Genomic DNA, 69,514 nt, shown 5'->3' with positions numbered 1-69,514 from the left:
GGTAGCGTGGCCAAAACAAATGTATTGGGACAGCAACAGGAAGTGGGAAAAATGTACAGCTCGGACGAAAGTGTTGGGACACCTAGAGAGCGCAAACTACGGTTAGTGTGGACGTAAGTATCAGGACACTTACAGGGTGAAAAATTGGAAAAGGAAATGCAAAATGAAAATAGCCAGTTGGGAAAAAAAAAAATGTATTGGGACAATTTCAGGGCGTAATTAAATTGCTGGGATGGACAAAAGTCATCGGAAATTGGTAGATAGACCAAATGGGGAAAATGTTGATTTTGGTCCCGAAATTGGGGGCGCATACAGAAAGTGAATAGGAAGTTTGGACAAAAGTATTGGGACACCGACAGATATACAATTGTCAAAGATGTTTTGTAGGAGGAAAAACTCCCGCTCAACCTCGGATTGATCGATTGATTAGCAATTGTGTTTCGCTTCGTCTTCTTCCAGAAGGCGACAAATTTTCCCGGATGTGCGCCTTTAGGGCCTCCGCTGCGAACCATCGTTAACAGAAGTGCGCTCCGGCGCCGCAGCGTTGCATGCTGGGAAGGCGGCGCCGGGGTCTCATCCATGCGGGACCTCGTCATAAAGATGGACGACCGCTAATCGCCCGCGAGCGGGACGCGGTCGCCATTTTGTACTGTGCACAGGAGACGCGAGCAATTGGATGACATCGTTGGGTCGTAATCGCAAAGAACACGTTGGCGCTAACGTGGCGAGTCGGATGAAAATCAAGTCGGAGGAGGTCGCCGTTCGGAGTTCTGTGCTGTATGCGGCGGCGCGGTCGGACGTGATCGTTGCCGACTTTGCAGTGACCGTTTGTCGTGCCGCTTCATCGGCGTGGAAAACCGCGGGCCCGGTCTCCTCGCCGGCACGGCAAAGCCGACCGATCGCGTTGACAAACGGGCTTTTTATCGGCTCTTATTTATTGCGGCCCGAGCGCCTTTGATGGCCGTGGAACAAATTGTCCCTGGGCCGTCGTCAAGTCCCGCGTGTGGTTTCCATAAGTCACCGTGAACCACGGCGGCGCAACACAAAGGACTCGCGCGGGAGTCGCCGACGAACGCCTTTCATCTTCACACCGATCGCAGAGTTGCTTTCACTTTTCCCACATTTTGTTATGTTGCAGCCACTCTTCTTCCTAAATGGAAGACGTACCTTTTTTCCTTCCAATTTCGACACGGCAAAGTAGGAAGTGTCTTTTTTTTTTTTGCCCCAAAAAAAAAACCCAAAGAAAATCAAAAATCATGTGAATACTTATTCACCGTCACATTTTATGTTCCAGCTTTATTGCAAAATAGAATGAATATCTTTTTGGGTGTCGATTCTTTTTTCAATTGAATGAACTGAATATCCATCCATCCATTTTCTGTAGCTTCTTCTCCTCAGGCGGGTCGCGGGCGTGCCGGAGCCCATCCCGGCCATCTTCGGGCGGGAGGCGGGGTTCACCCCGGACCGGTCGCCAGCCAATCGCAGGGCACTTGGAGACAAACAAGCATTCGCACTCACATTCACACCTACGGGCAATTTAGAGTCTTCAATCAACCTACTGAAGTGAATATATATTTTTCAAATTTCCATCCCGTGACTCAGTATTGCAAATTGACATTGCAGAAAATGCACAAAGAGAAATTGATGACCGTTCAGTGACTAGATTGGTCCGTAACGTCCGTCTGAAAATCAGCAAAAATGCGGATCATCGTTTTCCAAAAAGCAAAAGCAGACATTTGCAAATGTCTTATTTGGAACAAACAAAAACAGAAACATCAAAGATAAGCAGCTTTCAGTCAGCTTTCACGGAAGACTACAGAAAGCAAAGAACATTTCCTTTTGAGAGGCTGAAATTTTGGGACAATTTGACGTTAAACAAGGTTTTGAAACGATTCACTGAATATGCAAATAGTTGTCGATTAATTATCTGTTTAAGCTCTGCTTTGAATTTACGTTTCCGTGTACAGTAGTGCCTCGAGACGAGTGCCTTTAAAGGCTTTTGAAATACAAGTCTTCTTATTCCGGCGCCGCGAAGCCTCCGTGCGCGTAAACAGGAAGTCGCAGCCGAGGTATCTAAAAATGTTTAGATGCCTTCTTCCCCTTAATAGACGCCAGGTCCCTTTTGCAAGTAAGCAAATGTGTTTGTACATAAAAATATGTTTGTACAAGTAAACGCCTCTCCCCTAATAACTCAGTCCATCGAATAGACACCTGGTTATTTGAGTAAATAAATGCACCGAGGAAATATGCTGTTAGTACAGTTTTTCATGTACATAAACGCCTGCCCCTAATAAAGGCTGTACCCCTAAAAAATGCCGTGACCCCCTAATAGATGCCGTACCCCTAATAAATTCCATACCCCGAATAAATGTCGCAGCCCTAAAAGATGTCGGGTCCTCTCTGCATACGAGTCAACAAACCCATCTGGCGACTATAAGATCAAGTATGTTATTATATATAAATGTGTCAATAAAATTGAAAGCCTCGCCCTAATAAACACCTTACCCCAGATAGACAACCTGGCGCTCACTGCAGGCAAATGTGGCGTTATAGAAAAATATGTTTCTTGAAAAATGGGTCCCGCCCCGTTTAAATACTTTACCCCCAGTAGACGTCTGGTGCTCACCGCAGAGTAAATAAATGTGCCGGAATGATTTTGCTTTTCCGTCGATGAAGTCTTCAATTGTTGGCAGCTGAAGACGCCGGAGGGGCTGTTGCACCCTAGCTGCCGCCGCTTCCAAATCTGAGATCAAATACTCTCCGCTGGGGGCATCGGCAAAAAAAAAAAAAAAATCCTCTCTGACAACTTTCCCAAGTTCTGACATCCACATTCCTGTTCAGCACTTTTTCAACCGCTCCGCATGCCTCAGCCTGCGGGGGGCAGCGGTCGGAAAAGTGTCGAGCAGCTTTGACGGCGACTCAGGCTCTGGCGTCACACTGCACACCTCAAGGAACACCAATTTCTCCCCATGTAGAGTGAGGCGGCCATTTTGAAGGGCTGTCGGAATGTGGAGTGACTGCGGTGGTGCCTCGACATACGAGTGTAATCCGTTCCGTGGCCGGGCTTCCAACTCAAAACATCTTTTGTCATTGAAATGAATGGAAATGCCATTAATCAATTTCAGACCCCCCACACCCCTGCAAAAAAAGCAACAATTTGTTGTGTTGTGTTTGTGTTTGGAATCAGGAAAATTAGCGCTACAGTGCTATTCGCGAATCGGGAATAACGAAAATCGGAGGATAATTGATTGATTAAAATTGCACTGGAAAAACAAAATTGGTTTTCTAAAATTATTAAATGGAATAAGGAGGGCTAAACCGCCGGCAGCTGTTTTCAGGGTTGGCCAAAAAGAACGAAGAAAAAGAAATGTGCAAATAGGTGAGCCCACCAATACTGAACTGTGACTTGGCAGGGGTCCGCTGTACGTAATATTTGACTTCCTAAAAACATAGTGTCATAAAAGAATGAAATCGTTGTGCTGGGCTTCCTTGGCCACCAGGAGGCAGTATAATGCAGTCATGCACACACAAAGAAAGACGAATAGTACATCTACAACGCAGCAATTAGTTGTCACAGAGAAAAAAGAATATGGGCCCGTGAGGATTGTTTTCTGTCCGCTCTGTTCTTGCTCCAATATCGGTTGCTTCTAAAAGTACAACTAGCAATGCTAACCGTTAGCATGCCAATGGCATTTTGCATTTTTTGGGGGGTTAGCATTAAGTTAAGCACACTTTACAAAGGTAAAGCTACGTGCTTTTTTTTTTTCAATACACGTGTAATTGTTTGTTTTAAATAGCTTGAAGCCTCTTTTTTTGGACGAATTCCTATTTTCCAAACTGCTGCTTCTTGACAAGTGACTTGAATTGAGTTCAGTGCCAGCATTCCAATCTCAAGGTCCCCAAAGGCTTTGCGATGTTGAATATCGGTAGCATTTATGCATTATTGTTTCCGTCCGCGTTGACGCTGGAGGAGTCGTCATTCGTGTGTAACTCGGGGTCATTTCGTGAGTCGTGACCGCCGACGCTTGAAAAGTCCATGGAAATCGTTCCGATCGGAGACATGAAATGCGAATTGCTGACTTGGACCCGCGGTGGAAAAGCGGCCTTAATGATCTTCTTTCGGCTTCAGCGCTCGTTTACACAACACCGTCTTTTATTAATCCCGCAGTGGGCAAATTAAAGGCAAAGTCTTCCAGTTGTAAACACTCATATGCTGCAAGGCTGTGCAACAACAACCCAAAAAGATAATCCTTTCTTTGTTCAACTAGAGGGAATTGAATCATTTTAAGTATGATCGCTGGGATGGCTCCAGTCTCCCGGTGTGCCTTTTTTTATGCAAGTATCTGTACTTGTACTTCAGTCGAGCACGTGAGTACTTTTGCCACCTCTGCCTTGTTGTAAAAGTGAAGATGGCACTCGCCATGATTGGTACGTGATGATAAAAAGTGTCAGTGTTGCGGTTCACTCACGTTGCGCTCCTCTTTTCTCATGCAGTAAATCTTCAGCGGGCTCGCTAAAAGCTGCACTTTTATCATCCGTCGTCAGTCTCAGCGTGATCAAGAACACAAAAGATGGAAGCGCCTCGTCGCCAGGACAACCGATCGTCAAGTCGCAGGCCGAAAGCTCGGCCGCGTCGCCATGCCGACGGCCGCCGCGGAGCCCAAAGAGAGCGTCGTCGCGGAGTTTTGTGTGAACCGATGAACGAGGGCCGCCTCCGAGGTGGAAAGCGTTCAGTGTCTGCGTGCACTCAGGTAAAATATGACCCGCTCGCTTGCATTATTTTCACACTGACAGAAACGTGAAAGGCTGAAACACTGAAACCCCTAATTACATTTTCAGCTTTTTTTATGTTCTGCACATTCAAACGGCCTGTCAGCATATTCACTGTTGGGTTTTTTTGTCCGTTTCTTTTTTTTTTTTTTTTAACCTTGCTCGGAGCAACACTTCCCTCACCCGCTGATTTGTATTTTAGATTTGTATTAATCTCATCCTTTATTAGAATGTGCTGTTATTTTTTCTCACAATTTAAAAGACGCAGCGCCATGTGTGGAGGAAAACTGGCACAGCACATCAACATCAAAACCTGAACCCAACTGTGAAGCATGTGGAGGGAGCGTCAGGGTATGGGTGTGCTTTTCTAGCTCAGGGCCTGGACCGCTTGCTATACCAAATGCTGCTAAAGGAAAGTCAACCAGTTATGAAATCCAAGGGTTCACTTACTTTTTCCTCCTTGTCCTGTGAATGTTTTCCTGTTAAGCTCTATAAAAATTTGAGAACATATATTTGTTTGTGTGGTATTATTTTAAGCATTTGTTTATTCCTTGTGATCAGATCAAGATCAGCCAACAATTCAAAGTGGGCGGGAATGCAGAATGACTCATTTTCAGAAATCCTGCCCTCCAACATCTACGAATGGACTTTTTGGCTGTTTGGTTTAATTTCACCCCTGATGTGTTGACAGGCGCCCGAGACACACAAGTATTTGTAAATAAACATTACATTCAATTTCCCCTAATATGTTGGCTTAAAGTAGGACACCACTGAAGGTTGAGGTATGAAATTGTATACTATTGAGTCATTGTATAGTGTAGCGTCGGAGCGTCGTGAGGCAGCTGGCCGTCGCATAACCCCGACGACACGCCCCCTTCACGATAGACGATGCCAATATTTTGGACGGCGAAAAGCTCGTCGTCCGTTTGAAACCGACTCGCCGAGCGCCTCCGTGAAATTCACCAAGCGCCGTCGAACTCCAGGCCAAATCCCGCCTTGCGCCACTTCAATCATTGCGGCCCGGCCGGCCTCCCGTTTGTCATCTCGCAGCGACGACGGAGGAAGCACAAGTACTCGTTGAGAAATGACCCCCCCCCCCCCCAAAAAAAAAGTCTTGAACGACTTTGAGGAGTCCCGTAAACGCCGCTGATGTCCTCCAGGATGAATGGACACAAGCGCCGCAGTTTGGAAGGCCGAGGCGCCGACATTTTTCTATTTAACGACGTGCGCGTCGTGACTCAAATGGCGTTTTAACGGCGTGCTGTCAGTTTGCGGGAGCCGGCGTGGAACAATTGGCCACCTGGGAAAATTAGGAGGAGGAAGAGGAGGAGGAAGAGGAAGAGGACGCTGAGCTGAGCCGAGATGAGGACGGACTAATTGGGCAAAGAAATCGGGAGGCGCAGAAGGTCAAAGATCAAATGACGACGGACGCACGTTAGTACGCTGCTACCTTGACTTCATTCCTCCACCAATTCAATTTCGTTGTCATTTTAAAGTTCGATTTTGTTTTTCTCCGATTTTCGTTTCAGCTTTGAGCTGGTTTCTTTCTTGTCATACGCAAAACGATGTGCAAATGTTTCCGCTCGTGTTGTCTGTTTCTTCGGGAATCAAAGTCACTCGTTTCTATGGAGGTTGCAAAAGTCACTTAATATAGCGCTTAGGGCTGCAAACTAACAATTATCTTATAATTAATCTGTTGATTGTTTTTATTTTTTTGATGAATCGGATAAAAAAAATAAAAATTCTGTCCCTTTATTCAAAAACAGGACATTATTTCAAATTAACAGTGCAGAAAATGCACAAACATACTGTAAAGGTATTATCACCCAGTTACTGGTTTGGTCTGTCACATCCGTCGGAAAATCGGCAAAAATGTCGATCATTGTTTCCCAAAGTAAAAGCAGATGTTTGCAAATGATTAAACAGAAATATAATCAGTTTGCTTTCATTGAGGGCAAGAGAAATCGGAGAATATTTACTGTCGAGAGGCTGAACAATTTGAAGTCGAACAAGGTCTCGATGAATGGATTATCAAAATCGTGTTTTTTGTTCATCCGATTGTTAAACCGGTTCAAATCGATGTCTTAATAAAAGTCATTTGGCGCAGCGCAGCAGGTCAGACTGCCTGCGAGGCCGAAAGTGAGGGGGAAATGGGATCAAAGTGTCTTCCAATCTCTGCGGCCTTCATCCGCGCCGGGCGCGCTGCAATTTCCACGGGAGATGAGACAGAAAGTTGCGAGCACCTGAGCCGAGGCCCCGAGGCACCGAGGCACCAAATGGAAGAAATGACTGCGCGCCGCTCCCCGCTTCTCACGCCGGACGGACGCTCTCATCTGACGTTCAACACTTTTTGTGTCCAGAGGGAGAACATTTCCCCAAGGCTTTTGGGATGAAAACCTTTTCGACAAAACAAAAGTTACAATGTTGCCGATCCAAAAATCACGACGAGCTGGGCTCAAGTTACTTCCTCAGCACCCGCGGGAACGCCACTTAGCCACAGTGCGGAGCTTCTGCCATCTAGTGGAAGAGCATTTAATTGTCCTGCCTGTCACTATACGTCGCCGGCATCGATAAGCGGTTCTCAAACTTTCAAAAGTTGTAAACATACGACCACAAAGTCCGATTTTTCCAAGATGTCGTAATATTATGAGTTTAACGTCAAAGTTTAAGAAGGGAAGAAAGTCCTAATTTAACAAGCGAATTTCTAAAATGTTCCGTACGGCTTTTCTTTTTAAGAAACATTGAAAAGAAATGGACTGTATTCCTGGAAAAATGTGCCTTTTCTTCTAACAAATTAGTAACATTATTCATGTGATAATGTGCCCCCAGCAAAAAAAATACAAAATACAATAAAAACAGAAATAATAATAATAATGGCGGCACGGTGGACGACCGGTTAGCACATCTGCCTCACAGTTGTGAGGCTGCGGGTTGAAATCCCGGCCCCGCCCGCGTGGCTTTTTTCCGAGTACTCCGGTTTCCTCCCGCATCCCAAAAACGTGCGCGCTAGGTTCACTGAAGACTCCAAATTGCCCGTAGGTGTGAGTGTGCCCTGCGATTGGCCGGCGACCAGTTCGGGGCGTACGCCCGCCTCTCGCCGAGACTCGGCACGCCCCGCCCGCGACCCGCGTCAGGTGAGGCGCTACGGAAAATGGATGAATGCAATTCTAATCCAGTGTATCAAGCTTGAGCGTGACGAGTGCAAAACTGCTGAGTATAATCGATTGTTTTTGTTTTTTTTACGTGAATAAGCGGAGGTCGGGTTCAAAAAAAAATACATCGAGCGAAAGGCGATTTCACAACTATGCAAAGCTCCACTGTAGCTCAATTTGCCAATTATTTAAGTTATAAAAAAAAAACCCATCCAATCATCGTATATGTACCAATTTCTATATTCTTTACAATAAATCAATTGACCATTTTAAATACTTTGTTAAATACGTAAATGAATACAAAAAGAAGGTACAGAGATACTTTAAGCAAGCGATTTTAGGGAAGAACTTGCTCAATGAATGTTACACGATCTTTTGTTCATAGAAATTCTCGGCATCAAGCCCGCAATCCTGATTTCATTGAATTTGCACTTGAAAGGCAGAAAGAAAAGGTCTCAAGGTAAGAAAGTGGAGCTTGAGACCTTCCTTTGTCTTCAAGCGACTTGAGATTTTCTGTATTCTTTTGGGTTTTTTTAAAGACTGGACGACGAAGGTCAGCCGAATGAAGCTTTGTCAATAATTCAGCGTGCATCTCGCACATGATGCTAATGAGACAAGCGGGAAGCTTGACTTGGATCAGGTTCTTCATGGTTCTCGCATCTTTCTGTATTTGATCGGAATGCAAAAACAGCTTTGTCTTAGCTGCGACTTGGCAGTTAATGAAATGAAGAAATAGCTTTTTGATAAGCGCTGTGAGGCGTGTCGGCTGCCCGATGCCAATGGCGTATTTCAAATGGATTGGCTCGTGCTAGTTGGCTAAAGCCAACAGTGTACGCAAAATAGAGGTGGCTAAAGCTAACAGTGTGCAGTATCTAGACGAGAACTGGGTAATGTAAGGTGACTAAAGATAACAATGGTTATAAAATAGAAGTGGGTTAGCTAGCTAAAGCTAACTGCGTATGTAAAATAGATGTGTCGTTCTAGCGGGCTAAAGCTAACAACGTGCAGTTAAATACTAGACTTGCACAGCGGTAATGTAAGGCGGGTAAAGCTAACGGTGTATGTAAAATACAGTTGCTCGTGCTGGCTGGCTAACGCTAAAGCTAGTAGAAGTCTTCCATGTCTTAAAGAAGAAAATGTTTGTGTTTAAGTACAAAAAGTGAGAAATCCTCATCGACGTATTTGTGCGCACGTTTCCCAGAAGGCTTCGCAGCTTTCAAGCCGGCTTAGCAACAAGCCACGGTGTGATGTAACGCCGTCTCATTCCGACATAATCCGCGATTACAGGCGGGATCGGTCCAAGGCCGCGCTCCCGCCGTCTTAAAGCGATTTCGCTCCGAGTTTTCCCAGGCTTCTGGGAACGCCTTCTCGCCTCAAGAAGGATTGAGGAGGGAAAGTGTTGGGAGGACTTGTTACAACTTACTCGGGGTGACCGCACGCTCGCTAGCCGTAGCTGCTATCTGCGCAAGTCCAACAGCTGTTCCATCGTGTCCCAAAATGTGTCCGCATTTCCCCAAATGTCCCCTATTGTGTCACACGGTCTCCCTTATTTGGTCCCATTTCAGTGTCCCATATTGTGTCTCATCAAGCGACGTAGCGACCATTTTTTCCCCCATAATGTCCCATCGTGCCACATTTACATGTTGTACATGTTTTGGCAAAAGGAAAACCAGTCCTCTCAGGAAGTGACACGTACAGTATTTTCACATGATCTGTTAAGAAAACAATGATACATTTCTATTATTTCTGTGAAAGATAATGCTGGGGGGGGAAAGTGCTGGGAAAAAAATGTGCTTCAAAGATTTCTGGGTGAAATGAAGCAAATCCCACCAGGCGAAAATCACAAAACGCCAAAGTTATTTACTTTTTTGGACAAAAAATGTCAGGGTGATGTCAAGGAGTGCGCCCAAAACAAAGATGGCGGAAGTAAACAACAGCAACACTTGACTGTTTTTCACGCTCGGATTGACCACCGCTTGCGTCGTTGCTTGCAGCGCGCACACACACACACACACACACACACACATGCGCTTAGTAGCCACATTCATAACGGTGGCACACGCAATGCCAACCTTGCCCGTGGCAATGGCTGACCACACACGCACACACACACACACACACACACACGGTGAGTTATTTCGTGACATATTTATTTCCTTTTTGCATTCAGGATCCATACATAAATGCTGCATGAGGACAAAACATTAGGAACGGCGCCGTTTTGCAAGTGCAGGACCTCGAGGGGCTGTGTTAAGTTTCATGGAGGCGTCAAATACACACGCATGGAAATGCAACACAGGGTGATGGTCTCGAAGCCACAGTAATAGTAGTCGTTCTTTGCAGAGGACAAAGAATATATGCCTGTTAGTATTGTTATCATTTCTGACGAAATGTGGTGCTACCTTTGTTTTCGAATAGCCATTGCTTCAAGCATTATGACAACGTGACACCGATGCTATGCGTTTCCCATGACTCGTTAGCATTAAGCTAGCAGTCTTTAAGGCAAAGTTATGCGGTTGTTTAAGATAAACATCAACGAACAGCTTGAAGCCTCTTTTGAAGAATTGTTTGTTAGCTGCAAAACTGCCAAGCGACTCGAGTTCCCTGCCAGCGCCGGTTTGTCGAAGTTACTCGCAACACAAAGCAAAAAATGAACCGAGCATATCGGGGGGGGGGCAGCGTCCGAGCGGCTCGAGAGCGCCACCCATCTGCTCGTCTTTGAATGGAAGAGGTCGCGCAAATGGAAATGGAAAGAGGAATGCCGCAGCTTCTTTCTGTTGTCGACTTCAATTCAAAGCGAAACAAAAGCAAACAAAATGGTCTGCATTAGCACGTTAGCAGCGCCGCGGGTGAATTGCCAGCCTGCATCCATCTGCTGCTGAGCGTGTGTGTGCGCGCTCGCGCTCGCACAACGTGTGCGTGCGACAGAAGCGAAACGTTCTTTTGCACGCAATCGTCACACGACTGCGTTGTGCGTTTGCGATTCAAGACAAGGGGCGTGTTAAAGTCGCATTTCGGTCGGTGACCCCGTGAGGAGAAGAACAGCAGGGCCCGTGTTTATGTTTCATATTGTACTCATCATCATCATCATCGTCATCGTCATCATCATCATCATAACAACAACGGCTGAGCTGGACTCATTAAAAATGCATTTATGCTTTTTTTTTTTTTTTTGCGCATGGATGCTCGTGTTTTTGTCAAAAAAAGTGCATTCGTCACACTTTGGACTCATTGCTTATTTTGTTAAATATATATATATATATATATATATATATATATAATACACCCTCGTTTAAAACCCGCCCCCTTGTTGTAAACCAAAGTATGACTAAAAAGAGCTTGGCCAACATTTTGTGCTTAATGTTTGGTGATTGGCACGCATATGGAAATTGGATTTTTAAACGAGACGACAATGTGAATGTAAAATATGAATACAAATTAAGGTATTAGTTATGATTAATTTCATCAATTAGTTCGTTCCTTTTAATCAAATACAATAAAAAATAGTTACATGTTCATTACAAGTTCTTTATTTTACTATCCTTTGTCATTTTATTTCCATAAATTAACCAATTGAATTAGATAAATGAAAAAAACTAAGGACGGCACGTTTTCCTCCCACTTCCCCAAAAAACGTGCGAGCTCGGTTGCTTGAAGACTCTAAATTGCCCGTAGGTGCGAATGATTGTGTTTTTTTGTATGTGCCCTGCGATTGGCCGGCGACCAGTTCGGGGAGTACCCCGCCTCTTGGCCGGAGATAGCCGGGACAGGCTCCGGCACGCCCGCGACCCGCGTGAGGAGAAGCGGCTCACAAAATGGATGGACGGATGGAATAAAACCAAAAGAAATGATAACTTTGGGGAAGTTGTAGTTGGATTTTCTACAATGACACCAAATACAAAATGCACACAGGTGTGAAGATGATGACAATGACAATTTGAAACTTTAACCCTGTTTTGAAACCCTACCCAAGTTGTAAAATCCTACTTTGGAACCCTAATCCTCTTTTAAAACCCTACCCGTTTTGAAACCCTACCCCTCTTTTATAACCCTACTTTGAAATCTTAACGCTGTTTTGAAACCCTAATTGGACACCCTAACCCTGTTTTGAAACCCTAATGCTGTTTTGTAAGCCTACTTTCAAACCCTTCTTTCAAACCCTACCCCGGTTTTGAAACCCTACGCCTGTTTTGAAACCCTAATTTGTGAGCCAATCAGAATCAAGCAGTGAGCAGGACCACGATATTATCCTACGTGCTCTCACACAAACACCGTAGCTGCGCTCCCTCAACGCCTTAAAAAGAACATTTTTTAATTTAGATGTTCATCATTTTTAGTTTTAGAAACCAGAGGTGTCGTAACGCGAATATATTTCCACACAATGGCTTCCATTTTCCATCATTTTCCAGAGCTGCAAAATGTTGAAGTCAAATTCCATCCTCGCGTTGGAAGCCCGACGTCGTTGTGAAGAGCAACTCTGTTATTTGTTGTTTTTCTTGTCGCGGATCAATTTGGCGGCGGACGCCCGCCGTCGGCTTTTCCGTTGACTTTGGCGTTCGCGTCGACAGCCCGCGGGACGCCGACGTCGCCTTCCGGCATTCAGATTCGTCATTGCGGCAAAGCGGCGGCGACGGGCCGACGGCGGAGAACTCGAAAGTTCAGTCGCGGTGCTCTAAAATGGCTGCCAATATGGGGGACTCTTCTTGGAGAACAGCTAACATCATCATTTATTAACTAAAAAAAAAAATAAAAAAATGAATGAATTTGCGTCCAAAGCCCTGTCTGATAGAAAAGTAGCGCTTCAGCGCCATCTAGGGGCAATTATAACCCTTTTTTTAGGGTTGTCAATTATGGCAAACGTTGTCTTTTTACAGCAGGGCTCGCAAATTGTGCGAGATGATCGTATACTAATTTGACTCGACCGCGACTGAACGCAAGTCAAAAGACTTGAAAGATTGCACACTTTAGGAGATTGATAGGTCAGCTCAATCTCAAAGTAAAAAAAACACTTTTGGCGTCTCCTGCGACGGAGGCTGCCGAGCGCCGACGATGAAATATTGACAGCGCCTCGCGGCACGATTGCCCCGAGTAGACGAAAAGCAGGAGAATCTCACACACACACACACACACACAGTTGAGCATGGCGCATAACAAAGTTGAAGATATATGTTCTCTGAATCCCCATTGGCCGGTTGCTACGCTGCGTCTCCATGGCAACCGGCTTTATCCACTACACCTGATCTGCCGGTGCTCTCAGGTGAATCACTGCGCACGTGTGCACGTGTGCATGTGTGCGCGTGCGTGTGTGAGTGCGTGCGCGCAGACTGGAAAGACAGCAAAGGTTGATGATGATGAGGAGGAGGAAGATACCAGGTTTGAACCAATGAGAGCCTCTTCCTCCTCGTTATCCTCTCCAAATGTCAGGAGGGAGGGAGCTTTCTTTCGATGAAGAGGAGGAGAAAAAGTGTTGCGCACGCGTTAACATTTTCAAATGGCTTCGTGTCAAAACAATCGAAAGAAAATCTTTTGACGTCTTCTGCCGTTCTATCGCTGCTCACGCTTGTCACGCAATTTTCAGCAATCGTTTTGGACGCGTTTTCACCAGAAGTGGTAATAAAGCCCGCAACGCAACGTCATCGGACCGCCTTTGTCTCGATTAGTCCACGACGACAAACGGCAGATTAGCTTATGTTCGTATCAGATCACACTGAGGTCTGAGGTGTGTTAAGAGGTGTCGTCGCTAACGACGATGGGATCCCAAACAGGTCGGGCCCGACAATCGGGTGCGACGATTAATCGGCAACTATTGTGATAATTGGTTAATCTTATAGAGACTAACTTAAAATTGTCCAAATCATCAGAATGAATATTCATATTGTCTGATTTCTGTGCGCGTCCATGAAAGCTCACTGATGATCTAGGAGTTGTTTTCCAAATTAGACATTTGCAAACATCTGCTTTTACTTTCCCGATTTTTTGACCGATGTTACGGGCCAAAACGGCAACTGAATCATAATCAATTCATGTTTGTGCGCTGTCCATTTGAAATAATGTCCCGTTTTTCAACGAGGAGCTGGAAATGAAACGTTTTTGATTTTGAGTCATGGGGGGGAAAAAAAAAAAAAAAAAAAAAAAAAAAAAGAAAATTGAGATTATTCATATAACATTAGTTGCAGCCCTAGTTGAGATTATCAGAGCACACCACACACACTACGATCAAAACTGTGAAATGTGTTTTTTTGTATCTTCATGTGTGGAGCCCGTGACAAATAAAACAAATCCTTTCCGATTTCAAAAAACAACAACAAGTTAGTTGTGTGTGCACCAGCGGGAACACAGTTTGGATTTGGAATCTTTCTTTTGTAACAACAATCCTGGAATTTGACCGCCACGTTCCATTAGCGCGCTTTGCTTCGTATCGTACGAAGTCCCGCTTTCCAGCTGCGCCGCAACACGCCCGGGCGGCACCGAGATGCCGCACAATCAAGAAGACGAGGACGCACATTTTGCCATTTTAATCTTTGTTGCTCCCACAGAGGACAGAGAAAGAGTTGATATTCGTGAGTATTGTGGTTTGTATGCGTTGCCGCTTCGAACGTGGCAAAGTAGCAAGCCACTCGTTCTTCTCTTATTTGTTATTTGCGAAATGTCAACGACTCGCTGCTGATCGCTTGGGCCGCATTGTGGTTTGTCCTATTTGAGGCGGCAGGGGGCGCCGCTACCCGAATGCGATGATCGCTGATGACATCACCCAGGAAGACTCCATGAAAGTTGTGTGCGCGGAAAGCCGTTTGAGCGTTTATTGTCCTTGATCGTCACCTTGAGGTCCTCGTACTAGTACACGCTTTTTTTCCTGACTGGTAAGACAATTCAGCACACGTAGAACTAGTAGCATTTTCTTCCCCACTACGTTCTGTCATTTCTGCACACTAATAGGACAATGTCGGCATACTAGTATGACACCTACATGTCGTACTACTAGTGACAACATTCTACTACTGTAGTGAGTTGCTTCACTAGGAGTACAAATAGCGCACATATGTCAAGTAGTGCACCATCTTGCCTCACTAGTACGTGGACCGCAAGATGGGTCTTGAGGATATCAAATAAATGCTCCTGACTTCACTTTTGAGCATTTATTTGAAATCCTTGAAAAAAGGCTACTAGTGCATGACATATGCCTACTAGTGTGACTAGTGCAGCACAGTAGTTTACTCGTAAGATTGAACTGCGTACTAGGAGGCCCAAAAACTCATTCTACTAGTCCACTGAATTTTCTCACTAGTACATGGGCCTTAAAATGATATGGAATAAATGCTCAAACGGCTTTCTAATGTCAACTAATTAACAGTTTTGCCTCTCTAGTCACAGAGTAGCAGTACTAGTATACCAAAGTTGGCCTACTAGTGTGCAGAAATGTCATTTAGTAGGAGAGCGAAAATTACTTGTACGACAGTCGCCCTATTAGTGTGCTCAATTGTGTTACTAGCAAGTCCAAAGAGTGTACTAGTACATGGAATAAATGATGTATTTTTTTTTTTTTTTTTTTGGTGCACTTAAAGGGACAGCGCGTCTTTTATTCCGTGTTGCATATTTCCCAAGCCGCGAAAACGAAGCGCTCGCACTAATAAAACGTCATCACAGTGCTCAATAAATAAGTTAACTTATTAAATATTCAACTTCCTTCCAGCAGAGTTCAAGTCGAGAGGATCCGCGCGCCGCCGCCGCCGTCTTCCTGTTGCATGCTGGGAAGCGCTCGGCTCAGCCGGCCGTTCTCACACGGGAAGAGGCGGAGGCGACGCGGGGAGAGTGCCGGGGAGGTCAACTAGTGGGTTCTGCTCGTCCGGGTGGGCGGGGGCAAGTACCGGTGGCTGAAAACACACACAGACGAACAACTTTCAAAAAACTACAACGACGTCAATTATACGTTTACGCATCGTCGGTGATGTCACAGTCTGCTTCGTGTGTAATTGGATATTTGATCATCAATTGTCGTCTCTTGCGTATGCATGCCATCTATACAACACAAACACAAACACACCATCCACACCAAATCTACACGCCATGTACACAACAGCAATGCGACAGTTACACAAACTCTGCAAACCACACAAAAGGACGACACGTCACCGACACAATCTCCACGTCACGTTAAGCATTTGCGCTTCCAACGTCAAAAGCGAATAAAAACAGTTGGGAGCCCAGTGTGAACTTCCTCCGGCCTACACTGACACCTGGCGGACGCTTTAGGCACTGCACGCGCCCACCTTCGCTGCTGCGAGACGCTCATAAATCATGGTGTCATGCATGCGTGCGTGCGCGTGCGCGCGCGCACGCTTGACAGGACATGCAAAGTGACGAGAGGATGACAGACGGAGGAAATGTGTCCTCGTGCACGCTCATGCACACGTGCACGCCCTCCACTGACAAATGTGCGTCAACTGTCGCGAATCATTCCTCGGTTTTCCCACATAAGTCCGAGTTTTGGTGGGGTTCGGGTTTGGACTGTTTTTTCTCCCTTTTAACTTTTGTCCCTGTTTTTGGTCGGTTTCTTACAGAAAAAAAAAAAAAAAAAAAAAAAAGAAGCGTGACACAGCCAGTCATTTCCCAGCATCGATGCGCGTTCATCTGAAGCATTTCGTAAGCTTTGTAAGAAGGTTTCGACGTACGCAAACGTCTTCTTACCAACTGAAGAAAATAACGAGTCTCCGGGTCTGCTCGGCAACACACAGGCAACATCTGCGTAACGCATCCTGTCTAAAGTCAGACTTTCAAAATGAAAGCGGGTCTTATTATACCGCTGTGCTTTGGTTTTGAAGGTCTAACTTTAGACACGGCGTTACGTCGATGTTGCCGAGCAGACCGGGAGGCTTGTTGTTGCCTCCAGATGAACGATATCGAAAGCAACGACTGCGTTGGGAATCGTTCGCTCATTCCCTCCTCCCTCATCACTTCCAGAGGATTTCTATAGAATGGACTACGTAGTTATTCTCAGCGAATTTGGTTCGTCGTGCAGGTGTCCCTAATGTTGTGACCGGCGAAGGGTGCGGAGAAGGTTGCAAACCGTACCAGGGCGTGTCGCTGAAGTACAGCACGAGTGTTTCCACTCCTGATGGAGGCCAAGTCGAAGGTGAGCAAGCAAAACACACAAAAAGAGAGAGAGAGGACAGAGCGGGGCGTTAGCGCCCCCTGAAGGTTTAGAGAGTGCGTCAGACCGGTGCAACCGCAGAAGCGGACAAGATGAGAAATGGTAGGAAAATTGACTGAGATGGAAGCAACAAGCGTGCCCGACGCCACTTTTTCATCTCGGTCCTGGCTAATGTAGACGCATTAATAAATTAAATTAACCTTCATGAGCTCATTCATATTTCAGACCTTTAATATTCTAGCAGCTTCGTGCCAGCAGAGATGCCATTTTAGCTCGGTTTTAAATGTTTTAAGCTGTTTTTTCCGCTGCGGCAAAAGACCATTGCAGATGTTTTCATCCAATTTTTTTTTGGGGGGGTTGGGGGGGTGGGGGGGGGTGGCCGGGGACTTGTTGAGCATTTTGCCTGCATCAGCCTTTTAAATAAGTCATTCAATTTACTTATATCAAATCAATTTTCCTCATTGAAATGTCATTGAAAAAACAACCACTATTTTGTGTGTGTGAGTATTTAACTCCTTTAACTGCCACGGACGTTTATATCCGTCAACTGGAATTCAACAGTTTACTGCCACCGACGTATAATGCGGACCCCCGCATGATTGCGGCTCCACACCTACCCGGGCAGAGGCGCTCACGGCGCCGAGAATTGCAAAAATCCCAAAAAGCTTTACAATTGCCAATAGATTCCACAAGATGGCAGCGAAGCACTACTTTGGCCTGTCTCATAGAAGCTCCTCCCCTCACTTCAACATAGTTCCTTGACTTTTAAATCAGGCTTGAGCTCAAAAACACTGAAATGGAAAGTTTTTCAGTGAATAACAGGAGAATGGCTTCTTAAAAAAAAAAAAAAACTGCCAAAAGGTGAATTTGCGAGTACGGAATCTACGGAGAAAACGCTGTATAATGCTGCTTCCGCCTCTGAAAATGCTTTGGCACGGGATGTGCATGTATGACACAGATCTGCCCCGAAAACCAGCCAATTTCACCGTGGCAAGAAATATGGTCTATAATTCTTCACACTTGGGATATTTTGACAAAAAACTGGGAAATTGTGGGGGAAAAAAACATAAAGCATCTTTGACGGTAGAAGCCACTCAGTCTGCACGTGTCGGACGGGTGAAGTAAGCGGTAAGTCGTACGAGGGGGTGCCACTCACTTTTCCGAGCGAGGTGGCAAGGGATGCTGGGTTTGGGCCTCCCCGCGTAAGGTCTGGAGCGTTGGTACTGCCAGGGCGGAGAGAGGAAGGCGGAGGGAGGGAAAGCCTGAGGGAGGCGGGCAAAGCAAAGGTAAAGGGGAAGAGGGGCCGGAGGGGGGGGCGCTCATGACCAATAGAGAAGAAGAACACTGTCCAAATTGTATGTTGCGGTCCCCAACCACTGAGCCGTGCCACGTTTGGCGCCAGGCTCAACATTTACGTTCACGGACTATCGAGAGTGTTTTATCGGCAACGATGGCAAACAAAACTAATGACACAAGTAAGCCCTTTTCGGGTGTCGATGTCGCATTACCCCAAGATGGGACCAAACAAAGCGCCCAGCGGCTTCCACGAATCACAACGACGACATTCCGCATAAGGATGAGTTGGACTTTGAATCATTTGTTTTGGTTTCTGCGCCAAACCATGAAAACGTTACTGGAAAAGGTTGGGGACCGAGATGCGGCGCCACTGCGGATGTTGCGTCTTATTCGGGGTGTGTGCGCGCTGATACCGTGCGCTCCCTCCAGGGCGTCTGCGAGGCGACACTCTCACCCGCGACCCGCGCCGCGTCGGTCCGCGTGTGCCGCGGCGTCTTTTGCTCCCCGTCTGTCGGGCAGCGACACCTGCCGGTCGCCGGGGCGACAGCCTGCACGAACACACACACACACACGCCATTTTTAAGCCACCGTTTGCCCCTTTTGTTTCCAACAAAACAAAACTAATGACAATGACAAGACATGTTGCTCCTTTCGCTCGCTCTCTGGGATCTGCTTTCTTTCTCCTGAGACCAAATAAGCTTTCCTTTTTTTCCAGCATTTACTTGCACCAACTTCCAAAGAAGTAACAGAAATCAATATTTGTTGTTGTGTTACAGATAATGCAAAAATATGTGCTTCCTTTTTTTTTTTTTTGGGGGGGTGCGAGGTGAAAATCTGAACTGACCAGCTGGAGGGTGAGCTGCGAGATGATCTGCTCTTTGCTCCTCAGATCCTCTTTGAGCTGCTGCACCTCCCGCAGGAGCGCCTCCACCTGCGCACACGCACAAAACAAGTTCGGGAGGAGCGCGACCAGCTCGCCGGAGTGTCCGAAAGGCGAGCCCACCTGTGAGCGGTGGCCATCTTCGGGACTCAGCGTGTCGGTGGTCAGAGTGTCGTCGTCCGTGTCGTCGTCCTAAACGAGTTTGGAGACAAGCGCGCGAGCGCAGCACGTTAGGAAGTGATCCGATTCCGCTTTGTTGGTGGCAAAATTATGGTTACAATAATGTGTCTTTATTCATCTATCCATGGCCAGCGACAGACATGACAATTCAAACCTCAAAATCCTAAATCAAAGAATTGCTTTGGCGCCATCTTGTGGCAGCTGGCAATTATAGCCAATTATAAACCTCTTTTGCGGGGTGTCAAGGACTTGCGGATTTGTCATTCGCTAACCGTAGATGACGTTTGGAGATTTTGCCATTTCAAGAAAAAGATTTGAAAGTATCGGATTAGAACGAGAGTGTCCAAAGACGGATGAATGAGGGTCTCCACCTGCAGAAACCTTCGCAGGACTTCCAGCTGAGACCGGAGGGCGCCCAAGTCTTCGGCCAGGTCCTCCACGTCCACGTCGGGGGTCCTGCGCAGGGGGCGGAGTCATAAGTCAATGGAAGACACTGACCTGGAGTCAGCTGAGATCCAAGTTAAAATATGTTTTTTTTCCCCATTCCCATTGACACCATTTTACCATTTTAATCCATGACGGCGCAATAGAAAAATATGATGTGAAATATGCTGTGTATATAATAGCAATAGAAGATCAAATAGCAACTTGAACGATGTTTGTTCATTCGAGCAAGATGGCGTCTCAGTTCAGCAGTCCCACGCAATGTCGACATTTTCGAGTCACCTATGAGGCGAGAGATCCGCAGCGAGGTCCGCGTCCACGCCGGCGTCGTCCCGCTCCTTTCCGAGATCGTAGCGTCCCGGCTCCCTGGGGGACGGCGGTCTCTCGTTACCGCGGCGACCAGAGCGGCCGCTCACTCCGGGCGAAAAAACCAAAAGGTAACCGACCTGTCGTCGCTGTGGACGTCCTGCGTCCCCCAGCAGAGCTGCCTCCGCCGCCACTCGGCCATGTGGGACGTCCCGCCGCCGTCTGCTGGGTGAGCCACACTCGCTTTTATTCACATCGCTCGTAAAGGAACCCAAATCATAACACGCTGCCGGCGACCACTTCCAAACGCTCCCAAATGTCTGCGGACGTTTTTTTACGACGCACCGGCGTTCAGTGAAACGTCGTCAGGAAAGTCGCCATCCAGCATGAGGTCGTCGTCATCCAAATCGCAAGAGTCCACGTTGGTGAGGGCGTCCTGGCAAGGAGAACGACGACGACGACGACGACAACAACAAAGAATCAGAACAACATTTTGCCGCAAACTTTTGCGCTCAAGGCTCACGTCGGACTTTTCGGACGCCTCATTTGTCGCGGAGATGCAAATAACAAATACAGTCCATAGTTCAAATGTGTATGGAAAATGCATACCACAAATCATGACAAATTGTTACCAATGTATTATTTATGAGTACGTTTATCATCATTCATTCATTTAATCATTTATTTCACTTTTTTTTATCGTAATCACTCATTTTTAAATGGTATTATTCATAATAACCAACTACTGTATTTAAAACATTAAAGCCTATATAAAGCAGTATATTTGAATACTAAAATAATTCATATTCATGTTTTGATTTCATAAATTATACTGAATTTGATTAGATTTAAGGAAATATATATAAAACATTGGAAACGTATATTGCTACACTATTGATAGTTTATCTTACTAACATTTTTTCATTGTAATATTCAAAATGAATGAATTTTAAAAAAAAGCTATTTTAGAAAACGTTCAAATGATTCACAATTGTTGACTTTAGAAACATTGCTCCATTTTATTATTCATAATAAACCAATTACCCAGTAAATAAAAAATGGTAACCTATGTATATGTCAAATTATTTTACACATAAATCCATTCAGCATTTCTAAATGTAAATGTAAAATGGTGTCACTTACTTTTGTTTATTTAAAGAAAAAAGAAGACAAAGAATATATTTGAATGATGCGGTTTTAGGGGGGGAAAAAGCGGAAATAATAGCAAGAAATATGACAAGATAAAGACTTGGACGATGAATTCTAATTCTAATGTCGAAAAAAGAAATGACACTCGGCATCTTACGCTGTCGGTGACGTCAGAACGGAAGGCGCCCAGGCCGCAGTCCACCGCCGCGCGCGGCACGACGGCGCCCCCCAGCGGCTCCAGACCCTCCTCGTCCCACATGTAGATGCCGCCGGAACCGCAGCTGTCCGAGGGGGACAAGTCCAGCGACGAGCCGCCCTGGGCCCGGCAGAAAAACAACGTGGCTCTCAACTAGTTTTCCACACGATTGAAGAGCGATTTGATGGCATTTAGTACCCGCTCGTGGCAGTCGGACGGGCTGGAGCCGCTGTGACGGCGCAATCGGGTCAGATGGTTCTGCCCGTCGTCACCTGACGGGGGGGGGGGAAACAAAAAAGTTCATTCATTGCCGTTCTTTGAAGTCTGCGGTGGAACGGTGGACGTCCGGTGAGCACATCTGCCTCACAGTTCTGAGGACCGGAGTTCAAATCCCGGCCCAAAAACACACGAGGTAGGTTCATTGAAGACTCTAAGTCGCCCGTAGGTGCGAATGTGAGTGCCAATGAAATGTGAGTGCGGACACGGAAAGATGGATGAATATGGAGAGGGATATACAGTAGATGAAGAGATTGAGAGAGAGAGAGAGAGATCAATAGATCGCTAATCTGTAGCGCCACACAATCCAGATTATTCGAAGGTAAAAATATGACAAAAATCAGCGGCGAGCGTACCGTTGGTCCAGTCCAAAGTCTCGTCCAGGAAGTGGAGTTCCGTCGCCACGGTAACGCCATTCCCCGCCCCCCGGCGGTCACAGAAGGCAGCGCCCGATCGGTCCGGGCCCGAGTCGTCTTCGCCGGTCTCGGCGAGGAGGAAAACGCCCGCGCCTCCGTTTCCTAGGAGACGAGAAGGCCCGTGAGGAGGGGCGGAGGGGCGGAGGGGCTTCGGTACCCTCCGACCGGCGCGGTCCTCACCCGGGTGGTCGAAGACGTCCAAGTACTCCCGACCGGCGCGGTTGCGGTCCACGGACGAGCCGGACGACAGGGACATGTCCTCCGGGGTCTCCCCCGGGACGGAAGGGTCGTCGTCCCGCTCCGGCGCCTCGGGGGAGCGCTCTGGAAAACGGACTTGAGTCTTTAGAAATCATTCATCGGCGCTTAAATATTATTTGTAATCTTTCCTCTTGTTTTGAAATGATATACTGAAATTTTACTGTCATGTCAAAAACATTTTGACCTGTTGCAAGCGGGTCAGAACATCTTTAAAGACAGGAGGACGAGGAGGTCCTGGCGGTCTCACCTGGACTGCTTCCCGCTGAGGTTTTGGGTCTCGCTCGGCTCACCTCCGCCGCTCCGGTCCGGGTTTGCTTGGCGAGCGACGGCCGCGATAGCTTATAGCTAACGCCGTTAGCCCCGGGGGCCGGCAGGAGGGACTTCTTCACCCCGCCCGGACCGCCGAGGGGCCCGGCTCGGACACAGGAAGTCCTGGACCGCTCGTGACCCGGCTCGGCGCTGAGGGAAGATGCGGGGGCGCCGGGGGACGCGCGTCTCCGGACCGCCAGGCCAAGTGGGCGGAACCCGTCGCCTTTGGCGAGCCGGGAGGGCGGCGCTGATCCGAGGTTGCCGGTGGAGCGCGAGCGGGCGGCTGGCGGCGAAGAACCGCATCCAGACCCGGGACTAGAACTCGAAGCGGGACCCGAGTGAGCGGACCACTGGGGCGGTCGCAGTTTAGATCCAGAAAGTCCATTAAGGTTCTGTTTGGACCCGGTTAGGCTCAACTTGGAAACAGGAAGTCTGTTTTTAGGGACAGGAAGTCCAGTTTTAGGGACAGGAAATTCAGTTTTACAAACAGGAAGCGACGTGTCCGCCGTTTTTGGGGCCACAGCGGACGCGTGCGGACGAGCGTTCCGGCGGGCGCCTTCGTTGCGATCGACTCGGCCGCCGCCATCCGTCACTTCGGCGTCTTTCCTCCATTTTGCGGAATATTCAGCGGGCGTGCGGACGCTTCCGATCCGTCTCGCCGGTCCGTTCGCGGCGCCGATGTCCCCCGCGGGCCCCGGGTGGTGGTAGAAGCCGTTGGGGAGGCGGGCGGCGGGGAAGGCGTGCGAAACGGCGGCGGCGGGCGTCAGGCTGGAGCTTTTGGACCACGAGGCGAACTTGGGCAACCTGGACACCGGGGTTGGCATGGCGGGGGCGGACATCTGACGACGACGGCGCCGCTCGGGAAGACGAGGAGCTGAGGGCCGAACAAAAGACGAGGATTAGATGTCGGCGCCGTTCATTATTCACGACTTCTCACCGCAGCGGGCGCGTCGCTACCGTGCACGCGTTTCCTGGCGTGCAGTTAACGCTCATTTGCCGCGGGGCATACGTTGAAAGTTGCCATAAAGCGAGATCGTAGTTTGACCCCTCCCACATCCTTAAATCAGCTTTCCTCAGTCAAGTCAATGGGAACGTTCAAATTTAAGTCGTTGAAAGGTTTATAACGTTGGTGCCAAAGTCAAGGCCCGGGGGCCAGATGCGGCCCACCGCATCATTTTATGCAACCCGCAACAGCAAATCATGTGCAACAACTTCCATGATTCTCGCTCAAATATGTCGCTAATATTTATACTTATCGTATTTATATTTATACTTTGTATTTTAACATAACGTATGATTTAAGAGAGTGGCACGGCGGCCGACTGGTTTGCACAGTTCCGAGGACCGGGGTTCGATCCCCGGCCCCGCCTGTGTGGAGTTTGCATGGTCTCCCCCGCGCCTGCGTGGCTTTTCTGCGGGCAGTCTCAATTTGAGTCAGGAAAAACCCTGACACCTGACCACACCCGGAGAAAATGTCCTTCTGCAATAGACAATCTTTAGCGGCACACAGACGCACAATAAAAAGGCCGCTGGTGTTAATCATGTAACAGACACACCCTGTAAATACTGTGTGAAATACACACACGCACGCACACACACACACACACGCACACACACACATGTATGGCCCGAGGTGGAGGCGAGGCCAAACGGCGCCGGTTTTGTTGCCGGAGGTTCTATTCGTTGATGATTCAGATTTTCAACGCTGCGCCTTTTGAAATTTTGCTTCAACGAAACAAAGACAAAAGAAAAGAAACACACTCGTGGCAAACTATAAATAAGAAGATTATCTTCAATACACAGCAGTATCACAAATATTTTTATTTTCCCGAAATATTTTTATGTCAGTATTGTTTACTCTAGTCGAAATATGATTTCCTGGCTTCCACACAATCAAAACAAAGTTTACCTGCGCTGGCACACGGAAAGTGTTCAGCAGAGCCGTCGACAAAGTAAAATCCACCCGAGCGGAATTTGATAAGTCGTCGATAAAAACAAACAAACAAACATTGAGCGGTTAGGTGCTGCGTTAGCGAACATCTGATGTGAAGTAGCGGGGAGGACCGACACGTGACCGCGGCGGCGGCGGCGTCGATAAATGGCGCTTTTATCAAAGCATCATGAGCTTCATGAGCTCCTCGGGGAGGAAGAGGAGTCATCTGATAGAAGGTGCAATTACGTAACCGCAATCCACATGCGAGCTTCCTCTCCCGTTCCTGATTACAAAAAAAAGCGAGAGCAACATGCTGACTCTCAACGTCCACTTCGGGGAGGATAACTGAGGTGGCATTGAGTCTCGGGAAAGAGCGAATGAGCGGCGACTGCGTTCGGGATCATCGATCGTTCCCCAATCCCGAGTCAATGGATTGGGAACTTCTCATTTAGCAGTTGTAGTTACTTCCTAAAAATCCCTCCGTCGTCATTTGAGACGAGAGAATGAGCGAATAATTCCCAACGCAGCGATGGAGCTCAGAATCATTCTTTCATTCCCAGCTCCCGAATACACGGTGGACCCCCGCTATTTTCATGGGGATGCGAAAATCCGCAGATAACTGACGGCCATTATAAGGCAATTCAAAAAATGTCTTCAATCAGTGGGGAGAAACTGCCAAAAAGCATTTTGGGGGTTGGTCCCCCTCCCCCCCCCCCAAAAAAAGGAAAACAATTTTAAAAGGGAAAAAAAAATTGCTGGAGAATCTGCGGGTGCTAAAGCGCAAGTCGGCGGGTGTCCACTGTACAGTGATTCGGGAGTAGCGAATCAGTGACCGATTCCGAACGCAGAGATTTTGATATTAGTGGACTCGAGTGCTGAAACGATGGATGGAATGCGGTATTGGGATTTCTAGAAGGCTATTTGGGAACACTACTCGGGCCAACGTTCTCCGTCAACGGCAGCTGGTGGCCCTTCTGTCATAAAATTCTAAACAAAATCAATCAATTATAATACCGTGATTTTACCCAACACAGCCTACGCCATTTTTATTTGCATCTTCATCGCTCTCCCTCTCTCCTCTTCCTCCGTGAGGTCATATGGTTCCTTCTCAGCGTGCATCATCAATGTCTTCATGCTCCATTTGTCCAGCCGGCCAGCTGAAAACAATCAAACGGTCGCCGGCGACGAGGACAAACCCATCGAGTCGGACTCGCTGTTCGATTGGAAGCGGCAAGAAAGGGGGAAGCGCGTGGAAGTCCGCGTTGGCAGGAAGCTCGGACGACGAGAGGTCGTACTACAGACAAAACAGGAAGTAGAGACGCTCACGTTTTTTTCCCCACTGTTGCCCTGACAACCAATACAAACGCGTGCACCTGTCCGCGTGAGCGAGCACCTTCGAACCTTCGCGCTACTGTACATCGGCTTTCCCGATAACACGAGCTCAAAGGTACGCTGATAAGTGGACGAAGTCATCCGGATGCGGTCGGCAGCGTCACGGCAAAACTTCTCCGTTGCCGTGGGAAGGTCTGAACCCCGCGAGCGCAAAGACGCTCCGTCTCCTCGCAGGCCCGCTTCGGACGCACTCGAGACACAGGTTCCGCCTGCCCCATCCGCTTCCGGTTTACACACACGTCTGATGAAACCGGTTCTGATCCAGAATCTGGCTTGCTTTGTTTGAATAATGTCAATTAATGTCAAGCGCAGCACAAGGAAATATTCTTCCTCTGCTTGTCACGTATTTCTTTGTATGACTAATACAGTACGTTTAGTCACAGTCCCATTTCAAGGCCTCAAACCACTTCGACTTTGTAAATACTTCAGTGGGATAACATTCTGAGTGACTCTAAATACCAAAAAAAATAGCACATTTTATGCGCTGTGCTCCATTGACGTTTTGGCCAATGTGAACATTTACAGTATAAACACGGCGGTTGAAACCAGTTGAGACCCAAAACGTACGTTTTTTCCCATTTCGAATAAGACATTGAACATAAACAACGATGGGTGTTGTCAAACATGACGCGCGGGCTTCCCATTCACAACTCCAATTTAAGGCCACAACTCTCATTGTTTATACACGCGTCAGCTGAATTTGAGTGGGATTATGTTAAACATAAACAATGTTAGCATTGCTACCACGAGGCTTTTATGATGTAATCGTGACTTTTGGGCAAGCATGACGCGAGCGCTCCCATTCAGAAGTCCCTTGGCTTTTTGGGGGCAAATTGAAGGCCCCATCTTTCAGTTTATCCACGTCGCTTGCAAACGCGCTCCTCCGAACAGAAAGCACATCAACAGCGTCACGGCGAAGCTTTTCTGGTCTTTTTGACGTGTTGTCTCTTCCCATTCCGGACTCCTGTCACCGTTTTGCCCAATTTAAGGCGACACCTCGACTTTACATGCACAGTACATTTTTGTCACGTGCGTGTGTATATATAAATGTGTGTGCGTACGTTCGCACACGAGCTCAAACGCGCCCATTCAGAACTCCATTGACTTTTGGGCCAATTTAAGGCCGCATCGCCGCTTGACCGCGTTGGGGGCGTCAAAAGGTCACATGTACCGTCTGCTCCTTGTCATGTATGTGCTACGTGTCAATCGGCTCGTATGGCAAACATCCTACGTGTGCAGCATGGCACCCCAAAGCACCGCGCGTTCGTACGAGACAGGCGGTGGACTCACCTGCGGTCAGCAAGGAGCATCTGGCGTGGAAATGCGGAAATGGCGTCGAGGGGGACGACGGGATCGTTGTCCTTCCTGGCCGGGAGAGACGCGACGAAGACGGCGGGCGGGCGGACGGGCGGGCGTCTGGCGTCGGCGAGAGCTGGACAAACCGGGTGAATTTCCAAACGGAGCCTGAGCCCGGGCTGGTTTCGTTCCGGCGAGGCGTGACGTCACATCGCCGCCGCCGAGCTGCTCTGCTGAATCATGTACGCGCGCACGCGAGCGCGCTCGCTCGCTCGCGCTTGTGCGCATGCCCGCTGCACAGCTGACGGTGACGTCACCCGAGCGGGCTTGCCCCGCCGGAAGTGAGTGCATTTCACGCGAAAAGCCGCACGCGAGCAGGAAATAGAAATAAAGTGACTTTGAGTCAGTTGCGGCGCTTCCCAAGACTTTTGTATCGTATTTGTAATACAGTATCGTAATAAGCCTCAGTGTCCATCCAAAACGAGGCTTTTTATTCCTCAAAACCTACATTTATATTATTGGAAGCCACACTAACGATATGCACAACTTGAACATTAACCATGTGCTTCAATATAGCAACATTCCAAAAATACAATGAACAATGTGCATACAAACTGTACATAATAGTTCAATCAAAAAAATGTGGACCCAAATGAAAGTTTCAAAATAAATGAAGAAGACAGATGAAATGCAAATACATTGTACTGAAAAGTGAAATACAACTGAACTGCGAAGCCAATGTGCTACACAGCCTCATAGCTGCCCAAGTCGTATTTCGGACATTTGGGCCATTTTCAAATGCTATTGTGATTGTAAACGACTCGCTATCAGGCACAACACAACACAAAGAGCTGTTTTAAATGTGGGACCCCCAACCCCTTCATGTATAAGCCTTTCAATTTCCACTTTTAAAAGGTTGGCTGTCCAGGAAGTCGGTTGCTGTTTGAAAATAAAGCGGATCAGTAAAGTCTCATGTCGTGAATGTCGCGAATGTGAGAGTGTTGGAATGAGGATACGCGCAAAAGACATCAAAGTGTTTATTTTTGGGGACCATCAAAAAAACATTCCGAAATGTTATTTGCATGAGATAATAAAGCAAACCTCAGGATTTGCATTTCGGATCGCTCGAATGGAAAGAATTGATTTGCTTCGCCTTAAGAAATGCCTTGACATGACGTTCAAAATGTCAAGTTGCAATAAATGACTTTTGCTATGACGTCAGAGCGAGTTTGACGCGCAAGCAACACTTTCGGAGGCGGCGATGTGACCTCGCTGGTCCCGGTGCTGTCATGCGCCGCTCTGTCCACTCGGGGGCAGCATCGAGGGTCATTGATGCGTCTCAAGTTGTGCAGCGAGTCAAACGAGCAATCGGGTGACCCGCGAGCGCATGTGACGCTCGACACGGGGGCGGGGGGGGGAGTGGGAGCGGGAGTGGGAGCGGTGGGGGTTGGGGAGGGGGGGGGGGGCAGCATCCGATCCGATCCGATGGCTCAGACTCGCGAGCGATGGCCACCGCGGACGAGCGCAGCCAGCAGCGGCCGCCGTCGCCGTCGCCGCCGCCGCCGCCGGTGACCGCGTCGGCGGGCGAGGACGCGGTGAGCGTGGGTCGCGCGCTCACCGGCTTGGTGCTGTGCGCCCTGATCGTGTCCACGCTGCTGGGCAACACGCTGGTGTGCGCCGCCGTGGTCAAGTTCCGCCACCTGCGCTCCAAAGTCACCAACTCGTTCGTCATCTCGCTGGCCGTGTCCGACCTGTTCGTGGCCGTGCTCGTCATGCCGTGGCGCGCCGTGTCGGAGGTGGCGGGCGCGTGGCTCTTCGGCCGCTTCTGCGACACGTGGGTGGCCTTCGACATCATGTGCTCCACGGCGTCCATCCTCAACCTGTGCATCATCAGCATGGACCGCTACTGGGCCATCTCCAGCCCCTTCCGCTACGAGCGCAAGATGACGCGCCGCTTCGCCTTGCTCATGATCGGCGTGGCGTGGACGCTGTCCATCCTCATCTCCTTCATCCCGGTGCAGCTCAACTGGCACCGGGACGCGGCGGCGGGGGCGGCGCGCGCCAACTCCGACTGCAACGCCAGCCTGAACCGGACCTACGCCATCGCGTCGTCCCTCATCAGCTTCTACATCCCCGTGCTCATCATGGTGGGCACGTACACGCGCATCTTCCGCATCGCGCAGACGCAAATCCGCCGCATCAGTTCGCTGGAGCGCGCGCCCGCGCAGGACGAGAGCGCGCTGAAGAGTTCCTTCAAGAGGGAGACCAAAGTGCTGAAGACGCTGTCCGTCATCATGGGCGTGTTCGTCTTCTGCTGGCTGCCCTTCTTCGTGCTCAACTGCGTGGTGCCCTTCTGCCAGGCGGCGGACTGCGTCAGCGACACCACCTTCAGCATCTTCGTGTGGTTCGGCTGGGCCAACTCGTCGCTCAATCCGGTCATCTACGCCTTCAACGCCGACTTCCGCAAGGCCTTCTCCACCATCCTGGGCTGCAACCGGCTGTGCTCCGCCTCGGCCGTGGAGGCCGTGGACTTCAGCGACCAGCTGGTGTCCTACCACCACGACACCACCGCGCCCAAGGAGGCCGCCGCCGCCGCCGCAGGGCCCCGGCGCCACCGCTTCGACCAAGTCTCGGTGGTGTCGGACGACTCTCGGACCCGCGCCGACCCGCCGCTGCCCGCCGTCCTGCGGAGCGAGGCGGACATCTCTCTGGACATGACGCCCTTCGGTGACCCCTACGCCGTCCCGGGTCACGTGCAGGACCCGTGACCCTTCCACGAGGGTTCTTTTAATAATCCCTTCGTCTCTCCGTTACGTTTTCCGATGAATCGGATTCAAAGAATCGATGTTTTTTCATTTCCGTCCCACGTGATTTCAAATTGACAGTGAAGAAAATGCACAAAAACTCTTTGATGAGGATTCACTTCCCGGTTTGGTACGTAATATCTGGCAGAAAATCGGCAAAAATGTCGATGATTGCGTTCCAAAGTACAAACGTTTGCAAATGTCTCATTTTGAAAAAAATCACATCAAATAACCAGTCGACAGAAATCGGAGAATATTCACTGTTGGGCGGCTGCAATTCTGAAGATTTGGACAATTTGAAGCGAAACACATTTTCTAAACAATTAATTGATTATCAAGATTGTTGCCGATTCATTTGTTTACTGTGGCGAGATCGAAATTTTTGCACCGATAATAACTTCGAAGTTCTCAGGAGAGTCGGGGTTGATGACCACCCTAACCCATTTCAATGCCCCCCCCCCTTCGGTTGGATGCTGGGGGCCGCTGCCCCGTCCCCCCCCCCTCCTTTGCACGCCACTGGTCGATTCATCAATTAACTGTTGCACCTTCCTACCAAATCCCTCCTTCCATTTCCTCAAGTGCTTATTAGCCCCTGTGAGCCTGAACATTAAATAATTGACAGAAAATGAAATTTCTGTCTCAGCGGTCCATCGAGATTCGAGTGACCCGACCTGCGAATTCCTCAAGATACGAGCCGTCGTTCGGACAACGAGCGCAAACGACAAACACGAGCGCCGCAATCAACTCGATTCAAATCACCTCACAATTAGCAGCAGTTTGGCCGATTGTGAACTTCCATCCATCCATTTTCTCGCACTTATCCGAGGTCGGTGGACTTGAGGCGGTCTTCGAAGTATTGTCCCCACCGGCACACGACGTCCCGAGTGGAGGTCAGCGGCGCCCCGTCCCCACGATACACAGAGTTCATCCAAAAAGATGCTTCGAGCTTTCCTCGGAAACTAAACACACCACAAAGACATATCCATGTTGTTTATTTGAACCACCCAAACAATGTTGCCTTTAGAACGCCCCCGCTAGCTTAATGCTAACATATCATGGGAAATAACATTGACACGCTAGCAGTCGCAGTTTTAGAAGCAACCGACATTTGAACACAAATGGTGCAACGACACATGTAAACAGATAATATAACAGTACTCACACGGATGTATTCTTCATCCTCTGGGGGGGGAAAGGAGCAATTTTACAACAACTTACTGAGAAGTAGTAAAAGAAAGAGTCGATACTTGAGTTTTCTGCAGGTGCAGCAAACATGCAAACGCCTCAGAAGGGCGAGGCAGACTCGCCAACCACTAGGCCACTATTCTGCTGTTAGAAAAACAAGTTTGAGGTCAAATAAGTCTTGGCAATTATTGATTGATTGATGAATTCCAGTTTATTCATCAGAATTTTTGGAAAGATTTTTGCCAAATTAGCGATTAGTTTTACTTAGTGACTTTTTTTTTTTTAACACCAATAGTGACTATTTAAAAAAAAGAGAAAAAAAAGCAACTTGTGATTTGACTTACAGCTAAAAAACAGAATCATGATAGTTTTGTTCTCATGTGACAAGTAAGCAGCATGTGGAAGGCAAACCCCGAAAAAAACGGCTCCCGTTTATTCGGGACGTCCCCACGCTGGAACCTTTTGACCCGAGGTATGTGCTTGCCGACGTGGCGTGGCCTCGCCTCCTCGGTGCTACGCCGCACCGAAGCAAGAACGAGGCGTGCGGGCCGGCGGAAGTACGATGGCTCATTTGATATGAAATTGGAAAAGCTTCATCTATGAAGGACTGTGTTTGGAAGAAAGTTGGAATATTTCATTTCGCATTATCTGTAAAGTGTTTGGTAGAAATAAAGAAAATCCCACAAGGGAAAAAAAGGAACGAGAAAAAGAGAAAATTGTCATTTTTTACATTATATATATATGAAAATAGAAAATAGATTGAAATTGAGATCTTATTTCCAATTTGAATGGAATTTTGTGTGTGTGAAAAAAATATTTGATTTTAAGACAGTACTTGATGCAGTCTTGACATAACACAGCAGTTTCACATTTATTGGTTACTCATTTATGCCATTGAATAAAAGCTTAACAACTTATGGGAAAGGATAATATTATAAATAAACAATTGAATAAATACTTTTGTATTTTATGAAACAAGTTGTTAAATAATTACAGGAGTATGAAATGAATGTGCAATACTAAAATAAAAAATGAGAATGATTATTTTAACAGATTATAATTTTTTTTTTAAATATGTCATTAAAATGACAAAACAAAAGAATGTAAGCTTTTTCTTGACCTCATCTACAAATGATTTGTTTCAAAATCCAATGTGGCATCCAAGCACAAAATATTCCATGATGACGGAAATATTTCCAAATGCGGACGTGTAGGATGCGAGGGCAGCGCGCGGTGGCGTCTGCTTGTCAATTTCATTTTGTGGGTTCTCAACCGTCGACGATGAAAGCGGCGGCAAAGATGAAAGTGAAAACCTCGAAGGCCTCACGGCGGACGCTTCAACTTTGACCCCCGCCGGCTCTTCAAAGGGCGAGGCAGCAGCACCGGCAAGACACTTTCTTTGGAAATTGTCACGCGTGTGGTTTGAACATTTGTTGAACGTTGGAACAACAACACGGACGTCACCACACCGATGAGGGAAAATTCGTTTCTTCCAATGAGGGGGAAGAAGACGGGCACGTACTTTACATTCTTTAACGCAGCCCAGCGAGAATTTACATTATCAAGAGCCCTGTCGTTTGCTGCAGGAATTTGGAAATTGTCAATTACAAATGTATTCACTTTTATTTATGTCAAATATTGATGCATTAAGTAATAAAGAACAAAAATGTAAAAGAAACTATATATTTTTTTAAGTATTTATTTTATGAAATAGCGGGTTAGTTAATTATGATTAAATCAATGGTAAATAATAAATAAAAACATGAGAATTAATTATTGTTGTGTTAGGATAAACTTTGACAATAAATATTTTCAAATATTTGTTACATATTGTACACCTTTTGATTTCTTCCAATTTCTTTTTTTGTCATTTAGCTCAGAAAATAATTGGGCAGTAGATTTATTGAAAATAATAAAATACAAAAATATTAATTAATTGGTTTTATTGACATTTATATCAAATTTATTTCAATAAATAATTGATAATAATTATAAGTGTAATTAAAATGAGGGCAAATAATCAACTAACGTTGATTTTAAAAAGTAAAATAAACAATTTTCCTAACAATTTTTCCTGAAAATTTAAACTTTTTTTTTTTTAAACAAATAACCTGATCCATTTGTCAATTTTTTTAAAAATAAGTCAAATGTGGCACTTATGCACAACTCTCTTTTATTGATCTACTTTAATCTTGAAGTTGTTTTTTTTTTGCGCAAGCTGTGTGAAAATGTGCTTTGTAAATAAAGTTGACTTACTGATTAGAAGACTATGATTTGTTTTGCTTCGCTAAAAAGATTTTCATACAGCAGCTGACTCATCCGTCAAATGAAGAATAGTTTTGTGACACTACTGGGACTTATTATGTCCTCGTGGTGTGGCGTAGCACTACAAGCCGCAACTTGATGACGACGCGAGTCCCCGTCCCGGCTGTCAATTTGCGTGCAGCAGGTGCGCCTCCAGATTGACGTGCAGGTGCGTTCAATGGCAGCTAACGAGCGGAGCGAGCAGCATTTAAGCAGAAACCGCAGCTTGGCTTCACATCACGTCTGCGCTTGTGCAGAGTCAAGCGCTACCCGGGTTTCGAACATGGGGCCCGGACTCGCTGCAAGGTCAGTTGAAGTGTTCTGTTTGCGATGATTTTTAAGGGCTTGAAAATGTCATGTAATCCAGTCACTTATTTCAAGCTTTTGGTTCATGGAAGCTGCGCAGTTCGACCTTTTGAGCCGGTTGGCGTAACGTCATTGGCGATGGGTCCAAAAAGAGTGAATTGATCAATTGCCATCACGTTTGAACAATTTGCTTGCTTTGACAAAGTAACTGCAGTTGCTACTTTGCTTGCATTGTCAACAGGGTTACTTGCAGTTGTTCTAACCGACTGCATTTCCAAAGTCCTCTTCCCAACATTGATAGCTGTAAGGAAAATAACGCAAAGCAAGTACAGCGGTTGAATTGCTTTTTGGCTTGCGCAATCCCAGCCGTCAGCATTGACGCATCCCTGAAGTTCGCTTTATATCGACGCACACTTTGAAACTGAGCTCTTGCTTGTAATCTTTTTTTTTTTTTAATTGGCATGCTCCTCGGTTGCACGACTCTGTAGGGTTTTCCTGTACAATGTTAACTGCCCAAATTATCTGACGTGATGAGTAAAAGTGAGAAGGGGTATGAAAGTCTGTCCATGTCCCCCTTACCGAGATGTACTGAAACACTTTTGTCTCAGTTAGTCTGTGTGAAATGTGTGCCTGTTAAGTTTGCATTCTGCCATCTAGTGGAAGTGTTTCGTAAGTCCGCTTGTCACTGACTGAACAGATGCGTTTCCTCCCCACCAAGGGATGATTTCACACTGGGTGTGACTTTTGTTATTTATGCGGCGCTTTGACTCATCTTGTGTCGCGCAGGTTTTCTTGGCTCTACTTGCTGTTAATCAGCAGTGCCGCAAGTGTCCCTGTGCAACGAATGTGTAAGTGTCCAATGTCACGTGGCTTTATCAACTTCAACACCAACTGGTTTCTAATTTTATTTTCCTTAAATGTTCTCAGACCACAGGCCGCCGTACAAGTCCAGTTCTGGGCCAGCTTCTCCGCCCGACAGCCTGCGGCCTTCGCTCACGTCCCTGCAGCAAAAACACTCGAGCACATTCCTTGCAGGCCAACTTGCTGACCCCACCCCAGGAAGCCAGTCCCCATCCAGCCCTGCAACTCCCAGTGCGGCCTCTTCTGGCTCCACAAAGCGTGTGGCTTACATGCGCAACTCCAAGAAGCGCTCGAGTGCTCCTTCACCTCCTGGTAAGAAGTACGGGAACGCGCCTGGTTCAGGTTCAAGTTGGTCAGTTTATGAGCCAGCCTCCAGCGACAAGCCCTCACATGCAGCGAAACAAGTTGGCACTGCAATGGCACCACTGGCTGCTAATCCAGGTGGCCTCCTGCACCAGAGTTGGGGATTATACGGTCCAGTCCATGAGCACATTTCTAGCTACAAACCCTCAACTGGTAGAGTTGTCGAATTTGACACGAAGGGACAATCACCAGTGTATCCAAGTGACGACCTGCCCCCAAGTTGGGAATTATACAGTCCAGTATATGCTTCCAGCTATGAGTTCCCAACTGCTCCTGAGGTTCCTTCTGGTGGTGTAAAAGGGAGTCCTGCTGGAAATGGCAAGGGGCAACATGCAGCGAGTCCGGGTGGCAACCTTCACCACAGTTGGGAAGCATACGGTCCAGTCTATGTGAAACCTTCCAGCTACAAACACTCAATTGGTGGAGTCAAAGTTGACACCGTCAAGGGGCATCAAGCAGAAAATCCAGTTGGCAACATGCCTCCAAGTTGGGAATCATTCAGTCCAGTATATGTTCCACCATCCAGGTATGAAACATCAACTTCTCCTGAGGTTCCTTCTGGTGGTGTAAAAGTGAGTCCTCCTGGCACTGGGAAGGGGCAACCTGAAGCAGAGGGTGGCAGCCTGCCCCCAATTTGGGAATTATACAGTCCTGTGCATGATCCACCTCCCAGCTATGAATCCCCAACAGCTCCTGTGAGTTATGTCAGTGGAAAGGGGCAACCTGCAGTGTACAGTCCCGTTGATGCACAACCTTCCGGCTACAAACCCTCAACTGGTGGAGTTGTCAAGGGGAAACCAGCAGTGAATCCAGGCATCTACTGGCCCCCAAGTTGGGCAGCTTACGGTCAGGTGTATGAACACTCGTCCAACAAACCCCCAACTACTCCTGTGGTTCTTCCTAGTGGCATAAGAGAGAATCATCCTGGCACTGTCAAGGGGCAACCAGCAGCAAATTCAGGTGGCCACCTGCCCCCAAGGTGGGCAGCATACAATAAAGCCTATGAACTACCTTCCAGCTACAAACCCCCAACTGCTTCTACAGTTCCTCCTAGCACTGGGAAAGGGCAGCCAGCATCTAATCCAGGTGACAACTTGTACCAAAGTTGGGCAGTGTACAGTTCAGTTGACATGCAACCTTCCAGCCACAAACACTCAACTGGTGGAGTCAAGGGGCAGGCAGCAGTGAATCCAAGTGGCGACCTGCATCAAAGTTTGGCAGCATACAGTCCAGTCTATGATCCACCTTTAAACAACAAACGCCCAACTGCTCCTGTGGTTCCTCCTAGTGGCGTAAAAGTGAATCATCCTGGTACTGTCAAGGGGCACCCAACCGCAAATCCAGGTGGCCACCTGCCTCCAAGGTGGGCAACATACAGTCAAGTCTATGAACCATCTTCCAGCTACAAAACCCCAACTGCTCCTGAGCTATCCCCTGGTAATGTAAAAGTGAGTCCTCCTGGTACTGTCAAGGGGCACCCATTAGCAAATCCAGGTGGCCAACTGCCCCAAAGGTGGGCAACATACAGTCAAGTCTATGAACCATCTTCCAGCTACAAAACCCCAACTGCTCCTGAGCTATCCCCTGATAATGTAAAAGTGAGTCCTCCTGGTACTGTCAAGGGGCACCCATTAGCAAATCCAGGTGGCCAACTGCCCCCAAGGTGGGCAACATACAGTCAAGTCTATGAACCATCTTCCAGCTACAAAACCCCAACTGCTCCTGAGCTATCCCCTGGTAATGTAAAAGTGAGTCCTCCTGGTACTGTCAAGGGGCACCCATTAGCAAATCCAGGTGGCCAACTGCCCCCAAGGTGGGCAACATACAGTCAAGTCTATGAACCATCTTCCAGCTACAAAACCCCAACTGCTCCTGAGCTATCCCCTGGTAATGTAAAAGTGAGTCCTCCTGGTACTGTCAAGGGGCACCCATTAGCAAATCCAGGTGGCCAACTGCCCCCAAGGTGGGCAACATACAGTCAAGTCTATGAACCATCTTCCAGCTACAAAACCCCAACTGCTCCTGAGCTATCCCCTGGTAATGTAAAAGTGAGTCCTCCTGGTACTGTCAAGGGGCACCCATTAGCAAATCCAGGTGGCCAACTGCCCCCAAGGTGGGCAACATACAGTCAAGTCTATGAACCATCTTCCAGCTACAAAACCCCAACTGCTCCTGAGCTATCCCCTGGTAATGTAAAAGTGAGTCCTCCTGGTACTGTCAAGGGGCACCCATTAGCAAATCCAGGTGGCCAACTGCCCCCAAGGTGGGCAACATACAGTCAAGACTATGAACCATCTTCCAGCTACAAAACCCCAACTGCTCCTGAGCTATCCCCTGGTAATGTAAAAGTGAGTCCTCCTGGTACTGTCAAGGGGCACCCATTAGCAAATCCAGGTGGCCAACTGCCCCCAAGGTGGGCAACATTCAGTCAAGTCTATGAACCATCTTCTGACTACAAAAGCCCAACTGCTCCTGAGCTACCCCCTGGTAATGTAAAAGTGAGTCCTCCTGGGACAGGGCAGTCAGCATTTGGTTCCAGTAGAAACCTGGGCCCTGGTTGGACAAAAGCGGGTGCTCCTGCAGCTAGTCAAAGTAGCAACTGGCACTCTGCATATTTTCAAACCCATAAGGAACCCCTGAAATACAAACCCCCAACTGGTGGAGTCAAAGTTGACAATGGTAATGAGCAGCCGGCAGCTAGTCCAGGCATTAACCAGCCCCCAAATTGGGAAGCATACAGTCAATTCAATTATCCACTTTCCAGCTACAAACAAAGCGGTCTCCTTGTTGGCACTGGAAAAGGGGAACCAGAAGCCATTCCAGGTGGCAAGAAGTCTACAGTGTCCAGTCCAACCAATGAACCACCTTCAAGTGGTGGAGTAAAAGTTAGCCCATCTGTTGGGAAGGGCCAGTCTCCAGCGAAGCTAGGTGGCTACCTGCACCCAAAGTGGACAGCATACAGTCCAGCCTATAATTGGTCACCCAACTACGACCCCTCAGTTGCTCCTGTACACCACCAGGAGGAGCTACATGTGAGTTTCCCTGCTGATACCAGAAAGGGGAGCTCTGCATCTTATTCTAGTATAAACCAGGGTCCTGGTTGGGAAGCATACGGTCCAGTCTATAATCCATCCAAATACAAACCCTCAAGAGCTCCTGCTGGTCCTGCACACCAATCCTCCGTACAAGCGAGTGGCGCAAACTGGCAACCTGCTAATCCAGGTGCCAACTGGCCTCCAGCACAAGGTCCACTTTCAGTCTGGCAATACCCTCACCAAGACTCGGACGATGATGCCGCTTCTGGACTTCAAAGCTATGACTCTGCTGGTGTTCCCAGCTGGAGCCCTTACGGTTGGAACCTCCACCAGTGGGCCTCTGTGTATCCAGGCTATCCTGGCAAAGGTTTGGACCAGATGTCTCTTAAACCCAGCGCCCCTTGGGTGTCATCGCAGGAAGCCTATGAGGGTAATGAGGAGGATGACTATGACGACGACGACGAAGACGAAGACCAGACGCTTCCAACTTATGTCGTTCACAACCGCAATGGCTATCAGCAAGAGCGAAAGGAATTCTCCAGAATGCATTACTCCCAAAAGAAACAAAATGTACCTCCCTACGTTCCCGACCTGGGAGACTACCAGAGATGGCCGCAAAGGGGCTCAAAAGGTAAATGCAAATGTGACTTTCTCAAGATTCAATTGGATAATTTGCATTATTTTTCTTGCAGGTTGAACTTGCGTTGATCCACTGGTTCCTTGCAGAGTAAGATTGAATAAAACTGAACTTGAACATTAACTTGCTTTGGCTTCTTGTCTTGATGTTTACTGCAATGCTAACATTTGACTAGCAAGTTGGTCACTGACGCTAACATTCGAGTGGTTCAAATGGTTTCAAATTATTGCCCTTTTCAATGGCTGGCATGTGTTGGCTTGTTGATATTTTCCTAAGAATCAATCCTTTTGACATCTGTTACACCAATTTTTCATTCACAGACGCTAAGCTCGAATGGCATCGGATTGTCAGCCCTTTAATCCCATTTTGGAGGAACCTCCTTTTTATGCCCTTTTGTTAGTTGGCATGCTGACATTAGTTTTAAGTGTTACAATTTTAATACTAGTTATGCTGCTTTATGTTTGACTTGCTCAAATGGCTTTGGATTGTTGCCCTCTTTACTAGGTGGCAGGCTGGCTTTGCATGCTAACATTAGCTTAAAGAACAATTGCCACACTTGACTTCAACTGTTTTTATGCAATTCAGACTTGCTGTAAACATTTTTCAAATCTTTTCAAAAAGCCAAAAAGTTTAACTTTTGACACATTTAATTCCAAACGTAGCAACTGCTCAAGTTTCTTACAACGATTGCAATGCTAAACGTGTTAATGATGAGGGAGTGGCTGCACGGTATTCTCCAGACCAAAAGTTTTTGCCTACCATAGCTGGCACAGGGTTATCGACACACGACCCTGAAACGCACATGCATGGCACATGCTATCACACGGTGCTCCCTTAGCATTTCTGCGCTCCCCCTCAAGCATGCATGCCCGCAACCGGCCGCCTTGGCATCCAGTCTTTTTGTCCTCAACTGCTGTTTCAGTCGCTCTGCGGACCCTGCCAGGCGATTGGACAGCAGTGAGGCGTTTGCTGCCGCAGGTGGAGTTTTGTTGACGAACCTCTTTGGCGTGCGGGCGAGTCCTAAACCGTTATGATGCGTCTCTCCCACACGTCTGAAGAGTGTCATCTCCCCAGATGAGCTTTGCATCCTCGCCGTCTGCTGATGGCGCCGCTGATTGCTGGAGAGGCTACACGAAAGTCAGAGTGGACCACTTGTGCTTTCCGCTACCGGCGGCGCCGGCCCCGATTTGGCCCTTCAGCGGGAAAGTGTCGCTAACGCGAGGATGTCAAGGCTTTGCGCAACACTCGGCTGCTAGAGAGGAAAATTAAAATGGGCCAGATAAAATGCTGCTCCAGTTCTTCTTGGTACCAGCAAACTGGACCACATCAGGCCTAAAAGCACTCATCTTCCTGTGAGTCAGAGTGGATTTTAAAATCTGTATGTCTTGGACATGTATTCAATAACTTTTACTTCCCTATGACAGTTGTGTAGTGTTATGGCAAGAATCACTCTTAAATGTTCAAGCTCTCCATTTTAGTGGCTTAAACTAAAAAAAAAACAAAGAACAGAACAGTTCAGTTGTATTGAACGGTAAAGTATGAGACAGTTGAATTTAATATTTCAGAACAATTTGTATAGTGCCACAAATTTGGCGTAGTTTTATGCCGGACTGTCAGGTGCTCCTGATATTTTGACCAACGTACAAACGAGTACGACAGAATTTGAGAGCAAAAATGGCTCCCCTTCATCTGGCGGTCCAGTCAGGTTGCCACGGTGACGATGTTTCATTCTATCAGCTGAAGAAGGTGCACTCCAAAACTGACATCTTGATGCAATTTGCCTTTGTCTTGATGCAAAGCAGCTGGGAGCGCATGATTACGAGCTTGCGAGTGAGAATGATGATGATGCTGATGCTGATGAGGAGGCTCTCCACTCTGATCTCTCGTTTGGAGGCGTTGCTGTCGAAGTCTTCGGCCGACCGAGACACACACACACACAGCGCACACACAGCACAAAAATATGCATGTATTCCAACAGCGAGCAATTGCAATGAATGTTTTTTTTTTTTTTTTTTTTTTTTTTCCCCCAGATAGATGTACAGTATATTTAATCACAAGGGAATTTAATATTCAAAATTTCAAGTTAAATGAATAAAAAAAAATTTTTTTTCAAATTAAAATGAATCAATTCATGGTGCCATATATTGCGATGATAAAAAAATGCTCTGTCTCCTTTCATTGAGTTCAGGGGTGGGCAAACTTGTTTAAAGGTGACTTCATTTAAAAAATGAAGAAATGTATGGACAAAAGTCCTAACTCATTCATTGATTTAAAAAACTCAGTTAAAATGTGTACATAATGCAGCTCATTTGATTAAAATCCATTAATTTTCTATAGTGCTATAGTTTTTTTTTCTATTTTCTGTATAATTATGTATATGCACTATATAAGATTATTATTAGTAGTAGTAGTAGTAGTAGAAGTTTCCCTTGAAAATCAACGCAAACAAATATGGGCGTCTTTGTTTAACTGGCCAAGATGGCGACTCAACGGAGTTTGTGATAAAAGTGGCGTCAATTTTATGCATGTCAGCTTGTTGCGAGTCCAAGGCGTTGAAAAAGCAGAAGGTTTTTGTTTGTGCGTCCAACGAAGCGACACTAACATGGAAATGAACGAATGTATTTTGGACATTTCGCACATTTTCGACATCAACAAATAAAAAGAAGAAACAAACTGACGAAGAAAAGTCGACGTGCTGATGTAGTTGTAGGATTTGTCCACTTGATGGTGCTGTCATTCGGTAGTACTGTATGTAGTTTAGTTCCAAAATGTCCGTTTACGTATGTGTTTTTCTTTCTTTTTTTAAAAAAAAATGCAATGTCAGTTCGACGTTTTTAGATGAACTATGGAATATGGCTCATCGGAATATGGAATTGACCCCACTCGCGAGTCTTAAATGTCAGGGAACACACGAACAAAAGGGCCGCATAGAGACAAAAAAGCGAAGCGGCCAAATAAGAGTTCAGTGGGACTCTGAAATTGTGGAGAAGGAGCGGCCCCTTTCACAAGGCTTCGCCGGCTCGGGCGGTCCTCACATTCTCGAGCTCCATCTGGCCGGTGGACTGCGACGTGGACGCGGACGCGGACCGCTCGCCGTCCTCTCGCCGCTGGCATCGCAGTCTCCGGGGGACGGCCGCCGAGAGCTCCTTCCTGAAGACGGAGCTGGAGAAGACGTAGACGATGGGGTCCAGGGCGGAGTTGAGGAAGTTGAGCCCCAAGGACACGATGGTGAGCTGGGTGAGCGCGTAGAAGGCGGCGCAGTCCCCCGGCCGCAGCGAGCGGCTCAGCCACAGCCCCAGCGTGGTGACGGTGGTGGGCAGGAAGCACACCAGGAAGATAGCCACGATGGCCCCGCACACCCGCATGGCCTTGCGCACCTTGTCGGCTTTGCCCATCTGCCGCCGCTTCAGAAAGCAGGAAATCCGCACCGAGCAGAAGAGAAGCAAAGCCAGCGCGATGAAGAACTCCACCACCGTCAGGACCCGGTGCATCGCCACCAGGATGATGATGCCTACCGGAAGACGTTGCGCCATTTATTCCAGCGCTTCTGCAAACTTTTACAACCTAGTAGCACCCACAAAGCACAGTGGAGCGCTGCTATCCGAGGGGGATACTAGGGACCTTTTTTGAACATACAGTAATCCCTCGTCTATCGTGCGGCTTCCGTTCCAGACGAAAACGACAAACTATTTCCCGTATTATTTATGTTTTTTAAAGCTCATGCATACAATATGGCCAGCAAACAGTATATGCATGCGAGGTGCAGGTATTACGTTTGTCCACTTGGGGCCGCCATCCACACATTCTTCACTATAGCGACTGACAGTGACCGTGTGTATGCCTTTAAAAGGCGGGTCCGCTCTCAAGTCAGCGAATGATCACGTAGAGTCGGGCCGTCGCGATCGAATCTTTTCCGAATCGATTGTCCTCGAGACATTCGGTTAAGAATTGCTGCCCCCACCATGCCCACCGCAAAAAAATCTTTTTTTCTCTTTTTTATTAGGATTGTTTTCAAAAGACTAACATGCATTTTATTCTCATTTCTGAGGGCTGGACTTTTATCCTTAAACCGCACACGTTGGTACTTGAGCGTACGCCGTAAACTGAACAGAACTTGAGACAACAAAATCCGCCTTTGCTAAACGGCATTCGCCGTTAGCACGCTAGCGATTATGCTTTAGGTAAAAAAAAAAATAATAATGCTAACTACCATTCAGCTCAGCATACATGCATCATGTTATATGTACATTACACTTCTAATAGTGTCTTAAAAATCCCTTTTTGGGGGCAAAGGTCATCACTATTATCAACACTGCATCCGTCTGCAATAAATATCCGTGTGAAACGTGTTTTTTTTTACATTTATTTTGTGTCCCGGCGGAGCTTCCAGGCAGAAATTCTGCATCGACCTTGTGTTGAAGTTGTTGGCCGACATATTTGATTCCCCCCCCCCCCCCAGCCCGAATGCAGAGTAGAATTGGAGGGCGACATAAGTGGCTCATCTTTTTCCGACAGGTATTGACGGATTTTGTCTTTTCACGGTCGGGCCCGGTCCCCACCAATAGCCGAGGTCCACCGCTAACATTTTGGGGGAAACTTTTTTGTAAATATGACTTTTTCGAGAAAACTTTTCTCTGGACAATATCGAACTTTTCCTCAAACATACAACTTTTTGATATATTCTGCAACTTTTATTTGAGAATATTAAATCCTTTAGCTGTTTTTAACTTAAAAATGTATTCATGTTTGTTTCTTGAAAATAACATAATAAGACAAGAAGAAAGATTGTGGATCCGTGATATTAGCGCTGATTTCGGAATGAACTGAAATGAGTGCGTTGCGATTCAGTGCTCAAACGGCTTTATGGCAAAATTGTTCGAAAACTTTCAGCTCGAAGGTCTGTACGGCACCTTTGGCGTACTAGTAGGACATCTGCATGTTACAAGTGAGCAAAAACTGCCCTAGTTAACAACCGCGTGCTATTAGTAGTGACAGTAGGAAATTGTACTCGTTAACGTCTAGCAGTTCACTAGTAGTACTAGTAGCACAAAGGTGTTAACTAGTGCACATATTTGCTTCATTAGGAACATGTAGTCATCTTACTCGTATGACACAGTTGTGCTAAGCGCGTACTAGTACACGGACCTTGAGCTGGCTATCGAATAAATGCCGTTTGAGCATTTATTCGCAGCGAAGTAGTTCTCATTGGAAAATCCGCGCACTAGTAGGATATGGCGGGAATGTCGGAAGGGCTGTGGGTCGATACCGCGTGAGGCCTCCTTGTAGGAGGTGAAGAAGAAGCACTGGGTGGCGTTTCCGCTGCCCTTGATGTGGTTGTAGGCCAGCATGGGCAGGCGAGGGCTGCCCACCAGCAGCCACACCGCCGCCGCCGCCGCCGCCGCCTGCCGCTTGCTCATGCGGTTCAAGCGGTGGTGAGGGTGGACCACCTGTGGGCACGCAACACGACGCCATAGCGGTTGGTACGTATATATATGTGTGTGTGTAAAATGCAACAATTTCCATTTCATCATGTTTTATTATCAATGTATTATTTGTGTAAGGAACAAACAAGAGTCGGTGTTCTCACCTTGAAGTATCGGTAGAAGGCGACGACGGTCATGAGCGCGATGCTGGCGGTGCGGTTGGTGAACATCAGGAAGAGGTTGAGGCGGCACACGACGTCGCCGAACACCCAGTGGCCCCGCAGAAGCGCGTCGATGCGCAGCGGGAGGCTGACCAGCGCCAGGAAGTCGGCCAGAACCAGGTTGAACAGGAACACGATGTTGGCGTTCCACGACTTGATCCGGAAGCAGAAGATCCACAGAGCCACCGTGTTGCCCAGCAGGCCCAGGACCACGTCCACGGTCAGCACCGGGGGGAGGATCGCGCCCTCCAGCTGGATGCCCACCGGCGGGCACCCGCCGCCGACGCCCGGCCCGCCGCCCGGCGCCGGCGTGGTCATTACGTCCGCATCCATCGCTGACGTCTTGGAGACTGTTTGTGATTTCGAAAGGCAGGAAATTTGCTGCTTCTGCTTTTGACATTACTGCCCACCCCCAAAAGGCACTTTATTTCAACATTGTCACCTTTTCTGCCCTTCATTTTTCCTCTTTTTGTTGTACAACAAAAAAAAAACAATACAAGACAGCATTAAGTGTGGAAATAACACACACACAGTAGAATTCAGTAACAAAGTGTGACAATAAAAAAGATGCAGAAATGTAACCTAAAAAAGTACAAACCCAAAATGGTTGAATTGAAACGTTATTCATCGTATCGGATCAAAATTAGTCATATTTGGAATCATATTGAACACTGAACCCTAATTCGCCACCGGTGGGCCTGGCAGCAGTCGGCCATGAGTGTCGGAACATATGTGTCGGTGGGCGAATGTGAACGTGAGCTTTTGTAAAACGCTTTGGGCACTGCGATGGTGGAGATCAAGTGCAGGCCATTTCATCGATTATTGATGAATCGTATCAAAATGTCCATCGCTTTAGTCCAAAACGGGGCATTATTTCATATTGACAGTGCCGAAAATGCACAAATTGATGACGATTCCGTTTCCGGTTGGCGTCGTAACATTGGTCAGAAAATCGGCCAAAAAAAAGTTGATCATCGTTTTCCAAAGTCAAAGCGGATGTTTGCAAATGTGGAAGATAATCAATTGTGGAAATATCAAAATGTTTTTGTGAATCATCTTTTGCACCGATCAGCATTTTGGACTCATTTTTGCCACTCAAATGTGTTCCGAGTAGCCACAAATTGTACTCAAGGAAGAATACTACTACTTGAAAACAATATGACGCAAGGGAACGTCAAAAATAGTCCCCCAAATAATTACTTGAGTAAGACATTAGAAAAAACGGGGCAATATTATATTCATACAAATAACAGTAGTGAGTGGAATGTAGCTCAATGTAATGGAGTAAAAATACTGTTTCTGCCCCCCCCCCCACCCAAAAAAAAAAAGAAAGGTACATTGCATTAAAACTAGTCTGACAAGTACAATTTACCCCCACAATTATTGAATAAATGTAGTGCATTACTAACCACTTCTGAATGTATTCTAATATCATTTTAAAGCATTTGTGTATGTTTGCCTCATTCAAAATGTCACTTCCAAGTCAAAGACAATTCACACATTAGACATGAAATTACATACAGTATATACTATATTCGTTTGGCATTATGTAAGTAAGAATGTTATTGGCTGTATATACAAGAAAAGAAACTTGACAAATGAAAAGTTATCTGTACTGGTCATTTTGTAGCACTTTTTGTCGTACTTGTGCAGTAATCAGTAGCAGTGTGCTGAAAGCTCCTTTGCGCGTGCCAACGAGCGTGTACGTCGGTTTCGTCACACGCTTAGCACACACGGGAAGTGGTCGGGCCCGGCCCGACGGGGTCGGCGTCCAACAAAGGTCAGCGGCCACGACGTTCGCTGGAATTAGCTGAGTGCTAATCGCTAATTGAGCGGAAGAACTGAGCCAGAAGATGCTTTGCAAACTCAACCCAGGAGCCATTTGTCTTCACCTTTTGTGTGCTTTTGTGTACGTGCGTATGTGTGTGTGTGTGTTTGTGTCTATATACTGTCTATGCAGCAGGTGAGTGCATTTGCCTAGTTGTGTGTGTGTTTGCGTGGGACAGGTATCAGCAGGGATTAGCGTGTAAAAGTGCGTGTGTGTGTGTGTGTGTCCCCATCTAGGCGGATTTCCATCCTCCTACACACACACACACACACACATGCACACACACACCAGCCTTGTCTCGTCAACGTCATCCTCGGCGACAAGCGCGGTTCTGTCATGGCGGCGCGTGCCAGCGTTCGCGTGCGTGCGTGCGTGCGATTGGCCGGTCGTCCTCTCGCTGACGTCGCGCGGTGTCATTTCTCCCGCAGGAAGCCGAGTGCGTCGATGGACTGTCGCTGCTCTACCGGTGAGCTCCTTCCTTGTCTCCTACCTCCTTGTTCCCTGCACCCTTGCTTGCTGGGTGGAGGTCACGTGCTCGTGGTATTTGCCGTTGTTTGCTCATGGGCTCCCGCGTCCGATGTTGAAGTCGTCACGCCCTTTCAGAGAGACGCCAACACTAAAACTTGTTGTCTTATTCATTTATGGATGTGCTTGCTCAGCATAGCTAATAATCACGTTATGGCTGATGGATTCCACGTTATTCATCAATTAAGTGCCTCATTTTTTTTTTTTTCAGAATTATTTGCATTTTGCTACATTTAACGTAAACCTGTAACGCCTGAACTTTGAAATAATTGCTAATTGAGTTCATTTGAATTTGAATTGAAATTGAATTAAGTTCCAATGATTCCAAACTGGAGCCATAATTGATCCTCTTGAACCAAAACCAAAACATCACAAAAAAATCTATTTCCATACTATAGTGGTACCTTGATTTCATTTTGTATTCATTCCTTCTGTGATCAAGCTTAATTTACTCGCAAATCAAATCAATTTTCCCCGTTTTCGGTAGTTCAGCTACTTTCCCGGTCACGGCGATAGCAAAGTAACGTTCCCCAGGAGCTGTAAACATTGCATGTGACGTCACATCACGCAGCTTATCTCAAGTCGGCGGCAAAACGTGCGCCGCGGATTGTAAACATGCGGACAATAGGCCAAAGGTGCCTCAGCAAACGAATGCTTCTTCTTCTCGTGCTCATGGTCCACTTCCGGTTAAACGTTCCAGTTGGTACTGCGTAAACCTAAAAAGAAACTTCACACGGCCAGCTGCGTCCCGCAACTGATGCAACGATGGCCAGTTGAACTAGGCTAGTCGTTGCGACTTAAATGTTCAAAAAGTCAGTCAGCACTCAGCAAGCAGGGAAATAAAAGAATAAAAAAGCAAAGCGTGTGTGCAGTGGCGGTCCGAGCTTGAATGGCGCGGTGTGCGAGACCTCCCGCGGCTTTTAAATATTCTTTGTGCAGAGAGAAAATCTTCAAAATGAATTGTTATATTGTTGTGGTCTATTTACATCATTCATTTATATTTCATTTTTGCTCGGGGTTAAGTGGTCTTTTACTGTACACCTTTGAAAATAAGGTGAGACAAATGTCCTTTTATAGAATTGGGTCAAGTCAAGTCAAGTTTCTTTATGACGAGCATATGTGCAAATGTTAATTATCACATTTTTTCGGATCGAGAATCGAATCGCTCCCATACTGAATCGAATCGTATTCGAATTTTTCCGCCCGTACAGATATCGTTTTTGAATGGAAATGCCACCTGTGTATCTCGATATGTATCGATATGAGATTCCCAAGATTCACTTGTGACTTGATGTTGACGCACACAGCGTTTGTTTTTGTGTGTTGTTGTTGGTACGAACAACTTGACTGTGAGTGTGGTGTGCGTGTGCGCGTGTGTGCGATGTTAATGACTGGCGGCAGGTGATCAGGCAGATTACCAGGAATTAAGCGATCAGTTTAATTGCTGCGCCGGACTCTGCTGCTCACTTGACGACGCCGCCCTAGTTGGAGCTTCTTTGCAGTATGTTTACGTACTGTGCATCCGGGGGCAACTACTGTCTATGCAGTACGGCATATCATGACAGGATTAGCAACCGAATCTTAATATTGGGAAGCAAAGGAGGGCAAAACTAGGATTGCCGGAGACAGCGTCAGTGTGACGTGATTGGCTGATTTCAAGAGGCTTCATTTTGTTTTGGATTGTTTTGTGTGCATTCAGGACCATCATGAGCCCGCACGGCGTCACTCGAGCCGTCCACCGGCTGGAGTTCTGCAACTGCAAGCGAGGACTCGGTCAGCCGGCGCCTTCCCAGCATGCTTCACTTCTTTGGGCTTTTATGTGGTGCTGATTTTGGGGGATTTTGCGCACACAGGTGTCAAGATCATCGGCGGCTACAGAGAAATGACGGGAGAAGACTTTGGCGTCTTCATCAAGAGAGTCGTCGCCGGAGGACTGGCTGCGCTTGACGGTCTACTTGCGTTGGATTCTCTTTTTTTTTTATAGTTATTGTGTATAATGTGCATTTTTCCCCCCCAAAATGGTCAAAAGTCAGTAGTGCGTATTATACATAGGTATAGGGAAAAATGGGGGGGGGGGAAACTTTCCCATTTTATAAATGTATGCCGCCATCTAGAGGTTACGAAAAAAGGTATAGCCTACACTTTCATTCCAATATGGCAGGGGTACGTATGACTGCATATATGTACAGTTGTGCTCATAAGTTTACATACCCTGGCAGAATTTGTGAAATATTGTTTTTTTTAAATACGACTGATGACTGAAGAACAACCATCATTCATTGATTTATGGTTATGTTTTGTTTAATGATAATGCTTTTCTGAAATGCTTGACAGTTTAATTTGAATCCTGTTAAAATGAAATTCAATGTGTTTCGCCTGGCCCTTCATGTATTCTAATAAGAATTGTAGCCATCTTACAAATTCTGCCTGGGTAATCAAACATATGAGCACAACTGTGTGTTTTCGAATTTACTAAATAAAAGTAGGGCTGTGAATTTCAAAATAAGAGCAAGTAAATAAAACGAAAGTATTACGTGTTCAAATGAAGTGCTTAATTTCAGAATAATTTGAAAAAACTAACAAAAATACAGATAATCATGTTTTGATCATATGGGTAGAAGCAAAATCATGCATTGTAAAAATGCATTATACAAAGGTAGACGGGGTTTCCAGAATTTGGGGGTGCGTATTATACATGGGTGCGCGTTATACACGAGAAATTACGGCAAAGCACAGTTTTTTTAAGTATTCCCTAGCCGCTGTGAAGAAATGTGAGACTATTGTATAACATCTGTTTGAGAAAATGAAAAGACTGGCTCACACAGTTCTCCAAATAAGAGGTCAAGGGTGCGTGCTTTAAGGGGTTTATTTGTCGCTCCCAGTTAAAGTATAAAACTGACACAAAGGAATTAAAAATTGTATATTAAAACATCAAAATGTTTAACCAAACTACGTAATTTTAGCTAATGAAACTCCACCAGCTCAATGCTAACATAATGCGAAACGCCATAGATGGGATTATTTAAATTAGCATAGATCTTACTGTAATTGCAACCCTTCAAATAACCGCTACAATAAAGTATGCTGTGGAAATATGACTAGTTGTTTAAATTTCAAGTAAGTTGAGCTTTTTGTTGTTGATGATGTAACCGAGGGTATCGGAAACTGTAAGTGACGGAGCAACTAAGATTTTTGAGTTTAACTTGGGGGCAGACATAAATAAGAATTATATTCTTCTTAGCATTCGTGAAAAGTCTTGATTTGGACGGTATTATGGTTTTTTCTCACGTAATGTTCTATTTTCTTCTCTACTTCCATAATTGAAACGAAATATATTTATGAATTCACATTTTAGTTGTTCTCTCGCTCCCTCTCCATCTCTCCCTCCCGTTCCAGGTCGGCTTAAGTCAGGTGACCTGATTGTGGACGTGAACAACATCAGCCTGAGGGGCGTCACCAATGAGAGGTGACGACTTCGCGTCTCACAAACATCCCGCGTAGTTCTCGTGTGAGCGTAACAAAGTGTGTGTGATGCTCTGTCGGAATGACGTGTCAACGTGGGATTTTATGTTGGGATGGTCGCATTCGGGGGGTGATTTTGTGTGGTTTTATGTGGTTCTGATTTAATTCCAGGTGTGATTGAATCCAAGTAGGATTGTAGACAGCACTAATTGATCAAGATGCAATTTTACTGGAGTGCAAATTGATTTCGGTGTGATTTTATTTTGGTAAGATGCAAGCAGGACTAAATGTGTCAAGGTATGATGGCATCCAGGTGGGAACGATGGCATCCAAACACTTGTGTGTGTGTGTGTGTGTGTGTGTGGCGTTTCGTTGCAGGGCGGTGGAGCTCCTGAGGATGGCATCACTGTCCAATCACATGTCGCTGCTGGTTGCCAGGGACGACGACTCCAGGTAGGTCCACCTCCTTAAGCATCGTTAAAATCTTTTTTTGCCAACAGCCTGTTGTATTCATTTGGTAGTATTTCTCTTGGCTGCACTGCTTCCAGTACATACGTGTATGTGGATGCGAGGTTTTATTTTATTTTTTTTGGGGTCCAATCAGATTTCAGCCTCTGTGTTGCCATGCCGATCTAATCTGCCCAGGGCCTTCACAACCAGTAGTGCTGGCCCAGGGAACTTGAACTACGTATATACTGAACCCGCTGTTATTTAGAATTGCCTATTGATGCCACAAGATGGCAGCAAAGCACGACATGAAGCTCCTCAACTTACTTCAATCGTTCCTTGGCAACAACACAAAAACAGCAAACAGGTGAGTTTCTCTGTGAATAATGGAGGACGGTTTAGCCCCCAAAAGTCAGCGAATGCGGAAGCACGAATATTTGGGGGTTCACTGTAGCAGTTGGCTTTTGGTATTTTATTGTTGGTTTGTCTATTTGTGAGGCGCTAGTGGCGGTATGGAGAAGTGGATTAACTGACGGCCTTCGTACCAAAAGCTCGGCCCGCCACTGTGCGAGCGCGTGCTCACTTCCCACGACAACAAGTGACGTGGTAGCTGTCGTGTCAGTTGAAGGTCAGGGCGTCAGTGTTTTGTTTTTTTTCCGGGGGGAGGAGAGGCGGGTGTCAGCTGAGGCGATGCGACGGGGCACTCCGCTGCTTTTCCGCATCACGCCGCCGCCTCGTCAGCACATATGCGGCCCGACGCGACGCGACGGCGCCGGGCCGGGCCGGCGGCTCCGTGACTCGCACTTTTTCAACCACCTGGCCACTCTTTCCAATTCGCAGCACGCTAGTACGCTAGCAGAACGGTCGCAGAGACTAAAACAATAACAGGAAAGCGGGAACAAAGCATTTGTTTGTTCTTGGCTTCATTGTGCGTCCGTGTGATGGAGGCAAACGCTCGGCGATCCACCTGACATGCAAATGTCACGCTAATGCTGACATGCTAATGCTAATGCTGAGGGGGAGAACACGAGCAGGATGCACAAGGGCGACGTCCTATCTTCACGTCTTGAAATCGAGACCTTTGTGAATTATTTTATTCATTTATAGCATATATATACTTGGTGAAATGATTTTTAAAAAATACATAATACAATTCATATGCTCTGGTATTTATTTTACTAAATAATTGGTGAATTACTCTTAATTAAATTAATAATAAGTAATACCATACAAATTGGAATCAATTATTTTATTTTTAAAATAAACTTTACCAATTTATTTTACAGACACATACGTCCCCGCGCACACACCTTAGACTGGTCGCAAGCCAATCGCAAAATAATACAAATAAATTAGAAATAAAGAATAGTTTAAAATCATTTAAATACACTGAACTTTTTTATCAATTTTTTTTAATGTTTTTTTAAATTTTTTATTTCATGAGTAATTGACATCACTTAAAAGGTTTATAATTGCCACACGATGGCAGCAAAGCCCACTTTTGTCTAAATGGAGCTCACTTCATCGTACTTCCTTGACACCAAAGATGCCGCAAGATGGAGACAAAGTATGATTTTATTGCTTTTGCCTGAGCACAAAAAAAGTTTTTTCAGCAAATGATGGAGTATCGGTTCCAAAGAAGAAAAAAACGCTAATCGGTGACTTTGTGAATGCCGGACCGCGAATATGTTGCGTTTTCACTGCACATATTTTACAACAAGTCATTTATGAATTGCTTCATTGATATTGTGATGGTTTGTTTGTTGTTGTTGTCTCCAGGCGGGAGTTTTCCGAGCTGATGGAGAAGTACGGCTCCGCTCCCTTGGCGGCGTCCGGCCGCATTTCCCCGACTCAGCAGTCAGCAGGTGAAACCCGAGCGGAAGCGCAAGTGCGGACCTCCACACTTGTGACTCAAGCCCCGATTTTGCGTCCGGACGCCGAGAGCCCCCAGCTGCTCGGCCCTAAAGAAGGGGTCCCCGTCTACGGCCGTGCGGCCACGCCGGCCTTCAGGTGCGGCCAGAGACGCTTCAAACTTCCACAAAGAACCAGAAAAGCAGCGGTTCTCAAACGTTTTGGGTTCCGGGAGAACATTTTCCCAGGACCCCTTCGTAATCCTAACGCCATTTAAACATAAATGCAGTGGTGCCTCGAGATATAAATTGCATTTGTTCCGTGACCAGGCTTGCGATTTTTGTCATGTGTTTAATAAGAAAAATAGCACTCTGTAATATTGCACTTGAGAAGAAAACAAAACATATCGTAATAACATACTTACATAGAATGTAAAGAATTGATGCATCATGATTTAAAGCTTCAATTCGATTCATTGTGCGGATCCTTCTGATGTACCCGCCTTGGCCAGCGGGGGCGCTATAATATAGCCATGCAGACAAACGAAGAAGTCACCACCGCTCTCGGTGACTCAATAAGCTACAACAATGTTAGTCGTTTTTTTGACTTTTGTGCGAGAATATATGCTTGTGAGTATTGTAATATTGTCTGTCGACGTGTTGCTTCACCGTTTGTCTGTTTTAACACCACAAATATAAATGCTAACCCTTAGCATGTCTGTGGTGTTTTCCAGCATGTGTTAGCATTAAGCTAGCGGGGGAGGGGGGAATTTCTAAACCAAAGTGACATGGAATACGTGTAATTCTTTTTGTTTTATATTTAAATTGACAGAGAGAAAGAGAGTGTGTAATGATTACGAATCCCTTGGGAGAGTTCCCTCAGGGAAATGAAGGTTACAGTAGCGTCATCACAGCACTGACAGTACAATCCAAAAAAACAGAAAACTACTGTATTAGTAGGCAAGTAAAAGAGGTCAAAAGTAGACAGAAAAAAAAAACAATCTAAGTGACATAGTAAACAAAATAGTAAAGTGGCTTAATAACACATACCAAGTAGATTTATTGCGAACGATTATGTGACCCCCACGCGACACCCGTGGTCCCCAGTTTGAGAAGCGCCGTCACTGAGAGCGTTGGGTTCGGAAGGGAAGTGTTGCTTCATGTTTGTTTGTGCGTGCAGCGACAGCGTGATCCAGTTGATCTGCATCGCCAAGGCCAGCGGCCTGGGCCTGGGCCTGGTCGTCAAGGGCGGGGCCAACCGCGCCCAAGGTCCCACGGTCTTCATCCAGGACATCGTGGCGGGAGGCGACTGCCAGAAGGTCAGCCGGCACATGAGTGGCATTTCTCTAGCAGGTCATTTTTGGAGTAGAGAACAGTGGACTCCTGCTTAGAATATACACAGGCCTGTATTCTTTAGCCTTTGCGAAAAATGACTCAAATTATTGCAACTTATTGAGTCACTGAGAGTAATGGTGACTCTTACTCATTTGGGTCTGTATTATACTGCCCCCCGATGGCCAAGGCGGGCACACCAGAAGGAGCAGCACAGTGAATTGATCGCAGCATTATATCATGCGCAAATATTGACATTCTGTAAATATTTTTTTAGAAAGTACAATATTATGGAGTGTGATTTCCCTCCTTAAAAATATCTTACAAAAACCTATTCCAGGGGTTTTTAGGGACATGGGAACAGATTAATGGCATTTCAATTCATTTCACAGCTAAAAGATGATTTGAGATGCACAATGTTAATTTCCACCTGCAGTCCCATACAGGAAACACAAACACAATATACATCAAGCAGTGCATTAGCTTTTTTAATTTGTCTATTTAAAAAAAAATGTAATGAGAAAAATAACTCAAATAAAAAAAAAAAAAAAGAATAAAAACGCAGTGCAGTAACATTGGCCAAACCATCAAAATAAAGCGTTTCGAATGAATGTTTCTTCTTGGTCGTTGGCTGTATTTGGTGTGCAGGACGGCAGGCTGCAGGTGGGAGACCAGCTGGTGTCCATCAACAAGGAATCTCTCATCGGCGTGACGTACGAGGAGGCCAAGACCATCCTGACACGCACCAAACTCAGGTCCAGCATGCCCGCAAACTCTTGTCCGGAAAAGGAAGTTTAGCTAGCGAGCTAAACTGCCGCTAGTCTTAACTTGTCTTACAACATTACCCTCAAAATTAAATCGCTTACAGATGATTCACAGGAAGTGCACATGTACATGTGGTGAAAACTCTGTAACTTCTGCAAACAACCCAGGCTAATTGTAGCTACTCCTCACGGTTGAGATCACTTCTACGTAGTCCTTTACGAATTTCATTTGTTCCATGACTAAAATTACTACTTCTTTATTTATTGTTACTACTTAGAGCAACTTAGAAATCACATAAAAAACTTAATAGGTGAGTCTGTGATAGGTTCCGCAGAAAAAAAATACAAAAAAGGTGGATTTGTGAAAAGCAAACCGCAAATGATGTTTTGCTTGCGATCCGTACCCCAGACCGGATCCCACCGTGGAAGTGGCCTTCATCCGGCGTCGGACTTCGTCCGGCTCCAGCGGCGGTCCTCACAGTCCCGTCGACGGGGGGGCCCGGGGCGAGCCCCCTCCGCCGCCGGTCCTGGTCACCGAGCTCGCCTCCAGCCGGATCCCGGCCAGCGAGACGCTGCCGGCCGTCGACGTCAGCCAGGTGCGGGCTCGCAAACGGGGTCGTGTCGCTCGGCGGGCCGACTGAACGTCGACGGAAAAAAGGGCAAAATTACAACCTAATCAAATGCGTCTGTGTCACACTAAACAACAGCCACACAGAAAAAGAGATGACTAATATTTGAGTCATATTTACAATGTTTTGTAAGTACTATAAACGAGTCATTTTGCCACCGTTGCCTTGAAATATTAACTTAGTTACATCACTAATTACTGGACCTTAAAAGTAATTTCATGACTTCAATGATTTCAAAAGTAACTAAGAACATGCAAACTCCACACGGGCGGGGCCGGGATTTCAACCCCGGTCTCCAGAACTGTGAGGCAGATGTGCTAACCAGTCGAAACCAACAGAACCACATCATCTGCAAAAAGCAGAGATGCAATACTGAGGCCACCAAACCGGACCCCCCCTGCGCCTAGAAGTTCTGTCCATAAAAGTTATGAACAGAATCGGTGACAAAGGGCAGCCTTGGCGGAGTCCAACCCTCACCGGAAACCAGTCCGACCTACGGCCGGATATGCGGACCAAACTCTGACTCCGGTCGTACAGGGACCGAATAAATATATATATATATATATATATATATATATATATATATATATAGTCGTTTTTGTGTTGTTGTGCTGAGAGAACTTTGAACTTCTTTGCAGGTGAGTCCAGTCTTTAGCCACCAGCGCGCGTGTGTTTCCTCCTCACCTGACGCCGACACAGGTACGAATCCCTTCATTGCAATTAGACACATTATTAGATACAGAATATAACACCAGGGCATATTTATTTATCTGTTATATCGTTTCCTACAGTCTCCTCAAGTGCTCAGAAAGGCATGTATAAATGTAAATAATTGTTATTGATATAGTAAAATAATGAGTGTGTTGTTGTTGTTTTTGTAACAGATGGCGGCAGCTGTCGTCTCAAACTGGAGCAAGTGGAAAAGGTGATTTTTTTTTTTTTACAATTCTGTTTATTTATGTATTTTTTAAAAAACATCTGTATGAACCACCCTTGTCGTTGTCATGGCAACAGCGTCAGTCAAAATGAAAGTGTCCACTAGAGGGCGAGCTGTAACAAGGATCCATCCTGATTGATCATCTTGTTCAGGCACAACGCAATAAATTTGACTATCATGGAAACTATAGTAATTGATTGTACTACTAGATATATATACACATACACACAGTATACAAACGAGTTCTATAATATATTATGTATTAAAACAGTACAGTTCTAGATTACATTATTTTTGAAAACAAATTAATTTCAGTAGTTCAATTAAAAATCGTGAAACTCATACATTATACAGATTTACTACCCGCTGAATGAAATATTTCCTGATTTTATGTGCGTAAATTCGAACGATTGCAGTTTGCAGCTAATGACAAACCCAAATTCATCATCTCAAGAAATTTGAAATGTATTACTTCAGAAACAATGACGAAGACAAATGATAAAGATCTTCGCAAGGAATTGGCCTTCGGAAAAGTCTTTCATGTCTTCAATGATTTTCAATTTCCCTTTTGAATAGTGAAATGAATGAACTTTTTCACCATGTTTATTGAAGCGCTCCTATGTACAGTATATGAATCCCCCAAAATATGAATTTAAATGTATGTGTTGTCTCCCTCCACATATAGAAAACGTGGTCGTTGACTGTTATTTGTAGCTGTGTACAGGGCAAATCAACCTATGCGTTTTGCTAACTAAGTCCTTTTTGCCAGTCCATTAATACTGTAATATCTTGACGTTTTGTCGGCCCAGTGTAGAGGGCGTGATTGTATTGATCTGCATTCATGGATTGCGTGCGCGTGTTCAGGCTCTGGACCTGCTGGGCCTGAAGCCGTCAGATGCTCGGCGCCGGACGTTCCGGTCCCGACTGCAAGCCGACCCGGCCGGGACCGTGGCCTGCTCGGGTAAGAACCTGCTTCACCACTACAACAACAAAAAAAACCACCTTCATTCCTCAATCGGCCCTTCAACCACCTGCCTGCTACAATGTAGCACAGTTATGTATTGCAGTAATGTCGTCCTCCTTTTGTCAGTTCTTTCCATTTGAGTTGGCGTTCACATATTTTACATGGGCAACATTTCTTTTCAGTTTCTCTTAAATGTGCCAAATGTTGGTGCGTTCAAGATGGTCCTCACGTGGTGGTACGAGTAGTAGTAGGGCTAATACTAGTGGTGGTGTCGAAGTAGTCGTGGCGCCTGTGCTAGTAGGTGTTGCAGTACTCGTGATGGGGTAGAAGTAGTGCTAGTCGTAGATGAAGATGTAACAGCGGTACTGGTAGTAAGTGTGGTAATAGTAGTTGCAGTAGTGGTGGTGGTAGTAGCTGTAGTAGTAACAAGTTAGTAGTACTGGTGGAGGTAGTAGTGATGTAGTATGTCGTGGTAGTGGTGGTTGGTTGTGTCAATTGTCGGTGCGTGATGAATGTAAACTAGTCCTGCTGTTGCTATGACAACACTGAACACGTGACGTGACGTGACTGTCGTGCGGTTCGATACTTGTGAAAATGCCAACTAATGTGAAGAACCCGTTTGGCAGATTTGGAGAGCGCCAGCAGGGAGGCGTTCGGGCCTCGGCCGGACCAGCGGAGGTTCACGTGCGAGGACCCGTCCAGCCTGCTGGAGGTGCCCGTTGGCCGCCGGGTACGGCAACACGCACACTTTGCATTACTAATAAACAATCTACAAACAAACAACGTACAGTGGCCCAGCGCAATACTCGCCATTCAACTCTTCTCAAATTTTGTTCACATGCCATTTTTTTCCCGTTTTTTTGCTTTTTGCTTTTTTGTGGCGAGCCAACTCCGAAAAGGCTTATTGGTGGTTTATCCCCACTTATTCAAGACTTTTTGTGGTGTGGTCCCCCCCAAAAAAAAAAGTTTTTTTTTTTTCTTTTTTCCAAGGCAATTCAACAGGCGTCAATTATCCGCAGATTTTCGCGATTCGCAGTCCTTGCCGAATAGTGAGGGTCCGTTGTAATTGAAAGTCGTACTTGAGTGAAGGTACAATTACCTTCACAGAAAATACCTTTGGTCAAAGTTGTACAATATGACTTGATTAAGTAGTTGACATTTGTGCTTGGTATCAAAAGTCTGCAGTTGACAATCGGCGCTAAAGCTCACTGCTTTGTGGCCGCGGCGGGGCATCCGCGTGATGGATCTATCGATCTGTTGGTGTTTTCGGGGCGGAGGGCGGTCCCATTAGCGGACGGAAATATTTCCAAAATGGTCGCTGGCTTTTCCCGCAGCGATCGATCCCGGCACGACAGGCGACACGCAGCCCGGGAACGACGCATTCGCCCCCGAGTCTGATGATGCACTTGAATTACAATTATTCAGGATAGACGCGTTACGAGTTAGAACTCTTGAATGTACGTATACGCCACTAATTCAAAGTGGACAGGATACGTAGATATGTACAGCAGGGCTCATTCATAAATGAGGTATATTCAAAAAAGTTAAACTGTGCAGCTATATTAAAAAATATCTCATTGTTGATTTTATCAATGACATAATAATTCATTCTCAGGGGTTTTAATTCAATTCATTCATAAAATTATAATTGATTTACCACTTATTAAAAACATGTAAAAATGTTTATTTTACAATTGATTTTAGTATCAATTAACGATCAACAAATTACCCTATTATTAAATATATGTGACATGCAAATGTAAGTGTTTATTTTACATTTGTATTTTATTATTGCAGTAAAGAAACTAATTTAATAAAATAAATACATATTTGTGTGTTTCTGCAATTTTTGTTTTATTTAGAATACTTTACTTCATTTTCAAGTTACTAAATTGATGTGTGTGTAAAACTGTTTGTTATACTAATATATATTATATAAATAAATGAAGTAAAATAAGATGTTAAATATATGCAAAATATGTTTTGGTATTTTATTATTTTCAAGAAAGAAATCAACAAATTATTAAATAAAATAAATAAATACATATATACTACAGATCTAATGTTTATGTTTTTTTTTTTTTTACAGTAACTAAATTTATTTTGAAAAATCCTGTAAAATTGTATATTTAAAAATATATAATTCATTTAAAATAAATAAGTTAACCAATTATTTAGTAAAATCAAATAAAAAGTATGTATATGTTATGTTTTATATATATATATATATATATATATATATATGTTATTATTGTTATGTTGTATTAATTATATGTAAAATAGATTTTGCTATTTTTTTGTTAAACAATAAATATATTAAACATTTTTAAAAACATTTGTATAATAAATCAAAATGTAATTAATAAATAGATGTATGAAAAATATATTTCAATGAACCAATTTTTGCAGAAAATAAACTAAATGAATGTAACAAATATTATCTTATATATATCTTATGGCGTTCTCTAGTAGTCGGTTACATTTTTAAGGGGGAAGCAAATTGTTTCAACTGTTGCCATGACAATGTGAAGTTACTTTTATGTTGCGTGTGCGTGCGCGGCAGTCAACGTCCGGTTGTGACGACGTGGACGACGAGATGGAGCGCCTGAGGAAGGAGAACGTGGAGGCTCTGAGGGAGATCAAGAGGCTGCAGGTGAAAGCAGCGTTTTATTTTTGGCTCTGTTGACGGCGCCAGAGACGCGCATTGGCTAACTTCCTGTTTTGTGTGCATCTCCGTCCGCCATCTTGTTGCGGTCACGTTCAGGATCAACTGTCGGAGTCTCGCAGGGTTCAGCAGCAGATGGAGGAGGAGCTGGACAACGTCAAACTGGTTAGAACACGTTTGAAAAAGACAAAACAATGACGCATCCTGGTGCGTTCAGGTACTTTTGTGACATGATGAAGCATCCTGTTGTATTTCAGGTTCTTGGCGCATTTATGTACTTTGTGGTTTGATGACGCGTCCCGGTGCATTCTGGTACTGGTAACGCGTTGCAACATCCTGGTGCTTTCACTTGACTTGCGCAGCGTGGGAGAGCGCGTGTGGGCCCGTGATGTTTAAAATAGCTCGGCAGGTGAACGTGGGCTCACCTCCACTCGTCAGCTTCACTTTTTTTTTATTTATTTTATTTATTTATTTTTTTTATCTTTAAAGCAGCTAAAGTTGTCCTGGCTGACTGGCGTGGGAGGATTGAGCAGCCTCCATTCAAAGAGAAAACAAAAAAAAATCATAAAATCAAAATGCTTCCTGCTTTGTTTTTGTTTGTTTGTTTGTTTGTTTGTGATTCACAGCTGAAGCCTCGTTTGCTCCCACTCGTCTTGCTCGCGTTGTATAAATCGATCAGTGAGCTCAACAAACACCAGCTTGGAGTCTTTTGATGAAAAAGAGGATTTTCAAAAATATCTCATTTAGTTCATCTTCAAAGATTTTCGTGTCATAGCAGAGAAGATGAGGCTGTCAAAACTGGGTGAGACAAAACTCGTTAATTCTTTAATGGGTAAGTAAATAGTGGCACATCGTTTGAGTCAGAAGGAAGCAAGGTAGAAAAAATGTTTTCAGGACAAGAGGGAAGGATGCGAAAAAAAAACATGGTCTGAGGGAAGAAAGGAAGGACGGAAGGAAGAAAAAAAACAGGTTTGATGAAATGAAGGTGCAAGAAAGCAAAGCAGAAAAGTAAGTTTACGCAAAGGATGGAAGGACGCATGTGAAGGGAGGAAGGAAAAGAAACGCTAGGAAGCAAGGCAGGAGGTCACCGACTACGAGTCTTGTGTCGTCATGGCGATGACATCCTAACAGGCATTTGCCTCACCGTTGCCACGTCAACGCCGCCGTGTCCACACTAAAGGCGCACGCTCGCTGCCCTCTTTTCATTGGCAGACATGGTTTTTGTTTGTGGATGTGCTCACTCATTGGGCAGAGTGGCAAGAAGAAGCTTCATGCTGCGTTCAGGTACCCTCATGCCATGATATAACACCATGAGGCGTTCAGCTACTGCCCCATTCAGCACTTTGTTCAAGATGACATTATGGACATTAATTGCCCCTTAATATTTCTTGTATTCATTGAGAGGTTTTTATCACGAAAGTCGTTTACCCATCCATCCATTTTGTGTGCCGCTTCTCCTCACGCGGGTCGCGGGCGTGGCGGAGCCTATCCCAGCCGTCATCGGGCAGGAGGCGGGGTACGCCCTGAACTGGTTGCCAGCCAATCGCAGGGCACATAGAAACAAACAACCATTCGCACTGCACCTACGGGCAATTTCGAGTCTCCAATGAATGCATGTTTTTGGGATGTGGGAGGAAAGCGGAGCGCCCGGAGAAAAGCCACGCAGGCACGGGGAGAACATGCAAACTCCACACGGGCGGGGACGGGGATCGAACCCCGCACCTCAGAACTGTGAGGCTGACGCTCTAACCAGTCGGCCACCGTGGCGCCCGACAGTTGTTTAGTTAAAATGTATTTATTCATTTATGAATGCATTTGTTTCATTGATCGCAATATAAAATCAGTTAATTGTTTTATTGTAAATGAATAAAAACTTAAATAAACCATGCTGTATATACCATTTTATAGTCATTAAATTATTGTTTAACTTATGTATTGTAAATAACATGAGTAAACCATTTTACATATGCATTTAACACTTTTAGAATTTTATTGGTTTCTAATAATAACAATAAGTTAATCATAAAATTAGGACGGGGCAATGAATTATTTTTTATAAAATAGTTGGTTGATTGGAATGAAATTAATTATATTACAATTACAACATGGCAATGACTTATTCTTTTATTAAATAATTGGTTAGTTCTAAATAAATGAACTACGAATACAATTACAACATGAAAAAATATGAATTAAACAATTTTCCATACACATTACACAGAACGTTTCCCACCCTGTTCTAGCGAGTGTTCGGAAACGTCCAACAGGCCCCGAATGCATCATGAGCGAAGCTTCCTGCCCGGCGTCTTCCCTGACAGGAAGCCAAGGCGGCCGCGGAGGAGACGCGGGCCATGCGGGCGCGGGTCCTGCTTGTCGAGGAGGCCCAGAAGCAAGCCCGCGGGATGGAGATGGACTACGAGGAGGTGGTCCACCTGCTGGAGGCCGAGATCGCCGAGCTGAAGACTCACAGAGCCAAACAGCCTCTTCATCCTCCTCCTCCTCCTCTTCTGGACAATAAGGTAGTTCCATTCATCCATTTTTCTTGACCGGTTATCCTCACTAGGGGCACGGGCTGCTGGAGCCTATCAAATAACAATTATTTTAAAAAGTCATGAAAAAAAGTGTGAAATGCATCTAATGCTCGCCTGAGTTGCCATTTTTGAAATGTTTTGTGTGCAGATTTCGCTAGTAGAACAGTTTTGCTCAGACCAGCCAATCGGAGAATGGAAAAAATGATGACGCCGTCAAGGGTTAGCACGATGGCCCTGTGAGGATCCATTTGAAAAGCGGTCCCATTTCTAATTCTAGTTGACGTTACGTTGGCCAGCCCGACTGATTTCAAAGGCCCTAAGCAGATTAGGCTGACATGGCAACATATAGAGGCTGAAATCTGATTGGACAAACTCTTTACATCCATATACAGTGAACCCGAGCATATTTGCAGTTCGGTATTCGCAATTTTTTTTGTGTGTGGGGGGGGGGGGGGGACATATCCTCTGTTATTCACTGTGCTCAGGCCAAAGGAATAAAAGTAGTGCATTGCTGCCATCGTGTGGCATCTTGGTGCCAAGGAACTATGTTGAAGTGAGTTGAGGAGTTTCAATTAGCCAAACGTGCTGCCCTGACGTCATTGTGTGTCATCTTGGTACCAAGGAGCTGTGTTGAAGTGAGCCGAGGAGCTTCATTTCGACAAAAGTAGTACTTTGCTACCATCTTGTGGCATCTAGAGTGAATTCTAAATCTTTTTTGAGAGGGGGAGTCATACCGACTCACAGTTCTTGGCTGTTTGCGGCAGGGCTCGGTCCGTATCCCTCGCAATGACTGTACATCCTACTCACCAGAGTTGCCAATTTTAAAATCCGTGAATGTGAGCAGATCGCTACAGACGTGTTTTGCCAGTGGAACAGTTTGGCTCAGACCGACCAATTAGAGGACGGAAAAATGCTGACTTCCTCACAGGGCCAGAGTGCCGACTTTGAAAGAGTGCCGTCGCTCATGTAGTTGATGTTGCGTGGGCCGGCACTGCTGATTGTGAAGGCGGCGGCGGCGGGCGTTTCTTGTGGCAGGAGGACAGCGAACGGCTGAAGAAGAAAGCGGCTGTGCTGGAATGTCAGCTGAGAAAGAGCGACGCCGCCAAGAAAACTTTGGAGATGTCGACTGCAAAACTGCTGGCGTTTGTCCAGGTAATAACGAGAGAGATGGAGCTTGCGTACCTAATGAAGGTACAATGAAGGCCGCAATGGAGACACACGAAGGATTCCATCCAGATTAGAATTATGTTTGTTTTCTCCCCAGAATGTTGAAGAGTTTCTGCTTGAAGGACTCGGGCCCACCAAGAGCTTCAGGTACCACCAAAGTCCAACACCGTTGAGTTGAGAGTGCGGTGAGAATTTTCCCGTTCGTCTGTCAGCTTCCCTTCCCGCTCGCACGTTTCCCGCTTTGACCCACTTGAGCCCAGGTGGGCCCGCAGCAAGCCGCTTGGCGCTAATGAGCGCCCGCCGCCGTGGAGCCTCGTTAGCCAACGCCGGGCGCACGGGGCGGTCACCGTGTTTCATGTCAAAGGTTCTGCAGAAGCCACAAGACGGAACCGCTTCACTTGTCACACCTAAAATACGTAGCAGCGTTAACTTTTCTTACTCTGTATGACTAGCATTTATCAGCAAGTAAGTTACCATTATTAGCACTTGAATCATTTTTTCATGAGCGTTTATTTGCTTTTCACTTGTGTTTATTGGAAAATATATATTTTAATAGCACCTATTATTAAATAAAACAACTTTTTGACTAGCAGTTATTAGCAAATGAATAACGTTGACTGGCATGAACCGTAATTTCTTGTGTATAATGCACATTTTTCCTCCAAAGAAATGATCAAAGGTCAATAGTGCACATTATACATTGGTTTAGGGCAAATGGAAAAAACTTTCACATTTCATAAATGTATGCCGCCATCTAGTGGTTATAAAGAAATCTACACACTTTCATTCCAAAACACCACCGCCACCTAGAGGTTATGAGAACGGTGTACACATCCCATTAAAATAAAATGAAATGTGTTTCGCCTGGTCCTTCATGTTTTCTTTAAAGAATTGTACTCATCTTACAAATTCTGCCTGGATAATCAAATATATGAGCACAACTGTGTGTTTTCTAATTTACTAAATAAAAGTAGGGCTGTGAATTTCAAAATAAGAGCAAATACATTTTAAAAAGTATTGCGTGTTCAAATAAAGTGCTCAACTTCAGAATAATTCTAAAAACTAACAAAATACAGATCATACTTCATGTTTTGATCATATGGGTAGAAGCAAAATCATGCATTGTAAAAATGCATTATACATAAGTAGAAGAGTCTTCCAGAATTTTTAGGTCAAATTTGGGGGTGCGTATTATACATGGGTGCACATTATACACGAGAAATTACGGTATCAGCATACAAAAAACATTTTCAACTTTTTCTCTATTAGCAAAAATTAATAAAATTAATTAATAAAAAAGTGTAGCATTTATTAGTGCATAACATTTTGATAAGCATCTATTAGCAAATATTTTTTTGACGATAGCATATATTAGCACCTAAATATCTTTTTCACTAACATTTCATAGTAAATAACTGATTAGCAGTTGTTAGCAAATCATTTATTGACTAGCATTTATGTTATGGGCAGATAAAAAACGTTTTTCATTCGTATTTATTGCACACATTGTTACGCATACAGATGGTTGTTTTGTAAAAGTAGCTAGCTTTGATTCCTATCGTTGAATCGTCATCTCAAATCTGCCTTTCCTCCTTTGTTTCATTTTGATTCCTCTTGATTTTTTTCCCCTTTTTTTCCTGTGTGCATCTTGTTCAGTGTCCTGCTTTGTCTTTCCGCTGTGCAAGTGCGATTGATTTCAGTGACATGATTCTTGTGTAAGTCCACTTCGGTCAATCGGGTCAGTCAGTCGCACTGTTAAGTGAGATTGCGTGTGTGGGGTGAGGGGGGTTGCCGTGTCTCTCATGTTTCATAACCCCCCCCCACACACACACACACACGCATGCACCCGGAGATCCCCCACGCTGCTTTGTCCTCCTCACCTGTTCTAGGCCACCGACTGCTGGCTTTTGTGTCGAGTCTGCCGCTGTGTGGGTCGCAAAGATCAAAAACAACAACATACAACAACAGAGCATCGACTTATTGTTTCGTTTTTTCTCGATTGCTAAAACACTTTTCTTGAAACCTCCACCCATTTTCCCAATACGTTAAACACCTACAAAAAAATCCCAGCTACATTCACAAAACCCCCGAGTGTTCTGCAAAACTGAACTGTTGCCTCAAAACAGCTCCTGAGTCAATCCACATGGAAACCAATTGAGCAGGCATTTGGCAGAACATAGAGAGAAGAACAGATCATAAAGCTGTAGAAATCCTCTTGATAGTTCACAATAGAAATGCATTTTGCAAAAACAAAACAGAACTCCTCTGAAGCACTTGCAGTACAAAATGTGCCTATATTTCAAAAGTACTAGGCCTTCACGTAGAATGGAAAATGGATGTATTGAAACACCGTTTTTGTGTACAGCGCTGAAATCATCATGAAAAAAAAGTAGTTACCCGTTGAGGTCTCAGAAAGTTCCGACTATGTGCACACAGCGAATCTGCCGAGGTCGGGACACGTCATTGTCGAAGTGCGGACAAGAACGTGGTCTACTCCACGACAGTTGCCCGTACCTCATCTGAAATACGTCATTGTTCTTTGTCCTATCCTGAACCTCCGCGAGCGCCTGGTACGCTGCCTCTGTCTCTCTGATGGTCTCCATCCGTCGCCAAACTTCAACAACCGGGCGTCCCTGGACTGCCTTGTATCGCTTTCTTCACAACTGTAAAGAGCTAACAGCGTTCACCATAGACGTGCAACTGTGTAAGCCAGTTCCGCTGGGCGCTACAGAAGACACGTTGCACTTTATCTTCTTTTTGTCAGTGTGAAATAATCTCAGACTTTGGACATTCTCTGTCTTTTATGCGCTCTTTCCTTCTGGCTCGCGCTCATTGCTACGCGAGAACTGAAGTCTTTGCGGGAAAATGATCACACCGTTGCAGATGTTCCGCGTGCTCCTTCTTCTAACAAGCAGCTCGTTGTTTGTGCGGTTGTGTAGATGTTAAGATGTTAACGTGCGGTGGTTGTTGTGTGCAGCGGCGTGGACGCTGAGGGGGTCTCTCGAGGCGGACCCTCGCGACACAAGAAGAGCTCGTGGACGGCGGCGGCGCTGGCGAAACAAGCCAACGAGCTGAGCGCCAGCGTCAGGAACGTCCTGGAAGTGGACGGTAAGTCACACTTAAGTCGCCACTTTTACGACTCGGGACTAAAACGTCGGAGAGACTCCGCTTGACCCTTGAACTACTTGACTTGACAAGTCTTGCCTGGTTACATTTGCAAATGTGCATTTTCAAGGATTATGTTTTGGATGAAATCGGAAAAAGGAAAATGGCAACAAGCCTCATCCGGTACTGTAAAATCAAGTAAGCTACTGTATTTGTTTATGTGTTTCCACAGTAACCTTTAGTAACTTTAAGGCTAAGACTCGAAACTTGTGACTCATCGCACCTCTTGCTGTTTCTCTGGAGCCCCGCATGCGCCTCCTAGTGGCCGCCTGTTGTGAGTGACTGTCCTCCATGTTTCAGCGCTGACCTTCTAGCGGACGCCCTCGAGCAGGACGTGGACCGCCTGGGCCGCGTTCTCTCGCATCTTCTCCGTCGACGCTAAGTGTGCCCGCCAACCTGCATGCGCTAGCAAAGCTCATCCGTGTGTGTGCTCCGCACAGCTAGCGGTGTCCAAGCCAAACGTTTTCCACTAGCTGAAGATATACAGTGGTACCCTGATTTACATTTGTTTTTGTTTTTAATTCCGTGACCACGCTTGCAACTCAAATCATCTTTCCCTATTGAAATGAACGGAAATACTATTAATCTGTTCCAGCCCCCCAAAAAACAAAAACGTGTGTGTGTGTGTGTGTGTGTGTGTTTTTGTGTGTTTTAATAAGAAAATAGTCCTATACCGTATCGTACTTTATTTAAAAAAAAAAAAAGTATGGTAATAACTTAAACAGTATGTAAAAATTGAAACGAATGGAAATGCGATTCCAACCCCAGAATGGCATTATATTTACCTTATTTTTATTTACGTGTAGTTCAAAATAACCACTACGGAGCATAGAAATAAGGGAAAACACACTTTATTTGGAAGAAAGAGCAAATCACTGTACAACAGCTTACATTGCCTTCAATTGCGCTTATGTTCACCATGGCCGCCACATCCCACAATGCAACGCGTTGTCCGTGAACCCAATTGTTCGTGAGGCCGCATTCAACTGTGTACTGTTACAATCCTGAAAAGGTGCGCCACAACCACAACACACACACACACACATGAATGCTCTTCGTGTGTGTCTGTGTGTGTTTGGTAACGGTACAAGATGATGATGATGATGATGATGATGATGTACAAAGGAGATCTCGACAAAGGTCTTTTGAGCCGCGATGTCGACCACTTGCAAGCTTACAGCACAAGGTCACTCTTACCTAATGAACTCACGGGTGCACACACGCGGGCATGAGGATGAAGGTGGTGATGATGATGGTCGGATGTAATGAAAAGAGGCGCAGGAAGAAAGTAGGTCATCTGGATGCAGGCGTTTTCCTTCCAGTCACCTCCATCTGCTTTTCATCACCTCATCACCTGTTGCTAGGATACCAAAAGCTGCTTGGCCTCGCGCGCGCACACACACACGTATCTAAAGATGGAGGAGACATAAGTGAGGATGTGCTTTTTGTTTTTCTACGAGAAGCTACTTGTGTTGAAAGTTGTTTTGTAAATAGGATGTTTGTCTTGGTCATGCCCAAATTTGTCAATAAAGTTTGTTTCCTTGTCTGACGTCTTCTGAGCCTTTTGTTGTGATTTTAAGACCTTCAGAAAAATTCTGTTTCCATTCTACACTGTCATCTTACATTTTAAAAATCTTTTTGTGAAAGATTTTGTCAATTTAATGTTTTGGGTCAATTTTATAGTTTTTTTTTTTTGCAGACTCACATTTTTGGTGGATTTTTAGCATTTATGTTACATTTTTGAGTCATTCAATTTGTGTCAAATTTTCTGTGTTTTGTTTAAAAAAACATTTTTGTAGATTTTGTGACAATTTGTGTCACATTTTTTTAGCTTTTAGTTTTTTGTTTTTTTTTTACATTTTTGGGTCATTTTTTATTTTTGGTGACAATTTCTGTCACATTTGTGTTTGCTTTTATTATTATTATTATTATTATTGTTTTTGTTATATTTATGGGTAATTCTTTTCTAGTTTTTGTGATTATTAGTGTCATGCTTTTGGTTGGTTTTTGTGTTACATATTTTTTGGTCATGTTTGTAGTTTTTGTGACAATTTGTGTCACATTTTGGGTAGATTTGTAGTGTTTTTGTAAGATTTTTGGAGACTTTTGACAATTTGTGTCGCATTTCTGATGGCATTTTAGTGTTTTTTATTTGAAAACATTTTTTTTCTTTTGTAACAATATGTGTCATGCTTTTATCACTTTTTTCACTTTTGTTTTTTTCCTACAGTTTTGTTACAATTAAGTGTTTTGTTACAGTGTTTGGTGACAATTTGTCATATTTTAGTTTTTTTCATTTTTGGGGTGACAATTTTTCACATATTTGGTGGCTTTTAGTGTTTTCGTTGCATTTTTAAAATTTTACTTTTTTGCAATTTTTATTAGAATTTGGTGGTTTTTTTTTTTACATTTTTTGGTCAATTGGTGTTTTTTGTAACAGTTTGGTTCATGGTTCACAATGTGGTTTACTGTATTCATTTTTTGTCACTTTTAGTTTTTGTGTAATATTTTTCTCATCCATCTATCCATCCATTTTCTGAGCCGCTTCTCCTCACGCGGGTCGCGGGCGTGCCGGAGCCTATCCCAGGTGTCATCGGGCACGAGGCGGTGTACATACACCCTGAACTGGTTGCCAGCCAATCGCAGGGCACATCGAAACAAACAACCATTCGCACTCACAGTCACGCCTACGGGCAATTTAGAGTCTC

At 45.6% G+C, this 69,514-nt stretch overlaps 6 protein-coding genes across 15 annotated transcripts in view; 4 read left to right on the top strand and 2 right to left on the bottom strand.

The window, feature by feature from the left end:
• The window catches only part of LOC133468936 (glutamate receptor ionotropic, delta-1-like), an 82,207-nt gene extending 76,900 nt beyond the window's left edge, over window positions 1–5,307 (top strand). The window contains exons 18-19 of one of the 2 annotated variants that reach the window (XR_009785588.1): window positions 4,546–4,751; window positions 5,033–5,307. Coding sequence is in view for 1 of the 2 variants with exons in the window: in XM_061755349.1 (XP_061611333.1) it covers window positions 4,495–4,497 (3 nt within the window). In the remaining variant the exon portion in view is untranslated. Of the gene's footprint in view, window positions 1–4,494; window positions 4,752–5,032 lie in introns of those variants that run through there. The other variant, XM_061755349.1, reaches the window with a different exon arrangement.
• Window positions 5,308–14,422: 9,115 nt separating this feature from the next.
• On the bottom strand, window positions 14,423–29,175 carry LOC133469644 (mucin-19-like). Its single transcript, XM_061756940.1, has 17 exons — window positions 28,898–29,175; window positions 27,396–27,631; window positions 22,719–23,654; window positions 22,394–22,534; window positions 22,154–22,315; window positions 21,720–21,793; window positions 21,483–21,641; window positions 20,522–20,612; window positions 20,317–20,401; window positions 20,153–20,236; window positions 19,798–19,882; window positions 19,370–19,438; window positions 19,211–19,297; window positions 18,821–18,914; window positions 18,227–18,332; window positions 16,992–17,031; window positions 14,423–15,793 (listed from the first exon to the last, which is right to left on the bottom strand). Exons 1-17 carry the CDS (start codon window positions 29,173–29,175, stop codon window positions 15,698–15,700), a joined length of 2,823 nt encoding a protein of 940 aa, XP_061612924.1. The 3' UTR covers window positions 14,423–15,697.
• Window positions 28,912–30,495, top strand: LOC133469449 (D(5)-like dopamine receptor). The gene has a single exon (XM_061756563.1). It carries the CDS (start codon window positions 29,174–29,176, stop codon window positions 30,167–30,169), a length of 996 nt encoding a protein of 331 aa, XP_061612547.1. The 5' UTR covers window positions 28,912–29,173; the 3' UTR covers window positions 30,170–30,495.
• A 3,355-nt stretch (window positions 30,496–33,850) lies between these two features.
• Window positions 33,851–39,019, top strand: LOC133469435 (adhesive plaque matrix protein-like). Its single transcript, XM_061756505.1, has 4 exons — window positions 33,851–34,000; window positions 34,787–34,848; window positions 34,928–38,890; window positions 38,952–39,019. The coding sequence occupies exons 1-4, from the start codon at window positions 33,873–33,875 to the stop codon at window positions 38,954–38,956; spliced, it is 4,158 nt and encodes a 1,385-aa protein (XP_061612489.1). The 5' UTR covers window positions 33,851–33,872; the 3' UTR covers window positions 38,957–39,019.
• Window positions 39,020–39,610: 591 nt separating this feature from the next.
• LOC133469445 (hydroxycarboxylic acid receptor 3-like) lies at window positions 39,611–45,123 on the bottom strand. The gene is made up of 3 exons (XM_061756553.1): window positions 44,484–45,123; window positions 41,932–42,407; window positions 39,611–40,805 (listed from the first exon to the last, which is right to left on the bottom strand). The coding sequence occupies exons 1-3, from the start codon at window positions 44,938–44,940 to the stop codon at window positions 40,713–40,715; spliced, it is 1,026 nt and encodes a 341-aa protein (XP_061612537.1). The 5' UTR covers window positions 44,941–45,123; the 3' UTR covers window positions 39,611–40,712.
• Window positions 45,124–46,268: 1,145 nt separating this feature from the next.
• stxbp4 (syntaxin binding protein 4) lies at window positions 46,269–68,355 on the top strand. 9 transcript variants are annotated; one of them, XM_061756535.1, is made up of 20 exons: window positions 46,269–46,449; window positions 48,593–48,666; window positions 48,747–48,842; window positions 50,290–50,359; window positions 50,734–50,808; window positions 52,582–52,812; window positions 53,833–53,971; window positions 54,633–54,739; window positions 55,158–55,344; window positions 56,016–56,076; window positions 56,262–56,302; window positions 57,179–57,275; window positions 57,905–58,008; window positions 59,842–59,931; window positions 60,043–60,108; window positions 62,262–62,462; window positions 63,510–63,626; window positions 63,739–63,788; window positions 66,619–66,749; window positions 67,107–68,355. In XM_061756535.1, exons 1-20 carry the CDS (start codon window positions 46,394–46,396, stop codon window positions 67,118–67,120), a joined length of 2,007 nt encoding a protein of 668 aa, XP_061612519.1. In that variant the 5' UTR covers window positions 46,269–46,393; the 3' UTR covers window positions 67,121–68,355. The 9 variants fall into 9 exon arrangements, 8 of the variants coding, with proteins under 8 accessions (XP_061612519.1, XP_061612517.1, XP_061612518.1 ...); XM_061756533.1 differs by having other exon boundaries at window positions 66,979–68,355; XM_061756534.1 differs by having other exon boundaries at window positions 66,877–68,355.
• Window positions 68,356–69,514: the final 1,159 nt, after the last annotated feature.

Source organism: Phyllopteryx taeniolatus, chromosome 19, assembly GCF_024500385.1.
Source record: "Phyllopteryx taeniolatus isolate TA_2022b chromosome 19, UOR_Ptae_1.2, whole genome shotgun sequence".
Classification (NCBI taxonomy): Eukaryota; Metazoa; Chordata; class Actinopteri; order Syngnathiformes; family Syngnathidae; genus Phyllopteryx; species Phyllopteryx taeniolatus.
Note: the sequence above shows the minus strand (reverse complement) of the source record. Positions and strands in the feature narration are given on the sequence as shown.

What these genes read in the sequence shown, in the direction of transcription:
- LOC133469449 (XM_061756563.1), top strand. Translation starts at nt 29,174, where the DNA reads ATGCCGTGGCGCGCCGTGTCGGAGGTGGCGGGCGCGTGGCTCTTCGGC.
- LOC133469644 (XM_061756940.1), bottom strand. Translation starts at nt 29,175, where the DNA reads ATGACGAGCACGGCCACGAACAGGTCGGACACGGCCAGCGAGATGACG. An exon ending in GTTCTGACGTCACCGACAGC is followed by an intron (nt 20,613 to 21,482) that starts GTAAGATGCCGA and finishes TCTCCTTGCCAG; the next exon opens with GACGCCCTCACCAACGTGGA. An exon ending in TTGCCACCTCGCTCGGAAAA is followed by an intron (nt 17,032 to 18,226) that starts GTGAGTGGCACC and finishes GGCCTCCATCAG; the next exon opens with GAGTGGAAACACTCGTGCTG.
- LOC133469435 (XM_061756505.1), top strand. Translation starts at nt 33,873, where the DNA reads ATGGCAGCTAACGAGCGGAGCGAGCAGCATTTAAGCAGAAACCGCAGC. An exon ending in GGGCCCGGACTCGCTGCAAG is followed by an intron (nt 34,001 to 34,786) that starts GTCAGTTGAAGT and finishes TGTGTCGCGCAG; the next exon opens with GTTTTCTTGGCTCTACTTGC. An exon ending in TGTCCCTGTGCAACGAATGT is followed by an intron (nt 34,849 to 34,927) that starts GTAAGTGTCCAA and finishes AAATGTTCTCAG; the next exon opens with ACCACAGGCCGCCGTACAAG.
- LOC133469445 (XM_061756553.1), bottom strand. Translation starts at nt 44,940, where the DNA reads ATGTCAAAAGCAGAAGCAGCAAATTTCCTGCCTTTCGAAATCACAAAC. An exon ending in CCTTCTACCGATACTTCAAG is followed by an intron (nt 42,408 to 44,483) that starts GTGAGAACACCG and finishes GTCTTCCGGTAG; the next exon opens with GCATCATCATCCTGGTGGCG. An exon ending in GCCAGATGGAGCTCGAGAAT is followed by an intron (nt 40,806 to 41,931) that starts GTGAGGACCGCC and finishes GGTCGGCCGAAG; the next exon opens with ACTTCGACAGCAACGCCTCC.
- stxbp4 (XM_061756533.1), top strand. Translation starts at nt 46,394, where the DNA reads ATGCTTTGCAAACTCAACCCAGGAGCCATTTGTCTTCACCTTTTGTGT. An exon ending in GCCAGGGACGACGACTCCAG is followed by an intron (nt 50,809 to 52,581) that starts GTAGGTCCACCT and finishes TGTTGTCTCCAG; the next exon opens with GCGGGAGTTTTCCGAGCTGA. An exon ending in GGGAGATCAAGAGGCTGCAG is followed by an intron (nt 59,932 to 60,042) that starts GTGAAAGCAGCG and finishes GGTCACGTTCAG; the next exon opens with GATCAACTGTCGGAGTCTCG.